A 60,948-nucleotide genomic window follows, 5' to 3' on the forward strand; every position below is an offset into this window, starting at 1 on the left:
GCAGATTTTTTTTGCTCAAATTAAAGAAAAAAAAATTGAATTAAGACAAAAAAATCTGCCAGTGGAACAAGTGAAAATAATCTTGGTAAGGTTTCTTGAAATAAGATTTTCAAGATCCTCCGCCAAACACCCCCCCCCCCCCGATCACCACCAGAATTTAATTATTTGTTCCTTGTCCTAGTATCAACATTTCCTGAAAATTTCATCAAAATCTGTCCAAAACTTTTCCAGGTTATGTTGCTTACTAACCAACAAACAAACAAACAAACCCTGGCAAAAACATAGCCTCCTTGGCGAAGGTAATAAGTTCTTATATCTCACTGAAAAGTTACTCTTTAGGTGATTATGTCTTATTTTAAGTGTGATGAGATATTTTGACTTGAAATGAGAAAAATACACTTGGTATGATTTTGATTTTTACAGTGGGATATATTTTATTGAAAAAGTCTTCAGTTTTTCTGTTTCTGGTATAATACCCCTAAACTTTACTCTGAGCTTTTATGAACATCTACATGATCAGTAAACTAAATACAGGAAAATACCTAATTTTCACTTAAAAATGCAAAATACAGAGGATAGTATTATAATAAATGGTGATAAATCATTTAAGAAAGTTTAATACAGAGAAAAAAAATCATTTGGGAACTGAAACAAAAGTAGCACTGGGTCTTTATGGGTTAAAAACCAAGTAGGGTAATGAGGTTGTTATTGCAACAGTTGAGGGGAGGGTGTCTGATATAACAGATGTTCTAAAAAAAAAAAAAAAAAAAAAAAAAAAATCATCACTGAAAAACTCCACCAAGACATAAAGCTCCAGAGTATTCAATAAGAAAACTGCTTGTTCTCAGAGTGCTGTATTGAAGCATCTTAATAGAAAATTCAGCAGCAAGAACAGAAGCCCAAAGCCCCAAAAGCTTAGAAAGCTGTGAAAATAAAGAAGACAGTTTGACAATGCAGTAGTGATCCAAAAGAAGCAGAGAAAGTAAAGAGTTGATGCATCAAAACCCATGATGTGGGCTACGTTTCCTGAATACTAGTGCAGTTACTCATCTTTTCATGGTCATCAGATATGATCCATTTGGATCGTTCAGGGGGCTTCGTAGTGAACGTGGAAACACCGTCATCTTCTACAACATTGATTCACCAGTAAAACCCATGGAGTTTGACAAATAACAGTGGTTGGAGACACTTCTTTTATTTTCAGATAATGATATATTTTTCAGAAAAATGTATCTTTTTCTTCTCTTCTCTCTGTTTTGGATATAATAAACTTCAACTTTAATCTGAGCTTTTATGAACATCAACATAATCAGTACATTAAATCTAGGAAAATACTGGTTATATGAAAACAGTTATATGATATACATTTCTGTTTAGGTTAACCATTAGGGGTCCACAATCACAGCCCCATGACTGAATCACATGACATTTGGAAACCGGAAGGACTGGGGGGGGGCTATGTAAAGATATGCTTTTTACCATTTTAATTTTATACACCTAATGTTTGGAACCAATATTCACTTTTAAAGTCTTTGAAAAGGTTCGTTAAGCATCTTTGTGTTATTTATGCAATAAATAACATACATTTTTCAAATCAGATTATATATTTTTGGTGTGTTTTTTTGTCCTTTTGTGTTGATATTGTAGGTTAAAGTGAAAAATAATAGACAGATGACATAGATGTGAAGTTGTGCTGAAAAAAAAGATACCAGACATGGTATAGTAAACATTTCTTTGTATAGTATATAAAGGCCAAATCAAAAGTACTCAAAAACAGCCAAAATAGGCTCAGACCCCTAAGGGTTAATGTAAACATACACACTTTAATGTGTTTTATCTTGTTGATGAAGTAGCAGAGAAAGTCCTCTCCCCCAACCCACTTTTCTTTATTTATTTTATTTATTCAATATTCAACTAAAAATCTTGGATTAGCATCTTCTTCCTGATGTGGTGTGTGGATGTTGAATTATACCCGAAAGTGAAGTTTTGTAAAATTTGCTTTTCCAAATAAACAAAGAATGGGAAAAAAAAACATAGGAAAATACCTCATTTTCACTTAAAAATGCAAAACACAGAGCATTATAATAGAGTAAATGGTGATAAATTGCTTTAAAAAAAGTTAAAAATAAGAAATTTTATTTGGGGACTGCCACAAAACCGGCACAGGGTCTTTATGGGTTATGTAAGAGTAACAACAAATGCAGTTTACGTCCCTGCTTAAACTGCTGAGTAAATGTGTATTCTCCACATATAAAGAACTACTTCCAAGTTGGCTCTTTAAAACACTCTGAGGTGTAATTGTATGTTCGATAAGTACAGACCCCAGTTGGTTTCTCAGGCTTTGGGTAAAATATACTCGAGCTGTGGTGAATTAAAATACAGCGTCTTGTAAATCTGTAATTGAGGGAAGTGTTCTTGTTTGGAAATGTACTCGTTGCTGTAGTTGTACTTACTAGTTGCATCACCTTGTGTGTGTTCCTTCAAAAATCATTAAAGTAAAAAACTAGATAAACTGAGTTAAGTCATGCTCATATATACATATATCTCCACACATGCTCTAAATTATGCATGCATGTAGCCGCAGTAGTACCAGTCCAGCTAAAATAACAGCAGGTTTACCCAGAGGCAACAAGTACCCCAGTAAAACTCTGAGAAACATGCAGATCCTATATATGGAAGTCCTTGTTTATTTGCACAGATGATTTTCCATCAGAGCCTCTTACATAAATGTTGAGCTCTGCAGTGCCACATCTGTGGGCAGTTTCTACAATTTACCATTAGTATCATGTAGTTATCAGCTGTGCATGGCGGCTGTCACTCAAACTGTCAGCAGACGCAGATGTTAGTATTTGTTATAGGATTGTCGTCGCATTCATTCATTGGGCCTCGTGCATGTTTTAGATTATTTGTCCTCGCAGAAGAAAATGAGAAAATCCTGTTCGGTAGAAATACAAAGAACTGGCTTTTACTCAGCAGGCTGAAGTATCAATAGATGGAGCTTTAACTCAGTGGTTCCCAAGCTTTTTGGCCTCGTGACCACATTTTAACATCACAAATTTCTGGTGACCCCAAACATTCAAAACGGAGATATTTTTTTTGCTAAAATTAATTTGTTTTTGATCATATAATAGTTTTCTATACTATGTTGCAAATAAATGTTAATTTTAGACAATATTTAAGCTATATAATGAATTACATACATACACTACAAACAAAAAGCTATAGATATTTTTTTAATTTTTGGGCTATTTTCTTTCAGTTGGGATTCTTGCACAGCGCTTTTTACTTTTTTGTGTGTGAACTGAATTGAAACACATATTTTTAATGACCGGAGAGTTTTATTTACAAATGGCAAAAATGACAAAAAAAAAAAAAAAGACTAAAAAAATTAAAAAAGAACTACAAACACTCGGAGAGCGCAGACCTCTGCCAAGGCAGATCAGTTGCCCCCCCACCCCCCACCCCCCCAGCCACCACCAAAATTTAATCATTTGTTCCTTGTGCCAGTATCAACATTTCCTGAAATTTTCATCCAAATCCTTCCATAACTTTTGAGTTATCTTGCACACAGACAGACAGATAAACAGACAAACCAATGCCGACAAAAACATAACCTCCTTGGCGGTGGTAAATATTCTTAACTTTTTGTTTGTAGTGTACATATACTCTGTTTGGTCTCGTTTTCAACTGCGACTGTATCCAGGCAGGTTGAAACGTAGCAACACATGCGGTCACATGATCAGGTCACTCAAGATATGCCCTCTCAAATGTTATATCCTGCATTTTATTTGAACTTGATTTTTGCTAGAAAAAAGTTTGTGGTGTTTTAATTATAATGAAAAATATATTGAATCATTAAAAATATTTTTACCAGTATTTATTTATTTATTTATTTATTTTTATCAATTACTACTGTCTACTCTCGTTATACCGCCAACTTCCGTTCACGGCCAAATTGGCGGTATAGCGGAAATGGCGTTACAACGGGTGGCGTCCATAATGTGCATGTCTTTACTATATGATGTCTATGCTGCCTCCGTTAACCCGTTCTAATTGCGTTTCTAAATAAATCTTGATTCTGTTATGTTGTAAGGCAGGGATCGGCAACCTTTAACACTCAAAGAGCCATTTCGACCCGGTTTCCACGGAAAAGACAGCACTGGGAGCCACACCTCGGAGGTGCCACGGCGGCGCACCTCGGAGGTGCCGCGCCGCGACGCTGGCGGTATAACGGTCGGGAAATCAATGGTATAAGTGTTGTTTGTGCATGGAACTGGGCTGGCGGATGGCGATAAGCGGAAATGGCGGTATAACGGCGGGCGGTTTAACGAGAGTAGACTGTAGAAATTTCAGGTGACCCCATTTGAATTCCAGGTAACCCCACGTGAGGTCCCGACCCCAAGGTTGAAAAACACTGCCTTAACCCCTCACGTGTCTGTGGTGCTCATTCTGAACATATGATTTATTTTAGATATTCATAAAAACTCAACTGTTTGCTCAACAGGAAAAAATCCCAAACATGCTGATAGAATATACCTTGTTCTTTCCGTAGACATCCGAGCATGCTCAGTGCACCCACCTGCCAGCTTTTATGACACTTCTACACATGCAAATTCACAGCAGTCTGTTTCACTGAAGTAATGTCTCAGGGGTTAAAGGGTTAAAAGGGAGAAACGCACACCCCTGCTGTGCAACATTCATGAAACATTCTCAGACGACCGGGTCTGGATGCTGATCAGTTGCACCTGATCTTACACTGAATGCATATGGTTGCAGGAAAGAAAAAGAACATTTAGGTTGTACACAAGTTCTCTGAATCTTTGTAGTGGTTAATGTACAACAGTTTTTCCACATTAATAATAATGTGGGTGGTTCTAGTAGAGAAAATGCACTAAATAAAACAGACCAAAGAAGCAATAAACAGACAAATATTGAGGCAGCTTCTTGCTTTTTGTTTAGATGAATAAATGGATTCCAATGATGAGAAAGGTTTGATTTGTATCATGTCTGTGATGGTGGATATAATTTCCATGAGCTGCTGTAGTATTTTGATGGAGGTAAAGTAAAAAAAAATTCCTTCCTTTCATGGTTGTACTTTCTTTTTCTTTCTCTCATCATGCCTTTTATTTTATTTTATTCTTTTTTTTTTGTACCTGGCATAGGATGAAACAGAATAAACCAGCAGGGTCGATCAGAGAAACAGACAGTGAAAGATTTACCGTGAGGTCGAGAGGCTACGTGCTAACGGTCATGAACGGTCACTCCCCTCCTCTGACACCCCAGGAGACATTAGCTAGAGTTACAGTAATGGAATTGCACGCACTTAGTGAAAGGTATTGAATGCCATGTGATCACACACACATTTCACGTGACGAAACAAGTTGATTACGAGTGTGCGCCTGTTATTTGGGCTTCAAAGCCTCTTTGTAGCTTCCACACACAATTGGACGCTCAAGTCACAGTTTTGTGTTGTGGGCAGCTGCGTTTTTTTACCACAGCTCTGCTGAGTGACAAACGGCCCGTTCATCTAATCAGATGGGTCAGGAGGGACTGTCCTTTTTTTTTTTGTGCTGACAACAAAGAACTTCCTTACAAGTTGTCAAAGCCAAATTATGCGCCCTCCCTCTCCTGCAACATCGACAAAATAGCTGCTCTATATTCAAATCATTATCCAAACATATCTCAAGACACTGCTCCACTGTGCATGTTCTATCAGAGCTCTTTTGGCTCCTGGCTGCTTTTTCGTACTGCATGATCAGTGAAGTGGGACTGATGAGCTTTCAACTGATCCAGTTTGATCTTCTGGTGCATATCAGTGACCGCCCATAAGAGTTTGTTCAGTGGATACAGTTATTAATGCACCATAAAGCTGTGGTCAGGGATGTAGATGTCACTGAGGACACTGCGGTCATGCCCTCGGTATTAAACGGAATTTGAGCGGCCTCATTTTTAACAGTTGAGAGATGAGAGGCGCACATTTCTGACACAAAACATGAGATCTATTAATACAAAGTTGCGCACCTCTAACCCATGTGTATGCCAGTGTGGATCAGGAAGACTGGGTGGTGGAAGAAATCCTTATAAAATCCCAGTAATCCATTACAAGAAATAGGTCTTACAAGGGGGATATTTTGCTGTTTTTTCAATGGAATTATGTATTTTAAAACATTTCCCTGTGCTCTACATAAACTGTAAATGCTCTGCTTGGGTCTGAATTCTTCATTAATTCAACTCCGCAGGTCCATCTTCAACCCTGTTTCTGAGTAATGACACCAGAAAGGTCGTTTTGAGCGCTGGCCCTTTAAATTTACATGAGCCACTTCATGCCCCACCCCCTCCAGGTTGTTGACCGTGCTGCTCTGTCCTGTTCAACCAACAACTGAACATTTTAGGTAATCTGCTCGCTGTTTGGCCATATTTTCAGTTTTTACTACAACCGCTGCTGCTCACAAACAATTATGGAGAAATGTTTGTCGGAAATCTTGACCTTATATGTGCAAATTTCGTGATGTAACTACTTATAGATGTAAAAAATTAAGCAGGAATTAAAACAGGTTGTAGAAATCCATTCGATTTTTGCCAAAATGAATATAAAGATAGCTTTGCAGCACCTGGAGGGTTCCAATTTAAACTTTTTGAACTATTAGGGTCCAAATACACAAATAAATGAACCAAAGACTCATAAAAGTGGGTTTAGCAAAATATGATCCCTTTAAATGTGACATTTATACTTTTAAATATAAAAAAAAAATGACCTAAGGTTCTGCCAAAGATGCTAGTGTACTGGATTGTAGAGATGTAACCTGAATTTATTTACACAGATAGATTTGGGGATTTATGTGACCACTAGAGGGAGTAGTGAGTCACTCTTCTGGTCTACAAATGGTGAAGAAAACTTACACCACCGGGCCTTTGAGCAAAGAGAACCACTAAGAAACAACTTTTAGGGTAAAAGAAAGTGACAATTTGAAATCATGCTAGAGGCACTGATATTGTTTTCTCCCCTGGACACAGATATACATGAAAAGAATGGAGTTTGATACTGAAATGTCAGGGTGAGTTTGACTATGAGGCTTATGAAGGTATAAAGATATTATGTGATGTTATTATCTTTGCTAAGTTCACCATTTGTTGATTCACAGTTCAGACTAAACTGTAACAGTTCTGACCTTGTTTTAATGATTCCAAACAGATCTTTATTGCAGCTATTGACAATACAAACTGTACAGAAAACAGAGTTGATTTGTGGTTTTATTGTGGCTGTTTCCCTTTTTATTTTCTCTACTAACTTTTTATGAACTCAGAGAAACAGGCCCATTTTCAAGGGAGGGAATGAAGAGCTGTATTCTGGAAAATGAAAGAGTCTTTGTCAAAAAGAAAGCAAAGAGAAAAATTATGTTTCTGAGAGGGAGTAAAGTTGAAGTCCAAAGTTCAGTTAAATTAAATATTCATTAGGTACATTACAAACTTTGTGCTGTTGTTTTATGATGGTGCTAAACCAGAGTTTGATACTGAACCCATGTGGGAAACATTTCGTTCTTCAGTTTATCACAAACATTCCCAATCAACAGTGGATAAAGGACAGGGATGAACAACTGTAAGAGGAACTCAAGCTGTCGGTCAAATGTAAGAGGGTAAAAAGGTATATTAACCACCTCTGAGATACAGTGGCGTAGAAGGATAAAGTAGCATGAAATGGAAAAACTCAAAGCAGAAGGATTTAAAGGCGTTTCCAGATCAGATCACTGGCATTTTATGAGGGATGCATCGATACCGATACCAGTGTCAGGTCCGATACTCAGCGTGTGTATTTGTACTCGTATTTGTAAAAGTACTCTGATACAACCACACCGATACCACTTACAGCAGCATGACATTCACATTTAAGTGCAGCAGGTACGTGGTGGAGGAGTAATGTGTGGAGAGTGTGAAGAGTGTGGAGATTTTTCAAAATAAATGACGGTGATAAAAGTAACGCTGACTGCAAGTAACGTTACAGACACAGATGGACATGGACAGAGCGTTCTGTCCATCCTCTGCGTACATTCCATTCGTTTTCCAGGTGCTGGTGGATGCGTACCCAGACGGAGAATACCACCGGGAACCGTGGAGGTAGAAGATCTGTTCAAAGAGCCACTGTGTGAGTTAGTGAAAACTACTGATATATTTATGTAAACTACCCTCATCAATATCAGTATCAACATTAATATTCACATTAGTGTTGCCTCTGTCGTCTCCATGTTTATTATCAAAGACTTTCTTCTTCTTCTCAAAAAACTTTACTTTTCATCACAGTATTTGTCCAGTATGGTTAATTCAGAGCAGCGCCCCCTGGTGGATTGATTGAGAAACGCTCATTTCAACACATTAAATGTCAGTAGCAGCACTTTGTTCCAGTCAGACTAATGACAACGACAATAAAGCACATTTACAAAAGTAACAAAGAACCATAACGGCATTATTAAGTACTCATATCAGTACTCAGTATCGGCAAGTACTCAAATGTAAGTACTTGTACTCTGTCTTGAAAAAAGTGGTATTGGTGCATCCCTAACTTTTATGTAATTACACTATGTAAGTCAAAGGTTGATTTTTTTTTATTCTCCAATGAGAGCAACCAGTCACATTCACAGTCTGTTCATCATTCATAATTTTATGCAAAAGTAAATCTATGAATTAGACCTGGGGTCTGCAACCTTTATTATCAGTCAGAGCCATTTTGCCCCCTCTTCCGCCAAAAAAAATAGTCTGGAGCTGCAAAAAATAACAGAGCTTATAAACTTTTAAAAGTTTTAATCTTTTTTTTTTACATTTTATCTGTTATGACCACTGAATACAACAAACAGAAGTGCAGTGTGGAATGGATACTGGAGTATGTTTACTATAAAAGTACACAGTAAAAGTAGTTCATAGTATTTGTGCTAATAGTATATGAAGTACCAATACCAAAAATACCAAATTCCCGAGGTACTTATTGGAAAAAATTGTTTTATTCATCAATGAATTCAGTCTTAAACCCTATTTCAGATGAAGAAAACACACTTTTGTAGCTTGGAAGGGAATCTATTGTAGGATTACCCAAAAGTATACAGTACTCATAGTCATACAGTCGCTGAAAGGTATCCCTATTTATGGAAATGATTCTCTTCAAAACTCAACACTGCCTCCGCAGTTCCCAGGTGTACTGCTCCATATTCTCCGTCTGGGTTCACATCCGCAAGCTCCCCGAAAACGGACAGAATTGCGTGAGTAATTTTCAAGGGACGGACAGAACCCTCCGTCCATCTCTGTCTGCGTCTTTAACGTAGAGCATAAATGAGCCCTTGTTGTCCAGAAGGCACATTCACTCCATGCAGCTCATCTACCTATAATTGTCAAATGAGTAGTGCACAAGAAAAATGCTAGTAGCTTGTTTGACCATGCAGAGGACAATCGCAGCTGGCTTGACCGCAGTAAAGGGAGGAGCCACTACAAGGAGGATGAAGAGACGCATGCAGCTCCGGATCCGCAGGTTGCCGACCCCTGAATTAGACAAATGTTCATTTTCATCCCACATCTTCGTGTTTTAAAGAGGAAAGTCAATACCAGAAGTGCACAAAGACTCCATTATTCTCGGTCTTATCACACTGTGCTCAATCCTCCTCCCTCGTTCATTGCACCTTTGTGAATTCTCCTGCGCAACAAGAGACGTAGAAGCTGCACATCTCCTGTTTTACTGTGCAATAAAGATCTGGCAGAGCATCAAGGCGTTTGTTCTGTGTGCTGTTATCTGTCATATGCTACGCCGTGGCCCTGCAGCCCTGTGAGACCTGTGGCATGCTGGGAGGCATCTGCTGCCTGACCTGCCATTGTCACTTCCTGCCAAGTTCAAGGGTCTCAGTATGGTGATGTATGGAGGGGATTCTGAAGGTCTTCCATCAAATCCAAGCAGACTCAGCCTGGAAGATGCTGAAATGCTGAAGTACTTGATGATGTGCATTTGAGCACAGACACCGCTGAACAAAGACTCCACTGTCTATTCTTGGTCAAACGTTTCTCAAGCAATTTCTCACCTTTTCTAGCATGTATTTGCAGAATTGACAATACAGTTGTGGAAAAAATTATTAGACCACCCTTGTTTTCTTCAATTTCTTGTTCATTTTAATGCCTGGTACAACTAAAGGTGCATTAATTTGGACAAATATAATGATAACAACAAAAATAGCTCATAAGAGTTTAATTTCAGAGCTGATATCTATCCATTTTCCATGATTTTCTTCATAATAACCAAAATCACTTCAGTTCTTACATCAATAACTATGGCATTGTACTGACAAAAACAGTGCTTTTAGGCATTCCATGTTTTCTTTTCTCTCTGATACACACAGGAGTTAGTACTTGATTGCATAACCATTGTTTCTGATGACTTTTGATGGTCTAATATTTTTTTCTGTGACTGTACATTCAAATAGTGAATATTTCATACACCTTCACATGCTCTCTTCTTTTCACTTTGGTGCACAAAAACATGTAAGAATCTCAGCTTTCTCTGATGGCTTGTGACTGCCAATCTTCCTTTTTGCCGCATTCCACAGGATTTCAGAAGGTCATGTCTAAAAATTTGAAGTGGTCTCTATTTTTTTCCACTGCTGTGCACAACTGGACTCAGTGAATATAAAGCGCAACAGCATAAAGTGGTTCACAAGTTCTATCAAAAATAAACCTTGAAACCATTGTCCATAGAGTAAAAGTCAATCACAATCATTGGTTTATGCATAATCCTTACAAGTGACTTGAAATGAAAGAAAAGAAAAGTAAAATAGGCCAGCCCACTAACTCTGATGTTCCACCATTATCACCTCCTACTGACGGTTTTGTTATTTAACGTCACTCATGTTGTCAGTTTCCAACATCTAAAGATTTATTTTGGCTTTGATCTGGCACCTAATGCATTAAAAATAGCTCAAGAAATTCAGTCTTCTACGCCACCACCATCATGGACTTGCTTCTCAGATCCACCAGAGCAGCTTCATGTGATAACTGGAAATATCCATTCTTTTGTTCTGACATCAGTCTGGTACTCACTGCTTGATCATCTGAAATATGTTACAAACTTTCAAGAGAGCCATTAAATCCTGGTTTATTCAACAAACCTGTAATTTTAACTTATGTGTTTTAAATATGGATTCTTGGTAGCCTGCTCTAATCAGTTTTACAGTATTTTGCATTATTTCTTTCAAACTGTATTCATCATACATCATATTTCCCTTTTTTTCGATTCTGTAAAAGACCTGCTAAGAACAAGTGTCACAAATTAGCATTTGGTACAAACACTATGATACATTTAGTGAATCACTGTTCCAAGTTGCCACAAACAATTGTTGCTTTCATTATAGGATGCATTCACTGTGGTGCTGTTTATGCCGTGTAATGCTTATGCAAAGCCACAGTAAATGTCACATATATTTCCACTGAGACTTGCATTAATTTTGGAGAAGATCAGTGTCGTCTTAATCACATCCCATAGATTCTCAGTGGGGTCGGGTCTGGACTCTGTGGTGGCCAATCCATGTGTGAAGATGCTCTGTGATCTGTTCTTTCACAGCCTTGATGAGCCATAAGGTTGTAAGCATTGTACAATGTTTATGATCTGTAGCAAAATTATGGTTGTAAAAGAAGTAAGAAGCTACTCATTGCATCAGTTTGGGTTAAAGAACTTGTTACAGCTTTAACATTAATCACTGTAGTAATTATCCAGTGGAATGACGTTACCTTTTACTTAAATTCCAGTGGGTACTTTTTATTTGGCCAGGCTGCAATGTACGTGTATCTGTTACCATTAACCCTATAATGTCAAATGTATCATATTTGATACACGAGTTATGAAGCCCTCTACAATTCATTCACTCTACATGAGTGTGATATTTTTTTGCTTGAAAAACCTAACGTATAGAATTAGATACATGCAATACATGGATAATCAACCAGGGGGGTGGAATTCATTCACCAGAGGCCTTTTCAGTGACACTACAAGACTATCAATAATGAGGAAGGAGGCAGAACCTTCTCAATTTTGAAAAGGAATTACCAATTTGTTTGACATGTTTGTGTTATATTCTGTTTGTTTGTCCAAAAATAATAATATTTGAGCATTGAGACCCAGTGTATCAAATATGATACAAAATTGAAACTCATACATGGAAATTGATATTTAAAACACATTTTCTTTAGTCGTTCAGAAGGACCAATAAAGGCTCCAGTTTTAAAGAATTAGAATATTCTGTCAATGATTTAATGGTTCAGGCTTTACGGGGTTAAATAAACCATAAATAGATAATTATGTAACCCATTCTTGACCTCATGTTACAACCAGGCATCCAATTCTGGGCATACACTCTCATTAGACAAACTCTGTAGGTCATTAACAGTCATTTAACATAATTATATAACCCTACCAAAACCCAAAATGATATCAGACTCTCACAGCCTGCAGTTACACGTCTCAGCTGCTGCCATCGAGAAGCTGTTTTGGATCATTTTAACCAAAGTTAAAGGCCTTTCTGCTGCAAAAAATATATATATATACTGTTATAGAATAATATAATTTTTCTACTAGTGTAATATCACGTATGGCCATTAGATGTTTGCACCCAACAGATTTTTAGCGAACTTCTGTCTTTGCATGCTTGGTGAATATTTTCTTCCAGATGTCATTATGGCTTCACAAAATCAATGGTTCTTTGGTGAATTATTGCTCTCTTGATAAGATTTCAGGCCTTCTAAGACTCTCTGATGTCTGCCGTCTGGCTTTGTCATGTGTGATACACATCTATTGAACTGTTTTTTGTATCGCTGACAGCTCTAATTATTCTACAAATATTTCATGTTAGCTTTTTTTAAAATCCCAGTACAGCAGTGATAGCTTTAGCTGAATCATCACTCTTCAGCCTTCCTCAGCTCTAACCTTTTTGTCCAAATTTGGTCACATGTAGCTTAAAATCCCAACCTAATGACAGCAAAATACAAACTTTACTACTACAGAGCAAAAACCAATGGCGACTAAGTCCACTTTGTTTATATGTTCATAATACATAAATGCACGACTTTTGTTTTTGCTCCCATTTTTCATGAGCTGAACTGAAAGATCTAAAACTTTTTCTGTGTACACACAAGGTTTATTTCTCTCAAATATTGTTCACAAATCTGTCTAAATTTGTGTTAGTGAACACTTCTTCTTTGCTGAGATAATCCATCCACCTCACAGGTGTGGCATATCAAGATGCTGATTAGACAGCATGATTTTTGCACAGGTGTGCCTTAGGCTGGCCACAATAAAAAGCCACTCTAAAATGTGCAGTTTTATCACACAGCACAATACCACAGATGTCACAAGTTTTGAAGGAATATGCAATTGGCATGCTGACTTCAGGAATGTCCACCAGAGCTTTTGCCTGTGAATTGAATGTTCATTTCTCTACCATAAGCCATCTCCAAAGCTGTTTCAGAGAATTCATGAAGAAGACTGTGCGAGGAAAATGGTGGTCACACCAAATACTGACTGGTTTTCTGACCCCCCTGGACCACCCAATACAGTAAAAGTGCACATTTTAGAGTGGCCTTTTATTGTGGCCAGCCTAAGTCACACCTGTGCAATAATCCTGCTGTCTAATCAGCATCTTGATATGCCACACCTGTGAGGTGGATGGATTATCTCAACAAAGGAGAAGTGCTCCCTAACACAGATTTTGACAAATTTATGAACAATATTTGAGAGAAATGGGCCTTTTGTGTACATAGAAAAAGTTTTAGATCTTTGCGTTCAGCTCATGAAAAATGGGAGCAAAAACAAAAGTCGTGCATTTATATTTTTGTTCAGTGTATATGGTTAGAGTAACCGTGTGATGCCTGATGTCTGCTGTGTGTCATATTGTTTTGAGACCCAGGATGCATTTTTGTCTTCTGAAGGGGATAAGAGTGTCATAGATTTATTGCAAAAACAAGACAGTTTACAAGAGTAAAACCTGTTGTGCTGTATTGAGGATATTCTAATCTTTCCAGTGATACCTCATTGGTTATGGTTCAGTCAAATAAACAGAAGTTTTTTTTCCAAAATGGCTGCCGTACCAACTACTATGTTTCATGGACACAAGAGGAGTTGGTCATTGAATTTATCAATGTATTTTGTTTTTAAAGGTAAAAATAACTAGACGTATTGAAACTGTTTGTGTTTAATCTATAGTTTGATGTGTTTCTGTTGAATCATAGTATTAAAAGTATAAAGTACAGAGTGATACGTGTGTTCTGCAACATCTATTTTGGAATATCCATGCTACATATAAGGCCATTAAAATCGGTTTTAGGCATTAAGTTGCAGCTTTACAACACACTGCAGCATTAACTTTACTTTTTATATTGTTCTAAATGCATTTTGTGAGGCATGAGCTCCATGTAAGAATTGCACTTTTCATTTCCTTGTATCTGTTCCTTTTCAGACACGAGTAAAACCTAAAATCTTGTTCCAATTAGGACGGAGTCTGAGCTTTGAAATAGGAAGAAGTCAACCTTTACAGACCTGAAACATGACCTGAAGCTGTGAGTGCCTGAACCGTTTGTCTGTTTCAGAATTATGGTTTTCCTCCTTTCAGTCGAGATATTTTAAGACAGAAAGAAGTATTTGGGGTTTTTTCTTTTTTTTTTTTTTTTTTCTTTTTTACCTTTCCCTTTTATATCTGTTAAATTGAAAACAAACTTGCCCTATTTTTTCTCTGGTCCCCAAGGCCTTCTGTCAAAACAAAAACTCACCAAAGAGCAATGGGAGAAATGAAAGTGTGTGTTTGATATTTATCCATATTTGGGTATTATTTTTGCTCTCTGTAATCCTTCACTTTTTATTCTGTCAGTCATGTTTCTGTATAAGACTCCTTGTGTGAACATTATTCAAATATTCCTGTCTTTTCTTTAATACCTGTTTGGATATCCGACCGCCAATAACTACGACTTCAAAGATGCTCTTTATTGAGGTTCTGTGTTTGTTGAGCAACAGTGGGCCTCTGTTGTAAATATTTTTGAGTGTGTGAGCACATAAAGGACACGTGTATGACTCTCAGCATGTTTGGTGTCTTCTTTTGTGGATTCATCCGTGAGTGATGGCAGCTGGCAGAAGGGCGTTGACCCACACTGACCCCAGGCGGACCAAAAGGGGGCTGCGTGGGAAAGACGTGGGTGGATATGGACCACTTCCCCTCCAGCTCAGCAGAGATTGGGGCCAGAGGAAGCCCCCAGAGTCAGCACAGAAAGAAAGGGTATATATGCCATGAAGTTAGGATGTGAGAGCTTCACATGTACAGTAACTGAAAGTGACTCCCTCCATCACCCAAACCTCCTACTTAAGTGATATTTTAGGAATAGAATAGAATAGAGTAAAACAGAATAGAATAGAATAGAATCGAGTAGAACTGAATCGAATTGAATCGAATAGAAAAGAATAGAATAGAATAGAATCGAGTAGAACTGAATCGAATTGAATCGAATAGAATAGAATAGAGTAAAATAGAATAGAGTAAAATAGAATAGAATAGAATAGAAATGAATAGAAAAGAATAGAAAAAAATAGAATGGAATGGAATAGAATAGAATAGAGTAAAATAGAATAGAATAGAATCGAGTAAAATAGAATAGAATAGAATCGAGTAGAATTGAATCGAATCGAATACAGTAAAATAGAATAGAATAGAATAGAATCGAGTAGAATTGAATCGAATCGAATACAGTAAAATAGAATAGAATAGAGTAAAATAGAATAGAATTGAGTAGAACTGAATCGAATAGAAAAGAATAGAATAGAATAGAGTAAAACACAATAGAATAGAATCGAGTAGAACTGAATCGAATTGAATTGAATCGAATAGAAAAGAATAGAATAGAGTAAAATAGAATAGAATAGAATAGAATAGAATTGAATTGAATTGAAAAGAATAGAACAGAATAGAGTAAAATAGAATAGAATAGAATAGAATCGAGTAAAATAGAATAGAATAGAATTGAGTAGAACTGAATCAAATCGAATAGAATAGAATACAGTAAAATAGAATACAATAGAGTAAAATAGAATAGAATAGAGTAAAATAGAATAGAGTAAAATAGAATAGAACAGGATAGAATGGAATACAATACAATACAATACAATTTATCGTCATTGCAAAATAACTTTGTAAAGTGCAACGGAATTTGGTTTCACATTCTGTAAGGTGTTCAGGTAAGTTTCACACATCAATTAAACATTCAACAATAAAGTATATGTATAAAACAGTTAAGTAAAAAAGACCATGCAGGTGTAAAAAAAAAACAACGGCTGTATAAAACTTTTTTTTTTACATATCTGCTGTAGAAATGGCACACACACACACACACACACACACACACACACACACTTACAAACAGAGTAAAACAGATTATTACAGTATTTTTCAACCTTGGGATCAGGACCCCACATGGGGTCGCCTGAAATTCAAATGGGGTGGCCTGAAATTTCTAGTAACTGATAAAAAAAAAAAAAAAAAAAAAAATAGTGATTAAAAATATATATGGTGAGTTGAGAGAGACAACCCCAATCCATAAAAGACATGACAAACTCTGAAGCTGAAACTGAAGCACTGTGGTTCTGTTTATCTGTCAAATGTTCATTGTGGTCAGTTTCAGATGCTGCAGCTCTTTCATAAGTCATAGTTTGAGTTCTTGTTTGTTCAGTATTAATTGTCAGCCTTGTAAATCCAAGCTGGACTGACTGTACATATCCTGACCAAGGAAAATCAAATTCTCACTTTGTGCAGTAATCTACACCTGGCTTTACAGCCTCCATCCATAATAATATACATTATATAGACTAAATGTCAACTACAATGAATGTTTATTTGCAACACAGTATAGCAAACTATTGCAAAAACAAATTCATTTTAGCAAAAAAAAAAAAAAAAAAGTCTGCTTTGAATGTCTGGAGTTGCCAGAAATGTGTGACGTTAAAATGGGGTCACGAGCCAAAAACGGTTGGGAACCACTGGATTATTATATGGATTAGCTCTTCATAGACCACTATTTAAAGGAGCACTTAGTGAATCCAAACAGAGCTTTTTCCATGAAACATAACTGTAAGCACTTACTTTAAACAGTCAGTTCTTAAACTAAAATACTACAGTAATACTAATATACAAAATACTATATTAATAATGATTATTTTCTGATATCATGCCACATGGGTATATCAGGCTGGGAGATAATACTTAAGTTAAGCTATAAAAACAAACACTTAACCTAAAGTAAAACCACTCAACAACAACAACAAAAAGATGATAATAGTAATGAAAACAAAAGGAGTGAACGTACAGTATCTAGTGGGAAAACTACTTGAGGAGGAATTATATAAATATACAAATCTCTGTTGTAAATGGAAGTGGGTACATTTAGTTTACAACGTTTTGCTATGTTATATTTTACAGTTTTTTTCCTCTTTTCTCTGAGTTACCTTGTTACTGAGGGTCATCCGTGGCCATGTGGTAAAATGTTGAACAGATGGGTAAAGCAGAAATTTATGGGAAGTAAGTTAATTGCGATTTTTTTCCCCTCTGATGAAAGACAGCTAACTCAACAACAGGAGTTCATTGAAGTGTAAGTTTGAGGGAATGAAAGCTGTAGTGATTAAATGATCAGCTGAAAGACATGGTCAGCAGTCATTTTGCAAATTTAGGATTGTTATTTTTATGTTTTCTTCTGTAAATCCATGCAAAAATATTAAATATTTGCTAGTTCCAGCTTCTCATGTACTTCGGTGCTTGTTCCTCTCTCAAACTTTTTCAGCTCGAGACCCAAAAAGTTAATGTTAAATGCAAAATAATATCAATGATTGCTTGTCTGCTTCTAATGTTGACCAGTACTGTTAGCCACAGGAACATAACCATCACCAACAAATAACAAATACAACAAACAATACAAATACTAACGTGCACAAGCATGACTAACTGCTCTGCTGCCAAAACACTGTCTGAAAATAGTCAATTCTTGCAGCTGAGGTTTGTCATCTACATTTCACATGATTCCTGTTAACATTTAGAAACTCCAGAGAACATTCTTCTTCTATATTAAATTAGAATGTGAGTTCACATATGATATTATGTATTTTACTCTCACACTTGATAATGCAGTAAAAACAGCTCTGTGACCCTTTTTGACCTTAAAGCCAGGAAAGACAGTTAGTAGTAGTGTAGTAGTAGTAGTAGGGATGCACCGATACCACTTTTTTCCAGACCGAGTACGAGTATGAGTACTTACATTTGAGTACTTGCTGATACCGAGTACCAATACTAGTACTTAATAATCCCATTCCAGTTCTTAGTACCATTTGTAAATGTGCTTTATTGTCGTTGTCATTAGTCTGACTGGAACAAAGTGCTGCTACTGACATTTAATGTGTTGGAATGAGCGTTTCTCAATTTATCCACCAGGGGGCGCCACTCTGAATTAACCATACTGGACAAATACCACGGAGAAGATTAAAGTTTTTTGAGAAGACGAAAGTCAGTAATAACAAACATGGAGACGACAGAGATAACACTAATATGATACTAATATTGTAGCGTTTTCACTGCTAAGGTTTAAAAGCAAAGCTTCAGCAGGTAGAGAAAAGAGAAATGAGCGATAAGTTTCATTTTCACTTCCGCTGGCGGAGGTCCGCACCACTCCGTACCCCCATAGTATTACACTGGGTTACAAAAAAATGTTTTTTTGCAAGTTGTCTGGGTTTTTTCAACTGAATTAGGACCATTTTGCACCGCTAAATCCAAAAATGACATCTGTTTTTCTCAGTCAGGTCAGGTTTTTTTTGCTAATTTGATTTTGAAAAATTTGATTTTCTCACAAAATTGATTACATTTTTGTGACTTTATCAGTTGATTTTTTATATAGTTCTCACCCAAAATAGGTTTTAAGAGAAAAAAAATCATTTTCTAACAGGATTCCTGTTAGGTACAATGGTGTATTCACCGCAGATGTAGCAGAATACGTCAGGCTTATTTTTGCAAGATCTTCTCATCGAAGCCATTTCATTCACCTGTAATATTAAAAAAAAACATTAATCATAAATTGGCAAAAGTAAAATTGTCAGAAAAAAGAATTTTGTATCATATGATGTGAAAATGCCCATAAATGTAAGCAAAAACGTTAAAAAGCCAATATGTAGCATAGTTCAGAAAGTTGACCTGATTGAGCAAAATGAATGTGATTTTTGGATTCAGCACACCAAAATGATCCTAAATCAGCTCAAAAAACTTAAACAATAAATTTGTTGTTGACCAGTGTTATCAGTAGGATGGAAACTGGCCCAGCCCTGGGTAGTTGTCCCAAATCTGTCAGTAGTTTTTCTCTAACTCACACAGTCACTCTTTGAACAGATCCTCTACCTTTGGGGTTCCTGGTGGTATTCTTGGTCTGGGTGCGCATCTGCCAGCACCTGGAAAATGGATGGAATGTACGCAGAGGACGGACAGAACGCTGCGTCCGTATCTGTCTGTGTCTTTAACATTACTTGCAGTCAACGTTACTTTTATCACCGTCATTTATTTGGAAAAATCTCCACACTCTTTACACTCCCCACACATTATTCCACTGCTGCGTACCTGCTGCACTGAACTGTGAATGTCACACGGCCATAAGTGGTATCAGTGCATTTGTATCGGATTACTTTTACGAGTACAAGTACAAGTACACACACTGAGTATAAGAGCCGATGCCCGATACTGGTATGGGATCGATGCATCCCTGAGGAGTACTAGTAGTAGTTTATACGGTTGTTAATTACTTTAAACAACAAATAAAAAACAACATATCCATTGTTCCATATACAATGCGACCAAAAGGGTTTAGGCTGAAGTTAAGACTTATTTTGCCGAACCATATTTATAATTAACACAATGTTTCCACATGAAAACAAACAAAAAAATGTTCAATGTAATCATTGCTAAATATACAACAGAAGAGAATATATATTTGATTTAATTCAGGTAAATCATGTCCTTATCTCAACTACCAATGTTGGTCTTAGTCTTTTGAGCAAGTATTTTCTTTAGTCAATCCTGAGCTCTATATTTTAGAATAATAGTTAATTTGTACATTTTTTTAAGAGTTAAAACTGTTGTAGTCTGTTTTAAGCGATCTTTCAGGCCATTCCAAAGATTAACCCCTCTAACAAAAATACATCTACTTTATTTATTTGTTCTTGCTAGCTTTTATAAAACTGCCGTTTCCTCTGAGGCTACACTGACTTTTTCTACATTCAAACGTCTCCTGGTCCTACATAATGGCAAATAAGATGTGATTTGCTATTAGATGTTCAGAATTGGGATACTTAAGGCTTCAATTACACTGAATAAACAGCTATTCATAGTCATCATGAATGAAAAGCAGTGGTATAGATCATGTTCTTGTAAAATTACGGTTTAATTTTATGTCTCCTTTTTTAGCCTGGACATGAATGGAATCCAATTTATAACTAACCCAGAACCCTATGAAACCAATTAAGAGGACACAGATCCTATCTTATCTTCCAACTGCAAGTATAAACACACTTGACCTTGATCTGTATCTGTGTCTCAGAAGGCAAATAAGTTCAGACGTCTGCTGGTCTGTTCTGTTCAGTCTGCACTGCCCTTCAGTGGTGATCGGTGGTAACATCAGAAGGCTGGAGCATACCCAAGTCATCACATGAAACCACTGGGAGATTTGTCCTTGTTTTAACATTGTACTGACCCCTCCTGGTTTATTAACATTCACTAAGGACTCGTTATTTAATAGAGAAACCAGTAATGGAAGATGTTAAGTTTGTTAAATCATCTGGGAGTTACTGAGGTCTGACAGGGGACCAAGAAACATTAATCATTCTTTCTTTATGACTAAGTTATCACCATAAATGTAAATGTAAAAATTGTAATACTTTAATATTGGGAGTGGACCCCAGGAAGAATAGTCTCTGCTTTGGTAGAGACTAATGGGGATCCTTAAATAAAGAAATAAAGAAATAAAATACTTTTTGCTCCATAAAGATCTAAAATGAAGCAAGAAAGAAAGAAAGAAAGAATCAAACAAACAAACAAATATCGATAGCCTCATAGCATAATTGCCTAAGTTATACACTATATAGATAAAAGTATTGGGACACGTTGAATTCAGGTGTTTCTTTTCTGACAGGTCTGGGATACAAAACAATAATGATAAATATCATTATATGGTTTTATATTGTGATAAATACCCTATTGATTATTAATATTGACATTTTTATCTCAAATCATCATGAACAGGACATCTTACAACAGTAGCTAAGTTGTGTCCCAATATTTTTGTCCATATAGTTTAACAACATCAATATTTCCTTAAAATTTAATGTGAGATTTTTCTTCCTAAGTGAGATGTGAACAAAGCAGACGGTTAATTGTGATAGAAAATTATTTGCAGTCAGAGCATGAAAAATATTTTAGAAATTTAGAGGTAGAACATTTAAAACCATAGTCACTGATAAAAAAAATCAATGTTGAGAGAAATTAAGTAAAAATAATCTTTTAGATAACAATTTAAAGATAAAGATAACAATTTAAACAAAACTGACCAATTCAGTGCAATGCTATTTATCACAATATAAAACTATATTATGACATTTGTCATTATTGTTTTGTAGCCCAGACCTGTGAGAAAACAAACACCTGAATTTAACATGTCTCAATACTTCTGTCCATTTAGTGTATGACTGAGGCAATTATGCTATTAAACTAATGATATGTTCTTTCTATGCATTGGTTTTGTTTGTTTTGGGCAAAAAAAAAAAAAAAAATATCCAGTCACCTCTGCCATGTGGTGACATTGTTATATCAGGTATAAGTGTGGAGGTAGAGGGAGAATTGAAGGACAGCATCACTAGTAACAATACAGATGATGAAGAAGAAGTGTACGAGAAAAGAAAAGAAGATCAGAAAACAGGAACTTTTTCATGTGTTTGTTGAATGTGGGTTTGAAAGGTTAAAGCCCACCATATTCAACTATTATAGAAGACTAAACATTCAGTTGTGGTTGTTGGGTAGTTCACTATGTATTTTTTTGACAAATGAGAACAAGGGAGAGAAGGAGATAGAGAAATGGAGCAACTGTGTTATTTTAATTTCTACAAAATTGCATTTTGGCACAGTGGCAATAACAATACTGGCAATAAAAACATATATTACAATAGAAATCCCCCCCAGCTCTTCATATTCGTATTTTCAGTAGAAATACTTTCAGACACAAAAAAAAAAAAAAGAAATTCAGATAATACATCCCTTTTTCTTCATATTGATCCAAAGAAGGCAGACAGAACAAGCCGAGTTCACATTTTCTCTTGGAACAATCACATCACAGTGTGTCTGTGTGGTTTGATGATGAAATACATAAGCACAAAACAAATCCATACAATTTCTGTTCGATTTCAAAGTTGTGTTCAGGATGATTTTTTTTTTTAGAATTTTAAAAAGCTAATCGAAATCCATACTTTGTGACAGTTTCTTTATAAAAGAGTGCGATGTCCTGATTTCTCTCTGTGAAATCTGAACTCTGCTGGTTTCCTCAGATGATGGCGAAGCGTTTCGGTGTCTGTGGTGTGATTGTGCTTTCGTAGTGGGTAGACGTACCACATGACAACACCTGAGGGGTTGATGGAGAGGGTAATCTCTGTGGTGGAATTCAGTCCCTTCACAGTGGTGCCAGTAAACACATCATAGGCCTAAAAAAGGAGAAATAAAAGAGCTTATATGAGGACGGAATCACTTAAGGATCGCAGGAAAAACAGTCCAAGGAAACCTGTTTTAACAATTAAAATTTGTGCATATTACAGGGTTTTTTGGAGGGGGGTTGATTCTTATTTTCCATAGAAAGCAGATATATATACTGTAAATTGAAGATGGATTTTTTTGTGCAACACTGGGAGGGATGGGTGAGATATGTGAAACCTTTGAGATCTGATTTTTGCTGAGATGACTGCATGAACACGAACCCAAAATCTTCTGAAGGAAATATGTTTTTGTGTTTTTATTTATCTTTATTTATACATTGATTCTTTACTTTGAGATCCTGTATGCCAAGACAATGATGAGCTGCTGTAAATGTTTTTGTTTTGTTTTGTTTTTTCTTTTAACACCCACTCTCTGGTTATGTATAGTTTGTGTATTTGTCTGTTTTTTCAATGTGTGAAAAAAATCTAAATTCTTTGAAGAAAAGAGAATTAAAAAAAAAAAAAAAGAAGAAAAATAAAGTAGATATATATTTTAATTCAGTCCCTGTCAAAGCAAGTTTTTCTGGTGCTGCTTGAATGGAAGTAGGTGGAATTAATGGCTGTTGATGAAGATCACACACTGGAAAAAATCTAAATCTTACCAAGTGTATTTTTCTCATTTCTAGTCAAAATATATCATCACACTTAAAATAAGACATAATCACCTAAAGAGTAACTTTTCAGTGAGATATAAGAACTTATTTTTAGACAATGGATCTTGAAAATCTTATTTCAAGAAAAGATCATTTTCACTTGTTCCACTGGCAGATTTTTTTTTGCTTGAATTAAGCAAAAAAAATAAAAAATAAAATTATATATATATATATATATATATATATATATATATATATATATATATATATATATATACATATACATATATATATATATATATATATATATATATATATATATATATATATATATATATATATATATATATGTATATAGAATTAAGCAAAAAAAAAATCTGTCAATGGAACAAGTGAAAATTATCTTTTCTTGAAATAAGATTTTCAAGATCTATTGTCTTAAAATAAGTTCTTATATCTAACTGAAAAGTTACTCTTTGGGTGATTATTTTTTATTTTAAGTGTGATGAGATATTTTGACTAGAAATGAGAAATACACTTGGTAATATTTAGATTTTTGCAGTGTAGGAAATATCAGAAAAAAACTGCATCATCTTGTTCCATCAGTGGAAAAACAGCAACAGCCACAAGAAAAATGTAGTTTTTCAATAAATATATCATTTAACAGACTTTTGGACCATTATTTCCATGTCTTTGTACAAAAAAAAGGAAGACTGATAAATAAATAGCATCCAAAAAGCTGATTTTCTGTAATGGCTTAGGTGACACAATGACTGGAGTTGTCAACTTATGCATTTTAATTACATTAAAAAAAAAAAAACTGTATTTGTCCAAAACTGATATGAGAACAAGCAAACGTACAGATAATTATACACAGGTATCAACTTTTTGCCAGGTTAGCGCTCTGTCTTGGTTTTGTTTTGATCTAATGTTTTGGTGGCTTTTCATCTAATGTTTGTTTTTAAATCCCTTCTTAAAACCCATGTTTTCTCCTTGGCTTTTGAAACCATGTGAGATGTCTGAAGGTATTATTTTTTATTCTTTTGGTTTTATTTGGTAGTGGTTTAGTGTTCTTATGTTTTTTGTTGTTTTTAATTGTATGGCTTTTTATGTTTTTTAATCTATTCTTGTATTTTATTCTTTTATTTGGGTTTAATTTATTCTTCTGTACAGCGCTGTTTTCTTTTTTGTACAGTTCAATATATTTTAATCTATTCTGTATTTTATTATTTTATTTGGGTTTTATTTATTCTTCTGTACAGCACTTCGGTCCACTGTGGTTGTTTTAAAGTGCTTTACAAATAAAGTTGGATTGGATTTTATTAGTATGAATAGCTTTATATGATTCCTCTGGGTACAAATATGATATGTGCCTGATATCACAGTGAAGGTGCTGTTACAAACACCTACAATGCTTTGTTATTTATTGTATATATCAGTCACCGGCGCTATATAACAGTAACAGACCTGAGGAATATCTGTACAAGAACGCATATGAGAATATCTTCATAATACTTCCCATTGAAAGCGTCCATTTCTGGGTTTGGTAGTACACACTTACAGGACAACAAACAGCTGACTTACAAAAGTAAATTACCTTCCAGACAGAACTGACAGATAACAGGAAGGAAAAGCCCAAACCGCACATCTGCAACTTATTCCATCCTTTTGGGAAGTGGCTCATGTGACATCAGCTCTGCCATGAATTAAGTCTAACAGTTTGCCTGAGGTGCAACCTGTGCCAGATGCATTTTTAAAACCAATGTCCTGTTTATTCTAAAAAACAAAACAAAAAAAAAAAACAACAATAGAGGATTTTTTTCTCCTTTCTGACAAATTTTTTATGGCCACAACAACTTTTAGTCATTGGCCAAAAACATCAAAAAGCCACTGAATAAAGGAATTTCATTATAGCTGTGGTTTAAGACAGGATCTGTGGCTTGGACTGCTTCCTGTTTGTCATCTTCACTGAGACACGCATCACATCAGAGCTGTCCAGAGTATGTTTCAGTATGAATAAGGGATGCAACTCCTGATATGGTAAACCTTAATACTCTACTACCAACTATTTTTTCTCTATATTTTATAAATCAGATGTACACTCCCATGAAGCAATCTAAAAATCTCTGTAAGTCCAGTCCAAGATGTCACTTTGGGTTGTATGGAAATACCGGGTGCTTTTCTACCAAGATAATTTTGTGTCTTTACTGTGGAAGCAAAGGGGAAAAAAGACCAACAAAAATTACAGTTTTGAAACAAAAAAATCAAGATTTGAAAACAAAAATGAAGGTTTCAAAAATTTTAACAAATGGATTGTGTTCTCATTTTCTTTCATGTCAAGTCTTAAACTTGTGCTTGCAGGCCAAAATGGTTTGTCATTTTAAAAGTTTTGTTTGCAAGTCCAAAGGTTCTGCACCTCTAAATCTTTTGCGAATCAAAAAGTTTTGCTTGCAAGTTCAACTGATTGTGATGCAGAAGGGGTGAATTTCTATCGGTACGTTGCTTCTGATCGACAGTGTGGCTAGTGTCTGGTCCTCCGGCCCACTTAAACATGGTAGGAACCGCGGTAGGAAAGATTTGGCCATGCAAAACTTTTCTACTCGTAAACGATTTTGACCTAGAAGTAAGTACCACTTGAACTTGCAAGCAAAACTTTTTGATTTGCAAAAGATTTAGAGGTGCAAAACCTTTGGACTTGCAAACAAAACTTAAAATGACAGAACACTTTGGTTTGCAAGCAGAAGTTTCAGACTTGAAATTAAAGAAAATGAGAACACAATCGATTCTGTAAACCTTAAAACTTTTTAAACCTTCATTTTTGTTTTCAAATCTAGATTTTTTTGTTTCAAAGCTGTAGCCTTATAGGAAACAAAATGATCATCATACTTTTCCATGAGGTCATACTAGCTTTTGAACCTGTTCCTTCCACCTAATTTGTGTTAATTTTTTCACCTATTTATCATACCAATGTCCAAAGCTTATAACTGAAGAACCACATGCCCAGAATTAATCAATGACACCTCATTTTGCGAGGTACTAATTTTTTAGTTTATTAAAATTCTCCTTTTAGTTTGTGGGTCAAACACAACATTAACTCACACACTAGTCCCATCAGCTTCAACCACTATCCAGGTGCTTCTGTCACTAATTATCTTCTTTTTATACCGTAAAATAAAATTAGCGACTGAAATGCAGAAAATCTAAGCTTTCTACAAGGTATAGCCTGCTTATATTGACAACTTTGATTGTATTTAATTCAAAATGGCGACTGGATAACTGGCGATCTAGTGGGAATGGAGAGGTTATAGACTTAGCCATTAAGGAAATAATCAGCAGATTGATAGTTGCAGCTCTACAGGTAAACTGGATGGTCAATATACACATGGGGTCGGACAGAGGGGCTGTACAAACCTCATAGTTGCCTTCTTCATAGTGAAGTTTGCCCAGTGAAGTGTGGTAGCGGTAGGGCATGTCTGTTCGTCGGCTCAGGAACACAAGAGCACTGGCTGATTGAAACAGAGGCCTCCAGTACACCTCAATACGACTTTTCTCCTATGTAACACAAACACACACACACATATATATGAAAATATCACATGTTTTTACATTCACAGGACATCACTGAAACAAACAAAAAAGTTCATCTTGAAATACAGGACGTTTATTGAATTTTCAGTCAAGGATACATCCCTACACCAGCATTTAAGTGTATGATCTGTACATATGTGAGTCAAATCAGTACAAAAAAACTGTAAATAATTCTAAAAAAGAGGTGTAACTGTAAGAAAAAAAAGTGTTGGAGGGTCAATTCTTGCCTGGAACAGTTTGAGCTCATCCACAATGTTCTCAACTCTTTGATTCAGCACTAGAAACAACTGACTATGGGGCAGTAAAAGAAAGACTGGCATGACAGTCGTGATGACAGTTTGTGTCCTTCTCGAGGCCTGTTAATATTTTTCACATTTTCAGCCAGTGTTACAGCCTTGTTTGTTCAGTGGTATAATTACCACTGGAGGCCTGGGTTTGATTCGCAGCCAATGCAACAGATTCTTTATGTTTGAAGACATTACAGTGTGATCTGTCTATATGTTAGACAAAACAATGCTGAAGGAACAAATAACTTCAACAGACATATACTTCAAAAAAGAGCTTTAGCCTATTTGTAATGTGATGTATCATGTAAGTTTACTGTGGATTGTAAAACAGCAAGTACTGTACAGAACTGTTAAACATTTAATGATATGAATTAGTCTACTGATAAATAACCCAAAACCTAAAAGGAGTCTCATGTATGATCAAATATGGGCACATTATGAGGCAAATACCACATGTGAGATTAGGTGTTTGTCAATACACATTCTTGTCTGTTCTTCTATTCTTGCATTCTCGTGAAACGTCATCAATTGCGGCTCAAGTACTGTTCCATTTCAAAGTTTGCACAAAGATCGGATGAATTCTCTGATGCTGGTCTTGTCTCATCTGCTTCACCGACTGTTTACGAACTGATTACTTGACAGTGAGTTCATTTTCATTGTGTTTTTTTTTTTTTTTTTTTAATCTATTCAACAATTTCTGTAAAGTCCTGTGAGGTGACTTTGTTGTGATATTGGGCTCTATGATTAACCTCCTAAGACTAAGGAAATGTCAGCAAAGTACAAGCTTTTTTTTTGTTTTTTTATTAAATAAGTGCCTATATTGGAAACATCATGATGCAACAGTTTTTTCAGATTCAGTTTGTAAAATTTTTATGGAATGTCCTTTGTGGTGGACAGTTTTCTTTTTTTTTTTTTGTAAAAAGTTGTGAAACTCTTGTCCACAAATATGGATGGAAAACCCATAGCTGGGTCTTAGGAGGTTAAATTCATGTTGGATTCAGACCTGAATTTTAAAAACCACATACAAACAGTTACAGTCAGCTTACCATCACCTCAAGAATATTTCTAGGATTAAAGGACTGATGTCGCAGCAGGACCTTGAAAAACTTGTCCATGCATTTATCTTTAGTCAAGTTGACTACTGTAACAGTATCTTCTATGGTCTGCCTAAAAAGTCAATCAGAAAACTGCAGCCGATCCAGAATGCTGCTGCTCGAGTCCTCACTAAGACCAAGAGAGTGGACCACATCAGTCCAGTTCTCAGGTCTCTACTCTGGCTCCCTGTCTCTCAGAGAATAGAGACTTTAAAATTCTCTTGCTAGCATATAAAGCACTGAATGGTTTAGGCCCAAAATACATCAGAGACCTTCTAGTCCAGTATGAACCATCCAGACCACTCAGGTCATCTGGTGCAGGTCTGCTCTGTGTTCCCAAAGTCAGAACTAAACATGGAGAATCAGCGTTCAGTTTCTATGCTCCGTATATCTGGAACAAACTACCAGAAAATATCAGGTCTGCTGAGAGTCTGAGTTCTTTTAAGTCAAGGTTAAAGACTCACCTGTTCACTGCTGCCTTTGACTAAAAGGCTTTTTACTTTTTAAATTTTATATTCTCTTTCGAAACTCTGCACTGCTACTCTTTAATATGTGTGTGTTTTTATATTTTTGGGTTTAATGTGTTGTTTTCTTACTTGCTGTTTTTAATCATCTTTTACATGTTTCTTTTATAATGTTTTAAATGTGTTTCTTTTTCCCTTGTCATTGTATTTCAATGTCCTGTGTGAAGCACCTTGAATTGCCTTGTTGCTGAAATGTGCTATACAAATAAACTTGCCTTGCCTTAAAATTGAATTGAATTCATCTTTACACCATGGATGTACTGGTTGGTCACTCGTGTGGAGTTGGCTGGAAAATTTTCCCGAGATGCTTTTCATGCTACTGTCAACTTGAGACTTGCATTCATAGGAAGTCCATTCTCTTGGACCATTCTTACCGAGACTGAATCCCCCACCCCAAATTTGGACTTGCAAAAGTTGGACACTGAGAAACATTTATTATTTTCAGTTTTACAGCTTTCAATGATGTGACAAAAGAAAATCCCAAAGCTCTACTCTAAATACCTGTATTTCAGTTGGTATGGATTGACTTTATAGGTTTAATAGATTAACTTACCTGTTTTACTTTGACTAAAACACTCCTAGGTACAGAAGTAAATACAGTATTCTACAGAATATTAAGAGACGGAAAGTAAAAGTAGCAAAATTATTCTCGTGAGTGTTAATAGGATGGTAATCACCTTCAGGAGGCGTCTTCCCTGGATGCCCAAAGGGTCTTGGTTGATGGCAATGGCCACTTTGTTTTGCAGGATGGCCCTTGCTCCGTTATCGAGGTGTCGAAGGTCAGTGGACATGATCAGAGGTGCAGCCATGATGGCCCACAGAGCCATCTGAGAGCGGGACTCGTCCATACTGAGGCCAAAGTTTCCAATGATGAGCTGAGGGCAGATACGAAAGAAAAGTAAGACACAGAAACAAACCAGGAAATGACCTGTACGTCATATGACTTTGTGATTTCTGGTCTTCTTGCAAACTTGAAACCACTCGATTTCAACTTATTTAATAATGTAAGGTAACAAAAAATTCATGACAAGATCCTCGAGCAAAGCACTGTGTAATATAATAGTTTGGTCTCATAACACGAAACACAAAGACAAATCCAGCCGACCATGTCTGGGTCATTCCATCTTCCAGGCCCCGCAGCCGGTTGAATTTCATCCTGGTTGTTGAAGAACCAGTCAACAATGGCTTGTAAACTGTCCCATGAGTCCTGAATGTCATAATAATTCCTCCACAGGTGACAAATTTCCCCCATCAGATTATAATTCACCTGATGGACACAAAGAAACGTACTTTAATTGGACAGAAAACAGATCATTTCCTCACATATATAGCACATAGTAAGTGCAAATGTATTAATGGGAGCTCTAAAGCTGTACTTCTGCTCATGTCTGGACGCTAACACGTCAACACTGCCATGACATTATGATTCTAAGCCAGTATTATGAACAAAGAAAACAGGTCGATAGTTGTCAAACTGATTCTGTTTGTACTAATGAACAGTAACAAAAGGATTCTCTTCATCTCATTAGTATTGGTGAAAAAAAAAACAAAATATATAGGTTACAATGATCTCTTTGGCAAATGATTTTCTTAACAGTCTGAAATAAATGCATTAACCTTGATTCTGATGGCAAACTAAGCAGTCATTTGTACATTATTATATTCAAAAAACAATGATACAGCAAATATTCCACACACACACGGTGTTGAATTGAAAACAAATCCAGTCAATATGAATAGTTCACGTTTAGGTGTGATCATTGTGGACACCAAGACGGAGATCTGTCATCACCAACTTCTTTAGGCTTGATGAGCCATATTTAAACAATAAAAGCATAAACATTATCAAAGTCTGATCAATCTAATGACTTTCTTGGGTGTAGTGACACTCACAAAAGGTGGAAGTCCTCCCAGATACGCCGGCCAGCTACAAGAATAGACTATAGGTCTGCCTGTGGCGTTCAAAGCTATGGACATCAGTGGGTAACCTGAATTATAACACACACAATACAGAAATAAAACATCATGATACAACTGTTTTTTCGATGCTTTTTTTTATTTTATGGAATGTCCTTTGCAGTGGACAGGTTTTTTTTCTCAATATCTTTATTGAGTTTTTCATATAACACACCAAAAAATCTAGAATAAGAATAAATTAGAAATAATAAATAATATAAAGCAAGAGGCTGGAGAGACATATATAGAAAGTTATGCCATATGCAACAAAAAATAAAATAATTTCTGTTCCTTCACACATACAACATGTCATTATGAACAGCCAAATATACAAAGACACAAATCAGCATAGATAAGCACATAAACAAACAAACAAATAGTGCCGTCTTAGACAAAAACAACCATAACAACAAAAACAACAGGGGAGGGGGTCATATCATACATAAACAAACAAACAAAAAAAAATCATATATAATATACACAGGGTGGGGAAGCAAAATTTACAATGCCCATTTAGTTGTTTTTTCTCAGCAGGCACTACGTCAATTGTTTTGAAACCAAACATATATTGATGTCATAATCATACCTAACACTATTATCCATACCTTTTCAGAAACTTTTGCCCATATGAGTAATCAGGAAAGTAAATGTCAAAGAGTGTGTGATTTGCTGAATGCACTCGTCACACCAAAGGAGATTTCAAAAATAGTTGGAGTGTCCATAAAGACTGTTTATAATGGAAAGAAGAGAATGACTATGAGCAAAACTATTACCAGAAAGTCTGGAAGATACTATTAAAGAAGAATGGGAGAAGTTGTCACCTGAATATTTGAGGAACACTTGCGCAAGTTTCAGGAAGCGTGTGAAGGCAGTTATTGAGAAAGAAGGAGGACACATAGAATAAAAACATTTTCTATTATGTCCATTTTCTTGTGGCAAATAAATTCTCATGACTTTCAATAAACTAATTGGTCATACACTGTCCTTCAATCCCTGCCTCAAAATATTGTAAATTTTGCTTCCCCACCCTGTAGAAATGAGAGTAGGGGGAATCCCTCCAAAGACAGCATCTAGTTCAGTTTTTTTTTTTTTCTTCATTCCACCACAGTAGCATCCTTATCAGCAAGTGCATAGTAATTCAGGTAACCTGCTATGTGTTGATCTATACTGTACTTTCTCACCTATGGTTCAACACAATGGTAGTTAGTCTAGTACCGATATAAGTCAGGAATGGGGACCAGATTCTATAGAAAACTTCAGACATACATCTAGACCTGTATGTTAAGTATTCCATGGGTAACATGTCAAAAATAACCTTATGCCGACAGTTTTTTTGTTGTTGTTTTTTTTGTATAAAGCTGTGAAACTCTTGTCCACAAATACGGACAGAAAACCCATAGCTGGGTCTTAGGAGTTTAATGAGGAATGACAGAGATGTACTTACCCAGCATCTGCACTAAGGGATTTGAGCTACACCCGTCAAACTTCAGGTAGTCCACCCCCCAGCTAGCAAAGGTCTGGGCGTCGATCTGTATTTTATCCAGAGTGGTACCCGGGAAGCCCATACATGTAAATGTGCCCATGTCTGCATAGATGCCCAGCTTCAGTCCACGTTCATGGACATAGTTTGCCAGTTTTGCTATGCCACCTGGGAATCTTGAAGAAAACAATAACATACAGTTACCCAGCAAGAAAAAAAAATAGAACACAGTCCCATAAGCACAGAGACGTTTAGGGGTCATTTTAATTCATGTGTGTCATATTCAGATGAAAATCCAGAAACTCTGGTTAAATCAGTCTGGTCCAATTTTGCTAGATGCTAAATTAGATGCCCATAATAGCTAGACCAAAAAAATAGTCCAGATGGGAGCATTAATGGCCCTAAAGGTGCTCAATAACAATCAAAAACACAAGATGGAGAATCACTATGAGTTATATTTGCAAATGATCTACAAATGAAATAAACTGTTCACAAATGAATACAAAGAAGAAAAATTGAGCACCACATAGAACAAAAACATCTATAGAAATCAAATAAACAATGTAAATTACATTTGTATAATACCCAAATATCTCTAAAAACACAGTACAATTTGCATTTTAAATACTTATATCAGCTCAGGAAAAGGAAACTCTTCCTTATCTGCAGCCCCAGATGGTAATCTAATTTCTAAGCTTTTTGGTTGAATTTACAATGCTCTCTTTTAAATAAAGAATAGCTATTAAAAGTGAGTCAACTGTAGTCTAATATTATAAAGAGTGAAATACTGAGCATGTACATCAGCACCTTTGGGACAAACATCTAAACAGCGATGACAGACCAACCTGACGGGATCCGGCTGCAGTCTCCCCTCTTTGTCTCTCTCCATTGACATCCAACAGTCATCTATGATCACATATTCGTAGCCAAGCTCCTTCCAGCCGTCCTCATAAAGCCGGTCAGCCATGTCTCTGAACAGAGCCTCACTGGAGGATGACAGTGACCAATCACACACATTACAACAGTGGTTCCCAACCTTTTTTGGCTCATGACCCCATTTTAACATCACAAATTTCTGGCGACCCCAGACATTCAAAACTTAGACATTTTTTTTTGCTAAAATTAATTTGTTTTTGATCATGTAATAGTTTGCTATACTATGTTGCAAATAAACATTAATTTTAGACGACATTTAGTCTATATAATGTATATTATTATGGACGGAGGCAGAAAAGCCAGGTGTGGATTACTGCACAAAGTGAGAGTTTTATTTTCCTTGATCAGGATATGTACAGTCAGTCCGGTTTTGATTTACAAGGCTGACAATTAATACTGAACAAACAAGAACTCAAACTATGAATTATGAAAGAGCTGCAGCATCTGAAACTGACCACAATGAACATTGGAAACAGAACCACAGTGCTTCAGTTTCAGCTTCACAGTTTCTCATGTGTTTTATGTTTTGGGATTGTCTCTCTCAACTCACCATATATTTTTTGTTAGTAAGTTTTTTTTTGTTTGTTTGTTTTCTTTTTATCAATTACTAGAAATTTCAGGCGACCCCATTTGAATTCCAGGTGACCCAGAGGTTGAAAAACACTGCATTACACCATCTATTTTTATTTATATGTTTTAAAAAATTTCAACAATGGGAACTGTTACAAAAAGTAAAGCTTGTCCAAATATATTTTAATTAGCAGGAGAATGTAAAACCATTTTAAGATTTCAGATGTATTTGGTCAAATATTGGACATTTGCTGAGGTGTAGTTGCTTACGTTTTGACTTAAATGTATTTCCTACACAATCGTACCTGATGCAGTTTTCTGGATCATCTTTACAGTCAACATCACAGCGAAATCGCTCCCAGGCCATCCAGCCCATGGGTGGAGTCCTAACTAATCCATCGTCCTTCGCTGCAGTCAGTGACATCACTGCCAGGAGCTGTAGAATAACTGCAATCGGCCCCATGTCTACGGGAAAAAAAAAAAAGGAAAATTCAAAATTCACTTAACATAAATACATACACAATGGTCAGGATTTCAACAGGGTTCAACTACTTTTAATGTTTTTGTTCTTGGACACGATACAATAAACTCTTGAGCTTCTACATGTGTCACTCTGTTCTCCTGTTAGTCTGTAATTACGTCTGTTTACTGCTCACACTGCAAAATTTGAGAAATTAATGAGAAATTTGTAAGAAAATCAGTACGTCTGGTTAAAGTAGGAGGATTCCATGAATGAAATCATTATGCATAAATGTCAGTGAAGTGAGTAAAAAAAAGGATAAACATCTAGTCAGTCTTTTCTATTTAATACATAAATACAATATGAGATGAAAATATTCCGGAGCCTCCATTCTACACAATCCCTCTTATTGCAGTTTTTGAATTTCTTTCCAGTTTCATGCTGTATATTGGCTCTTGTAAAACATGATTGACTTCAGTCCAATTAGGTTCATTGACTTCAATCTGTGAAAGTTAAACAATCTTACTTCAGGTGCAAATGCATTGTGTCTCAAAAGGTAAAACAAAAAGGTTTCATGCAAAATATCTGGAAAGACTTACAACCTACATTAGCAGGGTTCTTTGTTTGGAAACTAAAAAACTAAAAAACTAAATAAAAAATAGGATTTAAAGACAATGTCAACAAATTCACATGATAAGAGAGGTAACGTTCAGCTACATAAAACTGTATATTACCTCCAAACACTATGGTATTCAGATCAGATGCTGTACTTGGAGATAATCAGTTCCACATTATGACCATGACATGAACATAAGTTTTTATCGTTTACGATTCTGACTACATACTATATGTTGATCTTTGATCTCCCTATCACTGTCAAAACACACAAGACATTATCACCAGACTCAGTGTAGCGTCTATAACTAGGCCATCAGGACTGACATGGAAATATTCAGTATCATATACGTGTTGACCACCTGCACCATCAACCACAACTTCTGCTACTGAACCAGGACAGACAATACCTGACCTGCAAACACTGTAGTACTCAGACCATATTATTATAGACAAACATCAATGTAGCATCTTTTATTTTTATCTTAAACAGTTATAATTATCTTAGACTCCCTATTTGTTATGTTATATAGTACATTTTTACACAATTAGTCCCCTTATTGCACAGTTTTACAGCTTAATTCATACAGTAAATATGATGTTACATAGATCTGACTTAATCTGGACATGACCTAGTTATAAAAGACAATAATTGAAAATATTGAAACTGAACAAGTACATGGGTGTCATGATGGATTGGAAACTTAACAACAAACTACAATTGCACATTTTACACAATTAGGACCTTTATTACACAGTTGTCCAATTTATCTCAGTAAATTTGGTTTTAAATAGATCTAACTCAATCTGGATATGACCTATAAAGGACAATAATTGAAAATATTGAAACTGAAGTACATGAGTATTATGATGGATTGGAAACTTAACAACAAACTACGATGAGTGTTTGAGTTCTAAATTATCACTCTGGCTAATTTTGAACTTTTCAGAATCAAATTGCAGAGTATTATTAGAGAGTACAGCAACATAGACTGGCAACCTCTGTACAACTAAAAAAGTAATAGTAAAAGTATTAACCTGTTTAAAATAGTGTTGAATGTCATAGGGAGGAAAGAATATGATACCTTCCACTCCCTCTATGGAGGATCCTTCACACATCTATTATATACTATGACCCTAGGTAAACATTTAAGTACCAGTAAATGCAAAACTAATAAGTTTTAGTGCCTGCCCATTTCAATAACTTAAACAGCTTAAGTCTTACGTATTGATAAATATCTAGTATGGCGTTTCCTGTTTCCTATGCATTCTTTCACAACCTTTTCATTATATGTTATTGGTATGTACATTTATGTGATTGTTAATTGTAAACATACAGACAATACTGTATATGCTTCTGCAATCATGCATATTTATGAGTTTGTTTGTTTTTTAACTTCTATTTATTCAAGTTTTATGACAACTTTACAAACAGTAAACAAACCAACATAAAAACTTAAAAATTAAATACAATTAAAATTACAAAGATGCTACTAGACTGGTTTATGTAATATATGCTTGTGCAACATCACTAGCACGCTGAGGTAGTACATAATGTGTGCACCACAGCTCATATCATATAGTAAAACAAAACACATAAGTATGTGAATGAAGAATGTTATTTGTTTGCTATCAAAGTGAAAAGGAAGACACGCAGAGAAAGCAAAACAAAAACTGACAGATACCCATCATGTTATGTGTTTAAGTCCAAATTATACTGCACTCCTAAAAGTTCCAGTGGCTTCCTTCATTTCTAAAATATGAGTCATTTTATTAATATAGTGTTCTAGTTTTACCAGTATCACAGCTTCTTAGATTAATGATTTCCACCTAGGAATGAACGGTGGGTCTTCTCCAACCCCTTTTACCATTATGACATTTATGAGGTTTTATATTGTTATGTGTATTTACTGCGAGCTAACATTTACAGATTATAGTGTTGGATCATAACTGTATTACTGTTGTTTACCACTGCTGTTGAAACACGTCACTATTGCCCAGGTAAAATGCCCTGTTTGGGACAATAAAGGATATCTTAACCTTAATAATATACTGAAATGACTCATCTGAGAGACAGAGGAAGCATACATTGTGTGTGTTAAATGTCCTTTATACAAAACAAAACAAATGTTCAGCTAAATACTGTAACATAAACATATAATTCACTCGTCATATAAGACATCACTAACAAAAAGCTTATAAAACAGATCTATTTTGTATTAACAGCTCTATCTATCCTTGTATATTTAGCTTTTCTTCATTTCTTTCACTCTCCACACTAACCTGACTGGTGATATGATCAAACATGCCACTGATACAGCTCCTATAGCTCTGATATTCTATAAAATAAGACAACAGACCTTTAAAAACAACTCTTTCTTACCTGTTTGTCTGTAACCGCAGCCTGTTGAGGACAGATCTAAACAATCATTGTCAGAATTGTCGGTTCAGGCACAAAACTGCCTTCTCTACTTCCTGGTTTTCCTCTCAGCAGCAGCAGTGTTTATCTCTTCCTGGTTAGAGGGCTGAGTGGTGTCATGTGACCACTCTGTGTCACATGGTAAACCAGGAAGTGCTTAGAAGTCCTACAGGGTTGTGAGTTTTATTGCATATTTGGTTTGTTTTTAGTGATATTATTTATTTTATGTTACTTTTCAAGATTTAATAACAACTATGATTAAAATAGTAATATTCTAAACTGTTATTTTAGCATTATATTTTACATTTGTTGCCTTTATCTGTTCCTTTATTCTCATTTTATGTTTTTTTTTTTTTTAAATAAATTTTGTAATTTAATTGGTCTGAAATAAATAGTGGTAAATTAGGTGATATATATTTTCTGTTTTTATTATTTTTAGGTTTGTCATGTTATGATCAAATGTTATTCACAGGATTTAGTTTTGTTTTTTGGTTTTTTTCCCCCGTTATTTTGCCATAAATGGAAATTCCACTAATTAATGGAGTGAAAATTAAAAAAAAAAAAAAAAAAAAAACGAAAAAAAAACATTTAATTAAATGAGGAAATGAATGTAAATGTGTTAATCCTACTTAGCCTGATGTAACTGGACATTTTTAACAAACAGCAAATATTTTATGATTAGAAAGTGCTGCTTTATGTGCAAAATAGTCAAATGCTGTTTAGCTGAAATAGCCAAGATGCTTTTAATAAATGAACATATCTAATCAGAGAAATTATTGCCTTTTTATTTTACATTTCCTTCTAATATCTCTCTTGGGTTAATGCACTTATTATGCTTACTATTCTATCAAATTAACTCTAAACTGATTCAGATAACTGATTGTTATTTCTGTTAGTGTTTTAAAATATGTAATTGTCCTGGCAGTATTTAAATATTACAGGTTTGTTGGTGCATACATTGAAAGGCTGCACTCACACAACACAGAGAACAACAGTCATTGATACAATACATTTTATTTCTTCATCTTTCTCTCGAGGCATCTTGACAGCTGCTATATGAAAAATAAAACATTTACATATTTTACTATTTTACTACTTGTGACATTTAAAGTACGCATCCATTTTCATTCAATTTCAGTATGTCCTTATACATTTCTACAGAAGTCTCAGAGACAGTTCTGGTAAAATGTATTTGTTCCTCATTCATCCTTTGCATAACCTCAAAATCATCCCAGTACTGTATCTTGAAAAATATCTCACTGATCACATCCACTATGAGACATGAGGAAAGATGAATCATGAGCATATTTCTTTCACTGAAGTCAGTCATTTAGTGAACAGACTGATCTGAAACCTCATCACAGCATTACTAAAGTTTAATATGGAAAGGAACTGATAAATAAGAAAAATAGATTCATCAGATTGTTTAAAAAAAAAAAAGAAAAAAAAAAGACCTGAAAAACAAAATTAAGACTTTCGCCATTCAAATTACATTCAGTCTCCAAAATGCATTTTTATACACTACCAGGCAAAAGTTTGGACTCACCTTCTCATTTAAATGACATGAGATGGACCACAGATGGCCAACAAGTGCTCAGCATCATTTGGAACTCCTTCCAGACTTTTGGAAAACATTTCAGGTGACTACCTCATGAAGCTCATCGAGAGAATGCCAAGAATGCACAAAGCAGTAATAAAAGCAAAACGTGGCTATTTTGAAGAATCTAAAATATAAAACATGTTTTGAGTTTTGTCACATCTTTTTTAACTACATAATTCCATATGTGTTCAGTCATAGTTTTGATGTCTTCAGTGAGAATCTACAATATAAATAGTCATAAAAATAAAGAAAAACCAGGTGAGTCCAAACTTTTGCCTGGTAGTGTATATTAAATACTGAATTTATAATAAACATCCTAAATATAGATAAAACTTCAGAGTAGGTCATAAGTTTGCATATGTCTTCACTCAGTTTTTTACGTTTCTGAACATTAGATATTAGTGCATATTCATAATATTATTCAATTCAAACCACTTTATTTTGATGAATTTACTGTGTCTTTAAACAGCTGATTGTTTCTGGACATTGATCTCATGACTTTAGGATCCTTTTAAAAGCTAAAGCTACATCCACACTAATACATTTTAATATTAAAACAGAATGTAAAGTGAAAATTATCCTGTCTGCACAAAGATTTTTGTGACATTGAGGAAATAATCTCCGAATATCTCAACTTAAAGGGGTCATATTTTGCTAAACCTACTTTTATTAGTCTTTGGTACATTTATTTGTGTATTTGGACCCTAACAGTTCAAAAAGTTTGAATGTGAACCCTCCAGGTGCTGCAAAACTATCTTTCTATTCATTTTGGCAAAAATCGAGTGGATTTCTACAACCCACTTAACTTGCTACATCTATAACTAGTTACGTCACAACATTTGCACATATACGGTCAAGACTTCCAACAAACATTTCTCCGAGTAATATAATTGTTTGTCAGCAGCAGCTAGTTGTAGAAAAACTGAAAATATGTCCAAACTTCGAGCTGATTACTTAAAATATTCAGTTGTTGGTTGGACGGGACAGACCAGCACAGTCAACAACCTGGAGGGGGTGGGGCTTGAAGTGGCTCATGTGCATTTAAAGGGCCAGCGCTCAAAACGACCTTTCTGGTGTCATTACTCAGAAATAGGGTTGAAAATGGACCTGTGGAGTTGAATTAATGAAGAATTCTGACCCAAGCATAGCATTTACAGTTTATTTAGACCCTGGGGTGCCGTAAAGGGGAGGTAAACATGATAAATTCATGGGGCCCAGCATCTTGGGGGGGTCCATAGAGCAGTGGAGGGGGCCCAGTGGATACAGGTTAGAAGTCGTAAAATTTATTTTAAGGTCCACTGTATAATAGAGGCATAGAAGCCGGTAGCTGGACGTTGAAAGCATGTTGACTTTGACTTTTGCTTCACGCTAGCATTAGTTATGTTAGTTATGGAAAGCACCCCCATGTATATAACTGCTGCCCCTACCCCACGTACATATCACCTCCCCATTCCCCCCCAAGATACTGAATTGTATAAAGGGCCCACATCGTTTAGTTTTCATGGGGCTCACAATTGCTGGCGGCGCCCCAGTGTAGACCACAGGGAAATGTTTTAAAATCCATAATTCCATTTTTAAAAAAAAAAGCAAAATATCACTCCTTTAAAACACATATCATGTCACCAGGGGAGTTGATAAAACTGCAGTTTGCTCAAATAACATCTCACCTCATGTTAATGTCATCAGATGCATCATAGAATGCAGAATATACCAGTACAACAGCTGCCAAGAGAGACAACAAGGACAGAAACAGCTGTAGTTTACTGTCCATCCTGAATTAACAGCTGGTAGTTAAGTTTCATGTCTTGTTTTCAGGTGAATGAATCAGTGAAGGACACAACATTAGTGACAAAAGATCTCATGAGGTAAATTCAGGTGTCTGTGTCAAAAGTTTTTATCTGTCCTGACTGTATTTTCCAGTTGATTCCTGCACTAAAACAGCATTTACAAAAGTAGTGGTGATGCTGAGTGTAAACATAGCAAACGTTGAATATTTTAAAAGATCATAACGGTGTGTTCGTAGCCTAATCGTCATTACATGTGTCAAAATGGGTTGGTTAATGCAAATATATACGCTACAGGTAACTGCAGTCCAATGTTGACAAAATGCCATTTTCCCAGAGTAAATGCTCCCATTACCAACCCTGCAAAAGTTGCTACAGTCCCGCACCATGAGGACCAGGTTCCAGCCAAAGCAGCCGCTGCGCCCGCCGACACCCCCGCTGCCCCCACCACCCCCAGCAGTGCCCCCGCTTTCCCACCTTCACCCAGCACCGGCTCTAACACCTCCACTCCCACCAGTAACCCCCCTGCCACTAAAGCAGCCCCGACTATAACTCTACCCTCCCCTACACCGTGCCTCACCAGTGGCCCCCCGACTGTAGCCCCCAAACCCAACTGAAAGACCCTCGCCACGAAGAAACCGGCATTCAAAGCTTCAAGCGAAGACTGGATGTTAATACGAGTGCTGATGTCTGATCTGGACTGGTTGAATCCTTTTGCTTCCATTTTCATGGCTTTTAATACGACCGTCTGACTGGCGTGTAGGGTGAGCATGGCGACGACGAATGTGGTGAACATTCCTAAGCACCCCACCAACATCCAGAACTTAAAGTCATTTGATTTCAGTAGCAAATAGCCGATGATTGCAACTAAAGCCAAAAGTACAATAATCACAATCGGATGCCTACCAAAACCAAACACCCCAAACAGTGAAGTAACTATGGTAACCACAGTCATTGGTATGCCAGAGAAAGCCATGAAATCCACAAATTTGATCACCACAGTATTGATCCAGTCTTGGATGCTTCTTTGCTCCATCTCTGCTTCTTCACTCTCGGTCTTCCTCCTCTTGAGCTCCTCTCTTTGCCTTCGCTCAACATCCCACATCGTCCGGTCCTGTATCCCGCTGACGTCCCCTTCCTTCTCCAGAGTCAGGATCTGCTGCTCTATCTGCAGAGTCACCCTGTGTCTCTGCTGGGACTCTTTAATCTCGATCTGTTCCCTCTCCCTGGCCCAACCTGCAGATCCCAGAGTGCAACATGCCTCTCCCTGCTTCCACAGGAGCTTGAACACAAAATGGAGCTGCGGTTTGAGGACAGCAAATACACTCAGCGCCCACAGAAGGCCTACCATGCCGTAGGTCTTCACAATCCACTCAACGAAAAACCCAAATGTGGCTCCGCTCATTGTGGTTCCAATAGCACCGGCAAGTCCTGCTGACACCCACAAGCTGACAGTGTTTATCTGTGAGGCTCCGCAGCTCCTTGTGGTCACAAACACTGAAGCCGTCAACGCTGCGAGAATCACACCGGCTACAACTGAAGTCATCGCCGTGGTCAGCGCTGTAGATCCGATAAGGGTCCCCAGTCCTAGAGGGCCCACTGTGCGGACCTCCTCCATCACCGGCTTCAGAGGACCTGCTGAAGTCATCACTGACAGAGACTGGTCTACAGGGTCCTCTGTGGCTCCCAGTATGCAGCCTCCCACTGCTCCCAGTGCAAACCCCACAGCAGCCTCCATTAAAGGGCTCTGAGCTCCTGAAACATGACAATAACACATGTTGTGACAAATCCAACAAGTAATTCCAGCCGTTATACGACTTTAGCACTCACATGCAGTTCAACATGACTGAGCTGTATGATGAACACATGGACTGTTCGACTGGATCAGCCTGTAGTTTGAGTTTTTCTAATGTTGCACAAGTGGATTTTTAAGATCAGTTCCATGATAACATTTGTGCCTTAGAGCAGACAGTTTAAGAAATAACTAACACACCTTTAAAGTACCCAGCAATCACTGCTTCCACAAGAAAACTGTGTTTAATAATGGTGCTAATGGTGTATTTTACATGTAGTTGTTAGAGTTATTAACAAATGGTCACAGATTATTTAATGGTTATGCACAGTTGCATGTAAACAGGAATAATAGAAGAATATTAATTTTTATCGTAACTAAACTGTAATATTTGTAAAACTGACTGTTTTGGAAATAGGGAAAACATACTTTGACAATCATTGTGTATGTAAACATACTGTTAATGTTATATTGTGGTATTGTTTAGAAATTGGGGAATACAATACTGAAATATGTGTATTTGTTAAACCCACCTGGAATATTATATGAAGTAAATGTAGGGGGAAAAAAACATCTCAGGAGCAAATAATTAAATTTAAATATGTAGATAAATTAAATAATAAAATATTACATCTGTGTGACAACTTTAGTTCCAATCAAAACTATGTGTCTTCATGTATGTCAGTGTTTAATGTTGGCGTTAAAGGGAAGAATGAAATGATCCTAAATGCTAAATGATCTCTTGTGTTCACAGGAAAATGTTTTGTCACAAAGCTGAAAACATGTAACCAACAAATATAGAATGATCTTAAAGAATATGATGCATTGCTGTAAATTAAAACAGCAACAGTTTATAAAGTAGGTAAAAAAAAAAAACAAACTTAAATATTAACACAAAGATGCAACATGCACATCAATGCAACATCAAAATGAATCAAAAACATTAAATATCATAACCAAAACCTGATCATTTTACTGAACCGTGCTCACTTGTAGTTTACTACGCTTGTACATTTTTATTCAAGTAAGGTTTTCAATACATAACTTTTACTTGTAGTGGAGTATTTTAATGTTTTGCTATCAGCACTTAAGTAAAAGACCTGAATACTTCTTCCACCACTGGTCTGGTTTATCAGGTTTAACCAGCACGCTGCCATGATCCCTATCTGTTTCCACCATCCACGTGAGTTATGACTGTGATAATGGAGGTTTAAGAAAGTAACAAAGTATAAGGTGTAATAGAAATACTGCAGAATACAATAAAATATACAGCAGAAGTACACATGAGGAGAGTTGTGCAATTATGTCCATCAAAATTAAGTCAGAATACTTTAAATGTGATTATAATATCTGAGAGAATAGCATTCAACACATAAATATGCTACATATATAGAATAGAATACAAAAGAATACAATACAATATCTTTGTTATCATTGTAACAAGTAAAACAAAATTAAAAGTGTAGTGGAATCTGTGCATCATGTAAAACCTACAATAAAAAATACAAATGCAAATTAATGCAGCTACAATAAAATGTGCTCACTGCTTATTTTGTCCTGAAAAGCAAAACGAGAAAAAAAACACACTTTTGCAGAGATGAATGGGAATAAAATGCTAGTAGTTACCGTGTTTAGAATGCGCCATGCTTTTCGGACAGAAGAATTGATTGAAGATTCTTTTCAAGCTGAAGTAAAAGAAATTGTTCTGCTGTTCCCAAATCAATCTCTACTCCACATTGAGTGTTCCTGCGTCAGGTGCTCGCTTCTGTCTGTTTATACAATGGCAGTCCACACAGGCCACACCCACTACCGGTTTGTCCTCCCTGTATCCAGCCCTCAGGTGTCCTAATCTCTCTGATCTCTGCTGGGTTTCAGTGTCACCCAGCAGCATTCCTGTACAATCGACCATCTGTCATCCCCACGTGATGAACCCCTCCTGTCATTTACTGTTTTCCACCTGTATTTTTGAAGGAAGAAGATGCTCTCTGAGATATGGGTGAAGTTTAGGTCAAAAGGTAACGGACCACACACTCACCTGCAAAGTATGAGAAGCAGTGTTGAAAAAACATTACACAAGACAGAAATATGTACATTTATTATGATGGTTTATTTCTGTATTTATGCATGCATGCATGAATGAATGAATGAATGAATGAATAACACTGATTTCAAATTTTCTCCACTCAGATTTTGTTTAAGGGTCAAAACACGGTATTTGAAATCTCTCTGACGGGACATTTCATAGACAATTTGACAGATTAGTGTTGTTAAATGACCCACATTTTTACTTTTAAATTCATTTTTGTTTTAGTTTGACCATAAGGGATTATCCAAAACAAGGAGCTACTTTATATTGAAATAAATGTTGGAATGGCAATCAGTTAAAGTTTCCTCTCTGATGGGACATTACTGTGTTTTGACCCAAACAATCTTAAAACAAAAACAATAAACATTTCAAAATGATCAGCAACAAACATTTTTATTATCTCAATTATTTTATTAAATATAAATAATTAATTCAAACACCAGATAATTCCATTTGTGCAAAATGAGCCATATAAAGTTCATAAAACTCCAAACACATACAGTAATTTTCCATATCTCCTTCCACTCCCCAACTGAATAAACATAAAATTATTATAATTTGGTAAGTACACCTTTGTATTATTCAGAAATTAAAATAAAGTCAAACCAATAACACTGTGTTTTCTTCTGCAGCCATATGTTTAACAGAGGGAGAGCTGGAGTATCTGGAGAGAACCCAGACACAAGGAGAACATATAAAGATTTTTTTTTTTTTTTGTCAGACAGATGGCTGACAAAAAAGAAAAAGAAATCTTTATAAGTTCTAGTAGACAGTATGAACCTAATCAGACTACAAGGAGAACATGCTTGCTATGCTGTGGTGCAAATTAATAACCCATCCACAGACAGGTGAAGGAAATATTGTGCAAATTGTGAATCATTAAAGAGGCAATATGTAATATTTCCACTTTCATATATTAGAAAATGATCTAAAATTATCAATATATTGTACAATAAATAGCTGAGATGATGTGATGGGATGAGAACCCTAATGAAACAACTTTTATAGGCAAAGAAAGTGACAAAGTGATAAAAGCTAGATGCACTGTTGTTGGTTTCACCATTGGACACAGCTCTAAATGAAATGGAAGTGTTTCTTCTATGTGAGTGAGTTTGATTATGATGCTTATGATGGTATAAAGTTACATCACCACGTTATTATGCACAGTAGGTTCACCGTTTGTCCAAACAGATTTTTAATGCGGCTACTGACAACATAAACCCTTTAGAATACGGAGGTGATCTGTGGTTTTACTGTGGCTGTTTTCTGTCTAAAAACGGAGCTAAGCTAACAGAGCTATAATGTAAACTATCAGCTGAGGCAGCATGTGACACACTAGTGGCTTTTCCATTGGACATACAGGGTGGGGAAGCAAAATTTACAATGAACATTTAGTTGTTTTTTCTCAGCAGGCACTACGTCAATTGTTTTGAAACCAAACATATATTGATGTCATAATCATACCTAACACTATTATCCATACCTTTTCAGAAACTTTTGCCCATATGAGTAATCAGGAAAGCAAACGTCAAAGAGTGTGTGATTTGCTGAATGCACTCGTCACACCAAAGGAGATTTCAAAAATAGTTAGAGTGTCCATAAAGACTGTTTATAATGTAAAGAAGAGAATGACTATGAGCAAAACTATTACGAGAAAGTCTGGAAGATATTATTAAAGAAGAATGGGAGTAGTTGTCACCCGAATATTTGAGGAACACTTGCACAAGTTTCAGGAAGCGTGTGAAGGCAGTTATTGAGAAAGAAGGAGGACACATAGAATAAAAACATTTTCTATTATGTCAATTTTCTTGTGGCAAATAAATTCTCATGACTTTTAATAAACTAACTGGTCATACACTGTCTTTCAATCCCTGCCTCAAAATATTGTACATTTTGCTTCCCCACCCTGTATGTGCAAAACTTCACTGATATTTATTAAATGTCAAAAAAAAGAAGTGTGTTATGTTGGTTTTGATTTACAGATATATTCATTATTATTATATATTACCCCTCTATCCCGAACTAAATTAAAAAATGATTCAATTTCCTGGTGTGCTCACACATATCGCACCATGTTTCTTTTAAAACTCTTTTTCTTTGCTTGTTGTAACATCCGTCAACATCAGTTTTTTTTTTTATTCACCTGACTCTACTTGTGGAAGAAGGTCTTTCCATTGCAGTTTTCCGTGATATACCAATTGTGCTACACCCGAAAAACCACCCCTTGCCAGAGCCAAAACTTTTCATCGAGTTTAGGCGAAATTGTCATTTTTCCATTAGGTACATTTTTATGCGCAAGTTATATTCATGCAATTTGAGGGTCAATGGAAAAGCGACTATTGTCGTTTTGAACATAGTTTAAAGATGAAAACTTGATAATACCATAATACAGATATGTGTAAACAATGAACTTTATACATATTCAGTGTGAAACCATCTGTGGATACATAAAGTTGAGTCAGTGGTGGTTTTGGTAGTCCTGTGTGTTATGATATGAGATTTCCATATGCTGTTGAGAGTTTCGAAAATCAATACTACATAGAACCCATTTAAATTAGCATCCTTTGTGTTATAGCTAATAAAGCATCCAACATGCATCAAATACAACTAGAATAGCATGCAATTTAAAACCTTGTGGATCTGATTTGTTCTGATTTCTTTTTCAGATAAAAATCGATGCTTTGGTTGAAACTTATTAAAACATCAGTAACTTCATTAGATAAGGATGATGATGTTCATACTGACATGTTAACACCATCATCCTTTTTGTCAGATTTCTTTAGAAACCGTGTACGCCTGCCCCGATGCTACCAGGAGAGCTATTACAACCCCATACGACCCTGCTGATCCCAGAGCAACCGTCAGGAGTCCAGCCACCCCCACAAGTGTAGCTCCCATCATGACTTCACCCAATACAACAGAATTTAGAACAGCCTCCTGTAAAACGGTCACTTTGTCCCTGTAGTCGCGCACCTGTGTATCTTGCATCATGCTTTTTATCCAGAGAACTAATGGACAAATCACAAGCATGATTACATTAAATGATGGAAGGATACTCTTGAGAACAATCGCAACCACTCCCCCTTGTATCACCACTATAACAGGGGGATAATCTGTTTGCATTGCTCCAACCGTCAGACCCAGAGAGATCCCGGAAGCTCCAGCAAATCCTGATATCAGTCCAAGTTCTCCTCCTGCACCGAGGAACTCCTGAAAGAGGCTGTGAAGGCTGAAGTGTTGGGAGTTTTCGTCTATGTTGGATAGGATCACAGCTGCAGGACCACAAATCAACAAAGGCAGCCCCCTAATGGCTTCTTCCTCCCAGGATTTGGCTGTTAGAGCCCCTATTATCACACCTGTCAGTCCAATGAACATCTCTACTGTATACACCACAGATTGTACTGCACCAACAGCTTCAATTAAGATTGGATATCTCAGGGAATACTTACTGATCCCTATTCCAACAATGATTCCAGTGAGTGGAATCAGCAGCGTGAAGCTAAGTATGATGTATCTGCTGGGATTCCTTAAGGCGACTTTATCAGCAAGAAAATACATGAGATAAACAGCTGGAAACAAAGTGAAAACAACAAGATTATCAAAGTTATGTCCAAAGTAAACTGTTAAATGTATGGTCATGAATGTCACCACGAGCAGGACGACTATTCTGGCTGCTGTCATTTGCGGGTTATTTCTTTGTTTTTGACATATGACGAGTAAAGATAAGCTGAGGATGAAGCCCGTCACGAAAAGACCCCTCACTCCCAGAGTCATCAGAGTGATCGAGATCAGTCCAATGAATGCACCTGCCAGTCCACATCCTATGCAAACTGAAAGTCCAGTGCACACCGTTTGCAGTAAAGGCCAGGGCTGCCTCGTCATAGCCGCCGCTGTCACACCAGAGCCAAATGCGATCCCACATGCCACAGTTAAGAACGCCAGGCCGAGTCCAAAACAGGCCAAGAAGGATGACAATCCATCCAAACCGGTTATGTCTGCGAGTGCGAGAGCCTGAGGATACCAGGTCACAGATATCACCTGCACTGCCTTTGCTGCTGCCAGGTTGAGTGTAAAGGTTGCAGCGATCACTTTCAGTGGCACTCCCAGTAGTAAGTCTGTCATAAAACAAAAAAATACAGCTTTTATCAGTAAATGTTGTCCTATAAATCTGTCCTGGTTCAAATCTAATGCAAAGCTAGCAATAATTTACCCATTTGTGTGGCTTCTTGTTCTTTAGTTGTCAGTCTTCCATCAGTTAGTTAAAAAGGCAGGTGTAGTGTCGAATGGAAATCTGGGACTGAAAGTAAAACTAAGACACTAATGCATGACAAAGGTAAAGGAGGTTGTGCTGTGACAACACTGTATACTGTCAAATTATAGGTTCTAGTTTGACTAGTCCAAGAAGTATTCCGGTAAAAGCAACAATACAACAATGGAACAAGAACCATTAGATGCATCTGCTATGCATCATAATCTATTCATGGAAGTCTCTCAGTAACTAATAATTACAGAGTACAAAGCTGTGGACAGGTAGACAGGTACCTCAACAATAGAGGTAGTTTAAAAAATAAAAGTCGTACAACTCTTTTAACTTTATACAATATCTTAAAATTAAGTTTGCCTTAGTATTGTAGTCCAATGCTATGTATTTACAAGGGATATAAAATAAGAACATTAATAGTTCATATTAGAACCAGGAAGCTATAGCTGTGAAAGCTACAAGATCACTACCATGTGTTGGCCTTTCACAATAAAAGCTCAGAAGCAAAATCACAGTAATGCTTGTATGAGGAAGGTTGGTGGAATTTGCTTTTGGCACAGCAGAGTATTTAAGTCCAGCTCAGCAGTGACAACAAAACTAAATAAAAATCAGTATCAGGAAGTGTTTGGTTTGTGCTCCTCCTACGATAAATAACAGACTTTTTAGTTGTGGTTTTGTGATAAGCAGGAACTCCCTCAAACTCTGTTAATCTGTGGAAGCCTAACATAAACTAATGTAACTGCAGAGACTAAAAATATACAAAAATATATTTTACTTAAGAATACAAATACTAGATAATTACATTTATTTGAAAATGTATTCAAAAATGCAGAAATGTTTTCTAAGTTGTTTCTTTGGCAGTGGTGATTGTACTGTGTAAGCAATGACAAATACCAACCTTGTTATGATACAATATTATATATAACTTGAGTTTATGTGTTGCATGTTCTCCCCAGGTCTGTATGGGTTCTCTTCAGGAACTCCAGGTTCTTCCCACTATCCAAAGATTTGTATCTTAATAGGTGGGTGGGTGGATGGATGGATGAGGACAGTGTGTGTTTATATATAACTGCCACTCTTAGGGATGAGAATGCAACAGCCTAGTCAGAAAATCTCCACTCAAATTCTTAAATCACAACACTGATTTTATTTATGAATTATTTATTTATTTATTTATTTATTTATTTATTTATTTATTATATCAGTGCACATGGGCCTGAAGTAATACAGTGTAAAGTAATTTTTACAAGTAAAAATTGTCAAAATAACAAAAGTGCAACAAATAAAGCTATTAATAGCACATATTGAATTGTTAAGTCTTTTTCCTGGCTGTTTGACAGTGCATAACAAAAGCCTTATAAACCTGAAAGTAACCCCTTCATTTTCAAGTACTTCCACACGAACAATGTCCTCCATTTACCAACCAGTGATAAAATGTAACATCAAAAAATGCACCAGATGAATGAACAATATCATGAAACCTGAATCTCTCGACTCTCGACTAATTACCTCTGATTACTGTTTAATATAAGTGGTCCCAGGCACAACAAACCCCACCCCATGCATGTATTATATCTTATTTTGGCATCGATCCAGTTGATGTCATCATGTCTATGGGTGTGCTAATATCGGCACATCAATTGCCTCTATATATGTGCCAAGTTTGAAGTAAATTGAAACCAAATGGATGTTTTTTTTATAGACATTTGAAATTTCACCCATTACTAGAGCATGGGGGGGGGGGGGGGTTAAAAATTAATAAAAAATGTAAACTTTGACCTACTTTCCCAAAATGTAACCACATCTATTCTGGGTCACTGGCAATCTTTAAACCCAATCTGGTGTGAATTCAACTAATAGTTTTGCTGCTAAAGTGTTAACAAACAAACAAACATACAAACAAACCAACCAAAAACAATACCCCTCGCCTCCCCTTTGGGGGGCAGGGTAAATATTCAATCCTAAATATTATGGGTTCATTTTCAACTAAATATCTAAATGTTTTTATTTAAATGACCTCTTATGGCCCATGTGCAGTACCTTCATCATATCAAGGATGAGGATGTTTGGCACCTCATCGTCCTCATTGTATGTAAGGCTATTGACATATGAACCCTATTCAGAAGATATTCTAAATGCGTTCCACGTTGCTACCAGGAGACTGAAAATAACTCCATAAAATCCTGCAGATCCCAGAGCGGCCGTCAGGAGTCCGGCCACGCCCACAACCACGGCCCCCATCATGACTCTACCTAGTATAGCAGAATCCAGAGCAGCCTCCTGTATAGCATCCACTTTGTCCCTGTGGATGTGCTCCTGTGTGTTCTCCGTAGTGTTCAGGAGCCAGAGGGCAAAAGGACAGATTACAAGTATGACTATACTGTTGGAAGGGAGGAAATAGTTAATTGCAACTACAGCCAAAAACCCAACCATCAGCGCTATCACAGCAGGACAGGTTTTCTGCGCTCTTCTGACTGTCAGACCCAGAGAGATCCCAGAAGCTCCAGCAAAACCTGATATCAGCCCAAGTTCTCCTCCTGCACCGAGATACTCCCGAAAGAGGCTGTGAAGGTTTAGGTCTGGGGAACCTATGTCTAGATTGTATAGAATCACAGCTGCAGGTCCACAAATCCACAAAGACAGGCCTCTAACTGCTTCTTCCTCCCAGGAGCTGGCTGTCAGAGCCCCTCTTGTAGCACCTATCAGTCCAGTTAACATCTGTACTCCATACACCAGATATTTAACTGTGTTAACTGTTTCCATGATATAGGAATGTTTTAGGGAATACTTCATGGTCCCGATTCCTATCACAATTCCTGTGATTGGCACTAGAAAGATAAAGCTAACTATTATGTATGCACTGGACTTCCTGAAGGCAACTCTATCAGCAAGAAAACCCATTAGACACACTGCTGGGATCACAGTGAATATAATGATACTATTAAAGTTATGACCTGAGCAAACTGAGAGATGCATGGTCATGAATGTCATCCCAAATAAGACGAGCATTCTGGACGGTGTCATTCTCAGATTGTTTGTTTTCCGACATATGAGGAGTAAGGCGAAGCTGAGGATGAAGCCCGTCACAAAGAGACCTTTCAGTCCCAGAGTCATCAGCGTGATAGAGATCAGTCCGATGATCTGTCCTGCCAGTCCGCATCCCAGACAAACTGAGAGCCCAATGCACACCGTTGTCAGCAAAGATGTCAGCTGTCTCTTCATTAATGCCTCAGTGACAACCAAGCCGAATGAGATCCCACAGGCTACGGATAAGAAAGCCAGACCGAGTCCGAAGCAGCCCAAGAAAGATGACAGTCCATGCAGACCGATTACTTTGGTGAGACGGTGAGCCTGAGGATACCAGGTCACAGATAAGACCTTTACTGCCTTCTCTGCTGCCATGTTGAGAGTTAAAGTTGCAGCGATTACTTTCAGCGGAACTCCCAGAAGTACATCTATTAGAAATAAAAGTACACATTTAATTTTTTTGTATTTGTCCTTGATTTAACCATTAAGTTGTTTCCAGGCACAGGGCAGACAGTGACTTTCTTTGTAGAAAACAGTCAAAACGCCTCTGGTTTGAGTCACTTAGTGTCGCTGTTATATATAAATTTAAGAAACTACACTGGGCTTTTAACCCATAAAAACCCAAACAGCCATTGGTAGCCAAGACCATCTACTGATGTAAGATGTTTAATACCTGTTGATCCACTAATCCTATCAATACATGTAAATAATTGGTGTAAAATGCAGTTTGTCATCTTTTCATGGTCATCAGGTGTGACCGATTTAGACGTTCAGAGGCTCCCTAGTGAACGTGGAAACACCATCATCTTCTCAACACTGATTCATGAGTAAAACCCATAGAGTTGGATCAATGACAGTGGATGGAGACACTTGTTTTTATGTTCAGTTAATGATATATTTTGCCGAAAAAGTCACTTTTTCTTCAGTTTTCTCTGTTTCCGATATAATAACCTTTGAATTTAATCTGAGCTTTTATGAACATCTACATGATAAATGAATTAAATATAGGAAAATACATGATTTACACTAAAAAAAAACCTCAAAATAAAAAGGAAATTTTAGAATAAATGGTCATAGTCTTAAGATAGATAAAAGATATTAAAAAATATATAGTCACAATATGAAAACATACCTTTTGGTAAATGCTTTAATGTTTCATTGGATCATTCATGTTTTCTTAACTCAAGAATAACTCAAGAATAAATCCTTCTGTTTTCTTAACTCAAGAATAAATCTTTGTATAAACCTTAAATCAAAAGTCAGGTCATAGATGTACCATTGATGATTTAACTGTCAATCATTTCCAAGTGGTGGAAACAGAATTTAAAAGATTAAGACATAGAGAAAAAATTTGGGAACTGCAACAAAAGTAGTACTGAATCTTTATGGGTTAACCAAGAACTGTGTGTACAATAGAAGGCAGCTAAAACATGCTTAACACTTAAAAATTGTTAGTAAAAGTTATACAAAAAACATACAGTGGAAACTAAACAATTACTGAACTATTAGCAGAACTATTATTAAATCTGTCAGTGGTCTGTGAGTCTCATACTCAGTTTAACTAGTGATAATCAAGTACATTTACCTTCAACTGCTGTAGTGGTGGATTTTAGACATTTTAGTACATTTTATGTAGTCACAGTGAATTGGCTCAGAATCTAAAAATGAGACACTCACTGCTTTTGACAATTATGGCCTGATTGTCTGAGTTAGCAGACACACTGATACAATTGGGTTTGTGGTTTTTAAGATGATTTAAAAAAAAAAAAAAATTGAAAGTAGAAACTGTTATTTTTCGTCCCATGATTTAGACCTTTTGTAAATTCAGTCATTGTTAGAAAAAGCAAATGGTTCTTCAACTTATTTAATTTAGAATGGAATGAATTGAATATGTTCAAGAAACAAAATACAGAGAAAATATATACAAGTATTCCTCTAGGTTTTTGAGAAGTAATCAGCTGTTTTTACGCTGAAAGCATGTCTGAAATGCATGTTTTTCACTTTATTAGAAATAGTAAAATTATTAGTGAATCACAAAATAGGCTACTAAATCACTAAACATTACTTTTTTCTGTTTCCCATCACCCACTGGTGCCTACTTGTCCTGATACTGATAGTTTATAAAACATTCAGTGCAGATTAACCGATCTGTCTCTAATTCATTGCTCTCAACAGAGGTTTAGTAAAGCAACAACATGTGCCTTTCACGCCACAACAAATCTTATCTTACAAGTCTGTCCATTTAATCTAATAACAACTAACTAATAAATAACTTACCCATTTTTGTTCTTCAGTCTTTACTCTTCCATCAGTTGTTTAAAAAGGAAAACTGTCTTGAATCAGCAAGTGGAACTGTGTGGAACACAAGTACAGAAATGAAAGTGAGATACAAATGCATGACGAGGGATTGTACAGCATTTTGTCGCATGACAAGAACCACATTCCTTCATTTTAGTTTCTGTTTTAAAGTGTCAGTACACCCAGAATCTGTAAAAGTTGTTTATATATTTTAAAATCCTATTTCAAGTACGGTTTTGATATAAGGTAGGCTTTGATTACATGCACCTACAGATAGTTAACCCATAAAGACCCAGCGCTACTTTCATGTCAGATCCCATGTGAAATTTTCTGTATATTTTACCTTTCTTAAGTGATTTATCAATATTTATTTCTAATTTTATCCCCTGTAATTTTGTATTTTATCATTATAAATCATGTATTTTCCTATATTTAATTTACTGATCATCAGTTTCTTATTTCAAGTAGGAGACAGGATTATATGTGAAATTTTAAAGAAACTATATGAAATTGAGAATTTTAGTTTCTGCATTAATCTCCTGAGACCCAGGAAAGTACAAGTTTGGCTTTTTTATATTAAATATTTGCCTGTATCGGAAACAGCACAATGCAATGTTTTTTTCAGATGCATTTTTAACATTTTTATGAAATGTACTTTGCAGCAGACAGCGTTTTTTTTCTCCAATAAAGCTGCCAAACACAAAAATGCATTGCTGGGTCTCAGGAGGTTAAGGTTGTTCAGTGAAATCATAGAAATGAATATGCACAGTAAGATCAGATGTCATAGCAGCCAAAATGGAAAAGCAAAACAGGAGACAAAGTGATAGTAAAAATTAAAGGCATGAATATTTTCCAGCCATTTTTTTAGTCCATAGTTGGGAAAATAACATAGGACGGGAAGAGGAGGATGAAGATTCTATTACAAGGCTGGGATTTGGACATATAGGGTTAAACAAAACATTGTTTATAGTAAAAAATATGACGCATTGTGATGTTAAAATATGTAAAGAGAAAAACACTGTTAAATCAGTCTTTAGAAAAATATAAAACAAGAGAAAACTGGAGACGTGCTCAGTATCAATACACAGAAAATACTTTGTTCTAAACAGTATTGCAATGATCCTTCCAGACCAAACGGTGGCGCTCGTAAGAATTTAAAACTAAAGATACCGGAACCTTTGCTGAGTTTTACTTTTCTCCTACGGAAGTATTTAAACGTTACACCACCATGATGGCAGCTGTGATGGAAACACATGTGCAGACCTCTGGTTAGTTTTCTCTCTAAATCAATCATATTTACCCACGGAAAATATGAATTGTCTCATTTACGCTAATTTTGAACTGTAAGCTTTCTGTGAAACTATCCCTTACTTGGTTCAATCCGCTGTTTACTGTAAGTAAGCTAACTAGCATATTAGCATTAGCTCCTGTTAGCAACATGTTGGGTGTAAGACAACCTAAACGGTCTGAAATGTTTATTAATAACAAAAAAGATAGCTATGTGTCAGTCTTACCTTATACCTTGTCAGTGTAGATGAAGTGCTGAAAATATCGATGTTATTGCTAATGTGCTATCGACAGTTAACTAGCTGTTGTGCTAATGTATTAGCTAAAATGATCAACAAACTAGTGCCATTTATTTATAAAAGAGTAGGACTGTCATTGCCATAAAAACTTAAAAAGGGAGAGGACTGTTAAAAAGTCATTTTCTTGTAGAAGTCGTGAAATCCTTTAAAATTAATAAGGAAATGAATGTAGTTTTCTCTGTAAAGTAGTTTAAAAAGAAAGGGCTTCTTTTGTAAACCTGCAGACAGAGACATATTCAGAGGTTTGAACGAGTTAATCAGTAGACATCAGTGACAAAACAAATTAATGTGCAATTACTAGTGTAATAATGTATGGACTTTATAGACTGGTAAATTATAAATTATGAAACTGGTCTTAAAACACTGTGTTATTGCCATTAAAGCTACTTCTATAAGGAATGAGGCTTTAATAACAGTGAAAGGAGTATGGAAATAAAGAATATCTATGTGTGAGTGGTGTTAAATCTTATTGGACTTAATTCACCGAAATACTTTTTTTTTTAATAAATAAGGATGAACACAGAAAGTCATGCAAAAGTTGTGAAAATTTGTTTGTGAAAGTATATGGGAGCTGTGAGTTTGAGTTGTATACTATTATTTTTACATATTTTAATTGATTGATGATGCCCGTGAGAGTTTTTAGGGTTCCAGCACTATCCTGTTTTAAAGTGGACATTGGTAGAAAAATTGTCTTTTTGTCTAGCTTATCTAAATACAAGTGACTGAAGAATCTAAACTGTGGCTCTGTCTTCCTGTTTGATTGCCTACCAAACTTATCATCATGTGGCACACACAGTACATGCTTTCTTTTTCTGTTTGTCAGCACAGAAAATCACATATTTTACAAATACTTGTAACCTTCTAAGACCAGTGCCTATAATATGTTTATTTTACTATGAATTCCTTTGCTCCAAACTTCCAATCAGCAACGTCTTTTTGTATTGGTCTTCCATGCATTGTCTTTGCAACACTTAAGGTTTTTTGACGTTGACTTTTTCACATTTTGTAAGTCCTAGTGACCTCATACAAGTCTTTCAAACAAGCTTCATCCCAGTGTATTAGGCTACTGCTTCTAAAACTTACTAAATTTGCACAATATCAAACTATAAATGTTACTCTGCATAAAACGAGTTTCAGCCATAAAACCTATAGAGTTTCGCTCTTTATTGTCTATCTACCTCTTTAGCTTTAGAATGATTTTAGAACTGATTTAATTCAGTCTGGTTCTGACATTAATTTATGTATGGTGCTTTTCCTACTACAAGGCGACAGGTGCAAGTTGAGCAGAACAAAGTAAAATTTCATTGTCTTAGGAGTTTACACAGGGTTTTGGTTACAAAAATAAAATTAATAATAAAAGAAATATTGCCCAAACAGAAAACTAACTGGTGAAATTGTCATTTAAACTTGTAATACTAATTGTTTAATACATACTGGTTATTCATCTGTTGTAACTGTAGTCTCTGTCTGAATGGCTCAATCTCTGTAATTCTTTGTTTTATAAAGAGGACGATGCAGAGCTTCATGGTGAAGACGTCGATGACTTGAATGACTCTGAAGGAGGCAGCGAAGATGGAGGGTCGGAAGGTGAAGGGAGTGAAGCTGGAGACGGGGATGAAGGGAGTGAAGGAGGGGAGGCTGAAGATGAGGATGGAGGAGAGGACGAGGAAGGAGATGAAGGGAACACCAACGCTGGATGGGCTGAGGCCATGGCCAAGATTCTGGGGAAGGAAACCCCCGAGAGCCAAACGAGCATCCTGGTTAAGAACAAACAGCTGGACAAGATAAAGGAGAAGGAAAAACAGGAGCAGCTGGAGAGAAAGAAACAGGTGAAGCATCTACACTGAGTTTCTTATTTAGTCCTGTCATACAGTAGAGCCTGGTAAATGGTAAAAGATGAAGTGGATCTTAAATTACATTAGAATCTTTGAAGTCAGTATGTAAATAACTAATGTGGAGAAAATTGTAATTCTAAAAGTTACACTGACTGAGTACGTTAAGAAGTATTATGAAGAATAAGTGATTAATATCTAACTGACCTCAACTGAGTGGTAAATTAATCATTTTGTTGTATTGTTAAAGTTAGGGTTTATTTAACTATTAATTGTAATTGTACTTTGTGTTCACCTCATGTTATAGTTATGGGATAAGGATAAGCCTAATAGTTGTTAAGTAATACACAAACCTCATGAAGAAATAGTCTTTTATTTGCTTTAAACATCAGAATATCTTATATCTCTTATTTAGTGATCTTCCTTTAATGTGCAACTCAAAGAGTTTGGGAAACTCATAAAAATCCAAGTTCTGTTGAAGTCACGTTGATTTGAAGTATTGGCGGCATGAAGGAGCTGTTTTTTTTACGTAATATGTTAAGTGTGTGAGACCTAAATGTCACCTGTGTTCATTAGATTGATAAGAAGCGAGAGTGGGAAATGATGTGCAGAGAAAAACCAGATGTGGTGAAAGACCGTGAGACTGAAAAGACCCTGCAGAGGATTGCAACCAGGTACGTGTCAGTTTGAATCTATGATGTCTCAAATGATGCCGAGTGTTGTGTCTGATCCCAGTGTGTGTTTGCTGCTCAGAGGGGTGGTGCAGCTGTTCAACGCTGTGAGGAAGCACCAGAAGATAGTCGACGAAAAGGTGAAGGAGGTCGGCGGCTCCGAGAGGAAGAAGGCCAAGATCCTGTCGTCGGTGTCTAAGAAAGACTTCATCGATGTCCTGAGGAGGACGGAGGGAGGCAGCGCAGTCAGAGTGAAGACTGAGAAGGACTCTGTAAGTGCACACATCCCCTATGTTCTCTGTTTTTTTTTTTATCTTGAGCTGAACTCAAACATGAAAATACCTGAATGCATTTGAGTTTTATCTTAGCAGTCTAATGTGTTGAAAATTAGAATTTTTAGAATATGCACGCAGAATCAGAAATTAGCAGTTGCGTCACATATTGAATTAACTATAAACAACTGAAAATATATGTTTAAGCAAAAATGGCTTCCTTTACAATTGGTTCATGTATGTGCAGGGTCGAAAAAGTGTATTTACAGAATGAGTTGTGAATGACCTAAACACAGTATTAGTGGGGACCATCAGCATTATTATTTATTTTATCTGTTTCGTCTTATTGGTGCACATTTTGAACATGTTTCTTACCTCTTGCTGAATAGAGATAAAACATTTTTATGTGAAATGTTACTTTTACTCCTCTCTTATGTCATGTATATAACCTCATACATGTAAGAAAAGATGAAACCTTGTCATTTTGCAGAATGTCTGTTTTTAATTACTATGTAATGTCATGAAGTGGCCACATGGTGTCAGTGTTTCCTAAGGAAAGCCCAGTTGAGCTTCAGCTCAGTCTGAAGTATAGAGTTCAGCTGATGGTGTTTGTGTGCAGGCTCCTGCCGAGGAGGAGGATGAGAAACCAGCCTGGAGCGTCCTCCGAGACGACTTCATGATGGGAGCCACCATGAAGGACTGGGACAAAGACAGTGACAGAGAGGGAGAGGACGAGGCTGTTGCAAAAAGAGGAGATGACGATGATAGTGACTCGGACTGAAACCACAACAACACGCTGAAGTGGCCATGATGCCTTCAGGGTCAGAATCAGGTGAACTGAGCAGGGACCTGAGGCCTGGAGGGGAACTCAGACTGTGTTAAATCCTCACGTTCTGATGTCTGCTGATTATCTTCAAGAAACGGTGGGTGTCTGTCGCGAAACTAAACGTGATGTAGAAACTGGAGGGACTGGACTGTGAATCTGTAAGAGCTGCAGGTGACCCTGCCGTCCATCAGTCACCATTATTCTACACCTGTGCTGTGTACAAATAATTTTATTATTGAAATGTTTTTGTAAACTCTGTATATAGGATGTTTTGTACAGAGCTGGTCAAATAAAGAGCCAGTTATATGATAGTGATCTGTAATTTATGTGCCCAACCCTCATGAGACACAAAAATACAGTGACCTTTCACTTTCATTACAAGAATACAGATTATTTTATTTCTGTGTATCAAAATGATCGTCTGCCGTCCTCCCACACTCTGCAAATATGATCTATTGGACAGCACAAGTTTATTGTAAATATCCAGCAAAAGGAAATCAGTAAAGGAAATGTAGAACACATCCCCAACAGGATAATATAATGAAAAAATAATAACAATTTTCATTTTTACATTGCTCTCTTAAGTGGCATTGAAGCTGAATATTTCCAGTCCTCAGACTATTTCTCTTTAAGTTGCTAACTCCTTTGGTTTATGACCCAACTTTTTAAACTAAGGGTTTTTCCCATCATCCTCAGCTGTGACAGTTGTGCGTGTGAGCCTTCTAACATGCTAACTGAGGGTGGTGAACAAGGTGAACACTCCACGCTGAGGATGCAGAGGTCACTGTGGTTTTAGCAGAATAATTAGGGGTTGACATCGTACTATTACATCTTGTAATTTTAGGTGAAATAAATTCCGTTAGTACTTTGAATCATTAATATTAGATCTTAGATCAGAGTAAAAGGTGGAAACAACTTTGTTGGCATCAGATTAGGATGTCTAGGAAATGTCATTCATCTGATCAAAGGTGTATTTTCTTCAAACCTGAAATAATTGCATTCATATCAGTGAAGGGGAAAGAAACAATCACAGTAGCTGGAATAAAAACATGATTAAAACTTAAGTCAAACAAGAAATGAATTCTCAAAGTAACAGATATAATGTATGATCAGCTCAGAGATTAACTGTTACAGAACCTAAACATGAATATTGTGGAGGAGGTGTTAGAAGGCTTGTGACAATAATTATCAGATATCAGTCATTATAATTAATTAAAAAAAACATGTAATTCATCAAAGGCATGTTCGAGGTACACTGAAGTTTATCTTAAAGTCAAAACATAATCAAATCCTTAAAGAGTTGTAAATTATTTGGTGAATGCCAACAGTGATAATGAGCTTTAAAAATGACTCGACCAGGACATCTTCAGTCTCCTCTTTGTCCTGCTCCTACTATGATGCCATTCATTCTCCCATGGTGACCCCCCTCCCCTTTTAGCTGACGTGGCTCTTACACCTCTTTCTGACTTATTTTCCTCGGGGCCTTCCTGTGTCTGGCCCTCAGAGCAGTGGAAGCAGTGGAAATATTTGCGCAGGGTGTTATCTACGAGAGCCGGGGGGGGGGGGGTGTTGGGG

General features: G+C 36.3%; 4 protein-coding genes across 7 annotated transcripts; 1 reads left to right on the forward strand and 3 right to left on the reverse strand.

The window, feature by feature from the left end:
- Positions 1–22,339: 22,339 nt before the first annotated feature.
- LOC115435035 (alpha-N-acetylgalactosaminidase-like) lies at positions 22,340–37,441 on the reverse strand. The gene is made up of 9 exons (XM_030157207.1): positions 37,303–37,441; positions 34,150–34,309; positions 33,184–33,324; positions 32,303–32,514; positions 30,796–30,890; positions 30,008–30,169; positions 29,580–29,777; positions 26,821–26,961; positions 22,340–22,768 (listed from the first exon to the last, which is right to left on the reverse strand). The coding sequence occupies exons 2-9, from the start codon at positions 34,305–34,307 to the stop codon at positions 22,553–22,555; spliced, it is 1,323 nt and encodes a 440-aa protein (XP_030013067.1). The 5' UTR covers positions 34,308–34,309; positions 37,303–37,441; the 3' UTR covers positions 22,340–22,552.
- Positions 37,442–40,162: 2,721 nt separating this feature from the next.
- Positions 40,163–44,295, reverse strand: LOC115435032 (uncharacterized). The gene is made up of 2 exons (XM_030157203.1): positions 44,141–44,295; positions 40,163–42,477 (listed from the first exon to the last, which is right to left on the reverse strand). The coding sequence occupies exons 1-2, from the start codon at positions 44,157–44,159 to the stop codon at positions 40,982–40,984; spliced, it is 1,515 nt and encodes a 504-aa protein (XP_030013063.1). The 5' UTR covers positions 44,160–44,295; the 3' UTR covers positions 40,163–40,981.
- Positions 44,296–46,737: 2,442 nt separating this feature from the next.
- Positions 46,738–54,274, reverse strand: LOC115435033 (uncharacterized). Of its 3 annotated transcripts, none has more exons than XM_030157205.1 (2): positions 54,166–54,240; positions 46,738–48,715 (listed from the first exon to the last, which is right to left on the reverse strand). In XM_030157205.1, the coding sequence occupies exons 1-2, from the start codon at positions 54,167–54,169 to the stop codon at positions 47,370–47,372; spliced, it is 1,350 nt and encodes a 449-aa protein (XP_030013065.1). In that variant the 5' UTR covers positions 54,170–54,240; the 3' UTR covers positions 46,738–47,369. The 3 variants fall into 3 exon arrangements, with proteins under 3 accessions (XP_030013065.1, XP_030013064.1, XP_030013066.1); XM_030157204.1 differs by lacking the exon at positions 54,166–54,240 and adding an exon at positions 48,811–48,902; XM_030157206.1 differs by lacking the exon at positions 46,738–48,715 and adding an exon at positions 50,710–52,316 and having other exon boundaries at positions 54,166–54,274.
- Positions 54,275–55,401: 1,127 nt separating this feature from the next.
- rrp15 (ribosomal RNA processing 15 homolog) lies at positions 55,402–59,688 on the forward strand. Of its 2 annotated transcripts, none has more exons than XM_030157211.1 (5): positions 55,402–55,454; positions 57,279–57,601; positions 58,181–58,278; positions 58,358–58,550; positions 59,170–59,688. In XM_030157211.1, exons 1-5 carry the CDS (start codon positions 55,415–55,417, stop codon positions 59,326–59,328), a joined length of 813 nt encoding a protein of 270 aa, XP_030013071.1. In that variant the 5' UTR covers positions 55,402–55,414; the 3' UTR covers positions 59,329–59,688. The 2 variants fall into 2 exon arrangements, with proteins under 2 accessions (XP_030013071.1, XP_030013070.1); XM_030157210.1 differs by having other exon boundaries at positions 58,358–58,547; positions 59,167–59,688.
- The last annotated feature ends 1,260 nt before the right edge of the window (positions 59,689–60,948 follow it).

Source organism: Sphaeramia orbicularis, chromosome 16, assembly GCF_902148855.1.
Source record: "Sphaeramia orbicularis chromosome 16, fSphaOr1.1, whole genome shotgun sequence".
NCBI classification, from domain to species: Eukaryota; Metazoa; Chordata; class Actinopteri; order Kurtiformes; family Apogonidae; genus Sphaeramia; species Sphaeramia orbicularis.

What these genes read in the sequence shown, in the direction of transcription:
- LOC115435035 (XM_030157207.1), bottom strand. Translation starts at nt 34,307, where the DNA reads ATGGGGCCGATTGCAGTTATTCTACAGCTCCTGGCAGTGATGTCACTG. An exon ending in TCCCTTAGTGCAGATGCTGG is followed by an intron (nt 30,891 to 32,302) that starts GTAAGTACATCT and finishes GTTATAATTCAG; the next exon opens with GTTACCCACTGATGTCCATA. An exon ending in ATGAAGAAGGCAACTATGAG is followed by an intron (nt 22,769 to 26,820) that starts GTTTGTACAGCC and finishes CTCCTTTTTTAG; the next exon opens with GCCTATGATGTGTTTACTGG.
- rrp15 (XM_030157211.1), top strand. Translation starts at nt 55,415, where the DNA reads ATGATGGCAGCTGTGATGGAAACACATGTGCAGACCTCTG. An exon ending in AGCTGGAGAGAAAGAAACAG is followed by an intron (nt 57,602 to 58,180) that starts GTGAAGCATCTA and finishes TGTGTTCATTAG; the next exon opens with ATTGATAAGAAGCGAGAGTG. An exon ending in AGACTGAGAAGGACTCTGTA is followed by an intron (nt 58,551 to 59,169) that starts AGTGCACACATC and finishes TGTGTGCAGGCT; the next exon opens with CCTGCCGAGGAGGAGGATGA.